At 38.2% G+C, this 72,089-nt stretch overlaps 2 protein-coding genes across 13 annotated transcripts in view; both read right to left on the reverse strand.

Moving 5' to 3' along the window:
• Positions 1-13,999: 13,999 nt before the first annotated feature.
• Positions 14,000-59,614, reverse strand: LOC306860881 (regulator of G-protein signaling 17-like). Of its 12 annotated transcripts, none has more exons than XR_013783425.1 (9): positions 50,534-50,603; positions 48,738-48,848; positions 25,793-25,932; positions 22,273-22,344; positions 21,900-22,134; positions 18,319-19,080; positions 16,776-16,858; positions 14,663-14,756; positions 14,000-14,537 (listed from the first exon to the last, which is right to left on the reverse strand). XR_013783425.1 is itself a non-coding variant. In XM_079402882.1 (6 exons), exons 2-6 carry the CDS (start codon positions 48,750-48,752, stop codon positions 18,892-18,894), a joined length of 651 nt encoding a protein of 216 aa, XP_079259008.1. In that variant the 5' UTR covers positions 48,753-48,848; positions 58,478-58,582; the 3' UTR covers positions 17,815-18,891. The 12 variants fall into 12 exon arrangements, 9 of the variants coding, with proteins under 9 accessions (XP_079259008.1, XP_079259007.1, XP_079259006.1 ...); XR_013783426.1 differs by having other exon boundaries at positions 14,005-14,537; positions 22,273-22,356; positions 50,534-50,618; XR_013783427.1 differs by lacking the exons at positions 48,738-48,848; positions 50,534-50,603 and adding an exon at positions 59,452-59,592 and having other exon boundaries at positions 14,006-14,756; positions 22,273-22,356.
• An 8,190-nt stretch (positions 59,615-67,804) lies between these two features.
• LOC306860500 (protein LKAAEAR1-like) overlaps positions 67,805-72,089 on the reverse strand; it is a gene marked incomplete at both ends in the record, with an annotated part of 5,005 nt that continues 720 nt past the window's right edge. Inside the window, 2 exons of the mRNA XM_079402234.1 lie at positions 67,805-67,864; positions 69,124-69,198. Of these exons, the coding sequence (XP_079258360.1) occupies positions 67,805-67,864; positions 69,124-69,198 (135 nt within the window). The remainder of the gene's footprint in view (positions 67,865-69,123; positions 69,199-72,089) is intronic.

Raw genomic sequence — 72,089 nt, forward strand, 5'->3', positions numbered from 1 at the left:
TAAAAAAAAATCTGGTCACTTATTTTAAGGTCCAGTTCTTGCTATTAATTAACTAGTAACTGCGACTTACTATCAAGCAACTAATTACTGCTTATTAATAGTTGTTAAATTTAGGTATTGGATAGGATTAGGGATGTACTGTAGAACATGGACATGCAGAATATGTGCTGTAATAAACAGCCAATATGCTAGTAATAGGCATGCTAATAAGCAACTAGTTAATAGTGAGAATTGGTCCCTATACTGAAGTATTAACAAAAGTTTCAAACTGCTGATTTTGGCCAGTTGTTTTGTGTGGCATATGCATAGGAGTGACAATGAAACATCTTTTTTTTCGGTAGCCTATAGACCCTTTTTCTGGTAGTAAACATTGTGATGTTTTTCTGTGGGCGGAGCTTAGCTGGAGGCAGAAAGATTCCTCTGACCGCTTCACTAACGCTAGCTATGAAGTCCGTTAGCTTGTTTTTTTTAACAATAACTGAAGAAATTCTGATTTAACCTGCATATGAAAGGTCACTCACTGTCCGGGACTGCGATTATTATTTGAAACTTTAATGGACGAAACCAGATTGGCTGACCCACACACACTTTTACTCAAAGGATGGACGATCTGACAGGATTCCCTTCGGTTGTGTCAAGAAAGGAGGCAGACGGTGACTCTTTCTTTAGTTTAATAACGAAAACAATAAAAGAACAGAAGTCTTGATTCACAAGCGCTTCACATTACATGCGTGTTTTGTCAAAAGCCCTTCCCTTTAAGAGACACACACACGATATTCTGACACCTTCCCCTTTAAGAATTTGCTATAACCTTTTATGTTACAGGAGAAATGGTATCAAAACATTACAATGAACATAGTATATTTACTCTACATACATTTGTACAAGACTGTGTGTTTTAAAGATTCAACTTGAGCTCTCTTAAACGATCAGACAGTAAAATAAAGTTTAACTGCTTGCTGACTTGCTAGTCGTAATTGTTCTCATATTACTTATATTTTATTCACCTTCACATTACTTTGATGACTAACCTTGATATTGAACAGTCCGTTAACTCCAATTCTTACACCATTTGTATATTGCAAATTCAGTTTCTCAACTGGTTTACTCACTCTACCAGACCTTGTTACCCTCTATCCTTCACTAGTCTGTGTGTCAGTGAGTCATCTGTTCGGACAGTGTAATCATCACACTTTGTTTCTGAGTGCCCTATTGGTTCGGCATCAGCACTGCTCTCAGAGGGACTAAGTTGTAAGTGATGGTGGTTTTGCCTTTTCATTCCCCCTTTCGGGCTTCTGATCACATAGGAGCGCTGTGTTGCACTTTGTCCCACTACCGTCGGAATCCTCCACCGTTTTCCTCATCCAACTTAACAAGGACTGAATCTCCTGGCCTCAGCTGAGGTAAGTTTGTAATGTATTTCTGAGTCTCCGTCCCATCAAAAGCTCTGCTGGGCTTACTCCAGTTGATGCATGTGGGGTCGTTCTGTAACTCAGCAATGCTAATACTGGGTCTTTTTGCCGTAGGATGGCTTTTGCTGACTGGACTGCACGTTCTGCATGTCCATTGCTCGAGGGGTGATGTGGGCTTGATGTTACATGCACAAAATCAAACTCATGGCTAAATGGCCGGAATGTTTTGCTCGTGAATTGAGGGCCATTATCCGAAACGACTACTTCTGGTATGCCGAATCCTGCGAATGTTGCTTTGAGCTTGATGACAACTCAAGCTCCGCTGTGGTGTTTGATAAGTGTAGGATTTCCAAGAAACTGGAATAATAGTCAGAGAGTACAATGTAGTTTTTTCCTTTGTACTCACATCGGGAAGTCGTGGCCTAATGGTTAGAGAGTCGGACTTGTAATCCAAAGGTTGCGGGTTCGAGTCCCCGGCCGGCAGGAATTGTAGGTGGGGGGAGTGAATGTCCAGCTCCCCGGGCGCTGCAGCATAAAATGGCTGCCCACTGCTCCGGGTGTATGTTCACGGTGTGTGTGTGTGTGTTCACTGCTGTGTGTGTGCACGTTGGATGGGTTAAATGCAGAGCACGAATTCCGAGTATGGGTCACCATACTTGGCTGAATGTCACTTCACTTCACATCACATATATCTACCCCCAGGCGCTGCCATGGTCTATCGGGTAAGGGAGTTGGGCTCAGAGGTTCTTTTCTCTGTGTTTTCCTGTGTTGGCAGCAGAATTTGCACACTTAAATTTTCTGTTTTAATTCAGAAGATAGTCCTGGCCACCATACGGATGTCTGTGCTCTCTCCCTACATTTGGTCAAGCCCAGGTGTCCTTCATGTATCCGTTCAATAAATATGACGTCATCCATGTACACTTGGACTCCTTCCAGGCCATACAATAGCTCTTGCATTGTCCGCTGAAAGATCTCAGGCACAATGCTGATGCCAAAAGATGTCTTTTAAAGCAATACCTGGCAAATGGCGTGATGAAAGTTGTTAACCGGCTGCTCTCAGGATGCAGCGGTATCTGCCAAAAGCCACTTGCAGCATCCAGCGACGTGAACACTTTTGCACCTGTTAGTTTTGCAAGAATTTCATCTGTTGTTGGCAGCATGAATCGTTCTCTTGATATTTTCATTCAGTCTTTTCAGGTCCACACATACAAACCTGTCCGTTGAGTTTGATAACAGTTTGATAACAGTTGACTCTACGGGCAGTATTAACCGCATACGGTTCTGCTCCTTCTCTAAGCAGAATCTTAACTGGTTCAGTCTCTAGCCTTCCATGGTCCCCAATGGTTGTATTGACCTCTTCTATTCGTTTAACCAAGCCCATTTCTTTAGCTGTCCTTCCACTGAGAAAATTATTCAATGTTGGGCCCTTTACAACATATATGGTCAGTTCGTAGTGTTTCTCTTTATGCTTTATGTGACTCCTGAATTGACCCATGCATTTTAGCTGGCCTCCTGGACTGTTGAGTGTGACATTTGCTTTGCACAGTTCTTGTTTCTTTTGTAGATTTTGGAATGTCTGTTCGCTCATTATTGTCACATCCGCCCCTGTATCTATTTTAAATGCTACTGGTGTGTTTCCAATTGTCAGATTGACAGTCCATGGCTCTGTGCTTTTCCCCGTCTGTTGTACAGATCCAAGGTAAAATGAGTCAGATTATCTTTCTTCCCTCATGACTTCATGAACTAATTTAGTTTTGCACATGCGTTCCCAATGGCCTTTCTTGTGACATCTCCTGCATTCTGCTCCTAAGGCTATACATTTCTCTCTGTCTTTTTGTTTTGCCACATTGGCTGCATTTGTCCTCACCATTCTTTGTTTTCCCAGTTTGGCGCTCTCTGCTGTACTCAGACCTGTGGCCAGTACACTGTTTGGGTCGCCTGATCTCTTGAACGCTGCACGTTGGATGCCCCTGCTGGCTGACCCTGGTGAGTAATGTCCTCAGCTTGTTTTACCATTTGTACCGCAACATCCAGTGTGAGATCTTTAATTAGTTGTAATCTTTTTGACAGATCCTTGTCTCTAATTCCTACAACTAATCTGTCTCTGATGTTCTCATTTCTGTTAGCACCGAAGTCAGTTTTTTGACAACTCGTACAGTGCACGAATAAATGTTTCAGCCTTTTTCCCTGGTCTTTGGGATCGCTGATGAAACTGTGCCCTCTCGTGTATAACGTTGGTCTGTGGCACGAAATAGTTATCGTATTTCTTCAAAACTGTCTCGAAATCGTCTTCTTTCTCTCTCTCATTGAAAACGAATGATTTGTAAATATTTTCTGCCTCGTTTCCCATCGCGTAAATCAATGTACTCACTTGGACAGTCCCGTCCTCTTATGTGAGCTTGGCAGCCGTTCTGTATCTCACAAAACGCTGCCGCCATGACGGCCATTCTCCTGGCTTGTCAAATGTAAAGTTGACTGGCGGCTTGCAAAGTGGCATTTTCGGGCATGTAGTTCTCATTTTTTACTTGCCCACTTCTGACACCATGTCAAGAAAAGAGGCAGATGATGACTCTTTCTTTAGTTTAATAACGAAAACAATAAAAGAACAGAGGTCTTGATTCACAAGCGCTTCTTGTTGGTGTGTTCACGTTACGTGCGTCTTTTGTCAAAAGCCCTTCCCTTAAAGACATACACGATATTCTGACAGGTTGAGTGACTCAGACGGTAACAGTTCAGGAGTGCAGGGGGGTTTCTCCTGAAGTCCACAATCATCTCCACACTTTTGAGCGTGTTGAGCTCCAGGTTGTTAAGACTGTATACATGTATACATATATATATATATATATATATATATATATATACAATTACATATGATTAAGCATATCGTCAGTTTGTTGTTTTACACGCATGCACACAGACATTTCATACACGACATAGTGAGATGCATAAAAAAAGTCTTTAGATATGCCCATAACAACAAAAGACAGTACTTTTAACCTTTTCTGATAAGAAGTGTGTGCTGCAGACGCAAGCATTTTGAGCGATAGTTTGTCCAGTCCTCTTGTTTTATCTTGTTTCACCACAGCTGTAGTCAGTTTTTTTTTTGTCTGGCTGTGGCAGCAGGTATGCCTTAAAATTTCAAATTGGAGCCTCTACAACATCGATTTGGGCACCCAACATCACAACAAGATGATATTTTAAGATCCTTGTGTAGCCGAATCTGCACTGGTTTGAATGGGCCGCCTCCAGTTTTCGCTTTGTTTTGCCTCCAGCTAGCGCTGTGATGTAATTTTGACGTCGGCCCTAAAAGGGTCTATTGTGACATACATCCAAATGTAACGGATGATCAAAAATGAAAAATGTGAATGGAAAACAAATTTCGTCTAGTGGAAACGTTTGGTACTGCATCCAAACAAAAAAGTTTTTTGAGATTTCAACCTCAAATTTTGAACACAACTTGTTTAAATGTATGGCTTTGATTTTCTCACATTTTTTGAAAATATATACTATTTCATATAAAATCTGAAAATGATATTTTTGTAATAAATAATCTGCAATAATCTGCCAAATGTCTTAAAAAAAAAAAGAGAGAGAAGTCACAACATATACAGTCATGGCCAAAAATATCGGCACCCTTGGTAAATATGATCAAAGAAGGCTGTGAAAATTAATCTGCCTTGTTAATCCTTTTGATCTTTTATTTAAAAAATATTCACAAAAATCTAACCTTTTATTGGATAATAAGAATTTAAAATGGGGGGGAAATATCATTATGAAATAAATGTTTTTCTCCAATACACATTGGCCACAATTAACGGCACCCTTTTATTCAATACTTTTTGAAACCTCCATTTGCCAGTTTAACAGCTCTAAATTTTCTCCTATAATGCCTGATGAGGTTAGAGAACACCTGACAATAGATCAGAGACCATTCCTTCATCCAGAATCTCTCCAGACACTTTAGATTCCCAGCTCCATGTTGGTGCTTCTTCTCTTCAGTTCACCTCACTCATGTTCTACAGGGTTCAGGTCAGAGGACTGGAATGGCCATAGCAGAAGCTTGTTTTTGTGCCCAGTGACCTTTTTTTGTGTTGTTTTTGAGGTTTGTGTTTAGATTATTGTACGGTTGGAAGATCCAAACATGACCCATTATAAGATTTCTAACAGAGTCAGTGACGTATTGATTTTATATCTGTTGGTATTTGATAGAATCCATGATGCCATGTGTCTAAACAAGATGTCCAGGACCTCCAGCAGAAATATAGGCCCACAACATTAAAAATACAGCAGTATATTTCATTGTACACATGTACTTCATATCCCTGTGTTCACCAAACCCATCTTGAGTGTTTGCTGCTAAAAAGCTAATTTTTTAGTTTCATCTGACCATAGAAGCCAGTTCCAGTTGAAGTTCCAGTTGTGTCTGACAACTGAATATGCTGGAGATCGTTTTTGGATGAGATAGGATCATTTTTCTTGAAACCCTCCCAAACAACATGTGGTGATGTAGGTGCTGTTTGACAAATTTTTTTAAAAAGGTTTTCTGACCCCAAGACTCAACTATTCTCTGCAATTCTCCAGCTGTGGTCCTTGGAGAGTCTTTAGCCACTCAAACTCTCCTTCTCACCGTGCATTAGGATGATATAGACACACATCCTGTTCCAGGCAGTTTCGTAACATATTATGTTGATTGGAAATTCTTAATTATTGCCCTGATGGTGGAAATGGGAATTTTCACTGCTCTAGCTCTTTTCTTAAAGCCACTTCACTAATTTGTGAAGCTCAATTATCTTTTGCTGCACATCAGAAATATATTCTTTGGTTTTTCTCATTGTGATGGATGATTAAGGGAATTTGGCCTATGTTTTCCCTCCTTTTTGTATTTATGTGAAAAAGGAAGCCATGGTTGGATAATTTCATGTCCATAATCACCCTGGAGTGCTCAAAATATTGAATATGAATGGGAATATACTTCAGAGATATTTTACTCATAATAATTTCTAGGGGTGCCAATAATTGTCCAACGTGTATTTGAGAAAAAAAAACATTTATTTCATAATGATATTTCCCCCTATTTTAAATTCTTATCCAATGAAAGGTTAGATTTTTGTGATTTTTTTTTTTTTTTAATAAAAGATCAAAAGGATTAACAATGCAGATTCATTTTCACAGCCTTCTTTGATCATATTTACCAAGGGTGCCGATATTTTTGGCCATGACTGTATAACATGCATGTACAAAGTACAAAAATGCCGAATAAAAGTACGCAGATTGTTATGCTGGTTTCTCATGTAATGGTCTTTGTTTTATTGAGAAGAGCTAATCATCTCTGTCCAGATGACGAGTCACTCTCGGCTCTAATCAGCGAAATCTCCCGCCAGATTCTTGTTGGAATGGCAGCGTGAACTGAGCCTCATGTTCGACTCCAGGAATATTTGTGGAACTTGAAGGGGGAGGGAAAATGTCTCTCTGTGTTGGTATTTCCATCTCACATTTTTAGCCATTTGTTTTTTCCTTCATACATTCAAACTTTATGCAACACAGATGTTCGAACAGTGCTGATACGTGCTTAAAGCTTTTGTACTGTACATTGTTGGTTGTTTGAGTCAGCGGTCACCTAGACGGCAGAAACAGAGAACCACCTGACTGCTGCCTGTGTTTGTTTTGGCAATATGACAATATTTCCATGTTCAATGGCAACAAGAACGATAAAGCCAGGGAAAATCCCTGAGCATTTTAGGATTCTCACATACTGTATGTGGTTACAGTTAGTCCTAGAGTCAACACAATAATAATAATGAGAATTATCAGGAAACCTCAGTAGTCCAATCTGAAAAGGACTTTTCCTATGTGAAAAGTATAACAACTGATATTAAGAAGCCAACATGAGGAAAGATAATTCATATTTCTGTCCTCTAGAGCTCTTAATACTAAACAAAAGTCCTCAAATGGTTCTTGCATCCCAGTCAACTTCCTTAAAGTAAAACCAGATGTGCAGAGGGGGGTCAAGTTAAGTGTAAATGCTATTTAGAGGGACACAATATATCATATTACCATCCTATGGGCTTTTCACATTTGAAATTAAGCCTGTGTGATTGTGCACCCTGGGTTAATGTTATTTTAAGTTATATATCACTCAATGCTTCAATCTGAGTTAGTGATTATATGCTAACGTACAACAGGACCATGAGGAAAATGTGTGTTTCACTGCATCCATAATTTATGATTGCCGAAAAAATTGAACATAGATGGAGTAACGCATTTTGTTTTAAGACATTTTAGGTGGCAAGAAGGGGTTTCTACCACATGCTTAGGGTAAAAGGGACCCGGCACCCATAAATACTGTTTTGAATACTTGTTAAAAACAATCAGTTCAGAATATTTTGTACTATTTTATGTTTATTTTGATAATTTATTTTTGTTCAATAGATACTGTCATTAAAATTTTTTTTTTTTTTTAATACAGAATAATTATTTTAAGAATCAAAAGTCAACCAGCTATTTATTATCATGTTAATTATTTTGTCTTTAGCCTCAAAAGCAGAGGTGCCTTTTTATCATGAATATCACACTTTTACATATTCTTCAGTTATTGAAAAATGGTTTAAGTAACTAACTTGAAGGAAAATAAATATAATTAACTAGCCCATTGAGACTAAGTAATTATATATATATTAGGGGTTGCATGATACATGTATTCGTACCGAACCGTCACGGTACGGGCATCTCGGTTCTGTGCATTTGGCCTTACAATGAATACAGACAATTCACCCTCAATCCAGAAGGGTGCGCCCGCAGGAATGCAATGCTGTTTGATAACCACCAGCAGAAGAACAGCAAATACCACGAGTTGCGCACTAAAGGACCAACTTTAGTAATGCTGCAACTGATGTGTTTTGTGTGTGTGTGTGGCGCGATCACGGTTTTCTTATACCAGCTGAATCAACTTTAAACACTTATCATCTTAATGCATCACTGTATAAATCTGCTTTTATTTGTGTACACTCTCACAATGAAAACAAAACAGTGGTTTCATAAAATAAAGAAAACAAATAGATGTTGCTTTCTGCCATTTGAATTTCCTTTGTCACAAAAATGAACTGAAACTCAGCATATATACGTGTCGCCCTGTTTTTTCCCCTTGTTTATCTGTAAACTAAATCAAATATATTTCAAGAATTTATTCCTTGTACGTATATATGTACTGCAGATTATATATATATAATGTAATATAATATTTAGTATTACTACTGTACTACTCTGTTCAAAATAAATTAGAAGAAACAGAGCATAGTAGATTTGTTGTTTTTTTCCCTGTTGTACCGAAATCGTATTGAACCATGACCTCTGAACCAGGTAAGTCCCGAACCATGACATCTGTGTACCGTGCCATCCCTAATATATATTCATTTACATTTACATTGTCATTTGGCAGACACTTTTATCCAAAGCTACTTACAATTGGGGAATACAAAAAGCGATTCATCTTGAAGAGGCAATCAGACAGAGGAAGTGCTTGTAACACCAAGTCTCAGTCATTGTTCAAATAAGTACAAGCTAGTAAGGGAGGGAGAGAAGGATAGAGGGAAAGATTAAGGTTTTTTTTTTTTTTTTTTTTTTTTGAGTTTAGGATGAAGTCAAGTACTGCCGAAAGAGATGAGTTTTCAGTTGTTGCTTGAAGATTGACAGGGATCCAGCATTCCGGATAAGGGGTGGGAAGATTATTCCACCAGCCAGGAATGGTGAACGAGAATGTTCTGGAGAGTGATTTTGAGGCTCTCTGTGATGGTACCATAAGGCGTCGCTCACTAGCAGATCTCAGACTTCTGGAAGGGTTGTATGTTCGTAATCGTGAGTGGAAGTAGGAGGGTGCTGAGCCTGTGGTAGTTCTGTATGCAAGCATCAGTGTCTTTAACTTGATGCGAGCTGACACTGGTAGCCAGTGCAAGGAGATGAAGAGAGGTGTAACGTGCTCTTTTGGGCTCGTTGAAGATCAGTCGTGCCGCTGCATTCTGAATCATTTGTAGAGGTTTGATTGTGTTTGATGGCAGACCAGCCAGAAGAGCATTACAGTAGTCCAGCCTAGAAACGACAAGGGCCTGGACAAGAAGTTGTGCAGCATGCTTTGTCAGAAAGGGCCTGATCTTTCTGATGTTGTGTAGTGCAAACCTGCAGGATCGAGCAGTCTTTGCAATGTGCTCTTTGAAGGTCAGCTGGTCATCGAAGATTACACCAAGATTTCTGACCGAAGTTGATGGGGTAATCATTGATGAGCCTAACTGAATTGTGAAGTCATGCTGTAGAGTCGGAGTGGCAGGGAAGCCAAGAAGCTCCGTCTTTGCCAGGTTGAGCTGTAGGTGATGTTCTTTCATCCATGCAGAGATGTCCGCCAGGCAGCCTGAGATGCGTGCAGCTACCGTTGGGTCATCTGGTTGAAAAGAGAGATAGAGCTGTGTGTCATTGGCGTAGCAGTGATAGGAGAAGCCATGTGCATGTATGATGGGACACAGCGATGTAGTGTATGTGGAGAAGAGGAGGGGTCCAAGAACTGATCCCTGAGGAACTCCAGTGACCAGTTGATGTGGTTTGGATGCCTTCCATCCCCAGGCCACCCTGAAAGATCTACCGGTGAGATATGATTCAAACCAGCGAAGTGGAATCCCAGTGAGAGGGTAGACAGGAGAATCTGATGATTGTCAGTATCAAAAGCAGCAGAAAGATCCAGCAGAGTGAGGACTGATGATTTGGAATCGGCCTTTGCAATTCGCAGGGTTTCAGTGACTGAGAGTAGCGCAGTCTCTGTTGAATGGCCACTCCTGAAGCCTGACTGTTTAGCATCCAGTTTGTTCTACTGTGAAAGAAACCGTGAGAGCTGGTTGAAGACAACTCGTTCGAGTGTTTTCCGTACGAATGGAAGGAGAGAGACAGGTCTGTAGTTTTCTAAAAGAGAAGTGTTTAATGTAGGTTTTTTGAGCAGTGGGGTTACCCGAGCCTGCTTGAATGCTGTGGGGAAGATGCCTGTGAGGAGAGATGTGTTGATAATGTGTGTGAGTGCCGGTAAGAGTGTGGGAGAGATTGTTTGGAGAAGGTGTGAGGGGATTGGGTCGAGAGGACATGTTGTAGGATGGCTGGAGAGGAGAAGTTTGGATACTTCTGCCTCGGTGAGGGAACAGAAGGAGAAGATGGGAGTTAGAGCAGTGGATGTGGTTGATTGGAGGTCCTGTGTGTGTGGAGTTGAGAACTGGTTACTGATTGTTCTAGTTTTGTCTATGAAGAAAGTGGCAAAGTCGTTAGCTGTTATCGAAGTGGTGGGAGGTGGAGGTGGAGGAGGGGGACAGAGGAGATAATTAAATGTTCTGAAGAGATTACGCATGTCTGGAGCGCTGTTGATCTTGTTGTGGAAATGTGAGGATTTGGCAGTGTGGACTTCAGTAGAGAAAGATGAAAGCAAAGACTGATACCTACTCAGGTCTGACGGATTGTTTGATTTGCGCCATTTTCTCTCTGCCACTCTGAGTTTGGTCAGATTCTCACGAAGAACATCGGATAACCAGGGGTTAGAAGGGGCAGCCCGTGCTGGCCTGGAGGAGAGAGGACAGATGTCGTCTAGACAAGAGGTTAAGGTAGAGCATAAAGTGTCAGTAGCTGCATTCACATTCAGAGATGAGAAATGGGTAGGCGAGGGAAGAGAGGAGGATACTACAGAGGAAATGTATATTCATACATACTAGGGGTGTAACGGTTCACAAAATTCACGGTTCGGTTTGATACGACACAGTGGTGTCACTGTTCGGTACGTTACGTTGCAATGTTGGAAATATTTCTATTTTAAACCATGAAGGAAAGCCAATGGATATCACACAAGCATGCGTTTGCACAAGTGCAAACTTTGCGCAATATTTATGCTGGTGAACATCTTAATCTAATACCTAACCTAATAATAAGTCTAATAAAAAATAAGAATGTAACAGGCCTACATTAATTGGAAATGCCAAATCCTCTTAATATTACCAATAATTGATGTTTTTGACAATATCTCTGGCTATCGTTGATACAAGATCATCGTCTTTCGACACACCCCAGCAAGGGGAGGTTATCGCGGGGTAGACAGCACGTTGCCTGTTACGTCGTTTGGGATGCAGTGGCACTGAGAACATTATAGTTCACACACTTTAAGCTCTTTTATTTTCCAAACGTAATAGGATTAGTCAAACGAATCGTTCAGTTTGTAATGCATACCGAACCGAAAGCCTAGTACCGAACGGTTCAATACGAATACGCGTATCGTTACACCCCTAATACATACATACATATATACATACAAATATATATATATATATATATATATATACACACACACACACACACTCACTGGCCACTTTATTAGGTACACCTTGCTAGTACCGGGTTGGACCCCCTTTTGCTTTCAGAACTGCCTTAATTCTTCGTGGCATAGATTCAACAAGGTGTTGGAAAAATTTCTCAAAGATTTTGGTCCATATTGACATGATAGCATCACGCAGTTGCTGCAGATTTGTCGGCTGCACATCCATGATGGGAATCTCCCGTTCCACCACATCCCAAAGGTGCTCTATTGGATTGAGATCTGGTGACTGTGGAGGCCATTTGAGTAAAGTGAACTCATTGTCATGTTCTAGAAACCAATCTGAGATGATTTGAGCTTTGTGACATGGTGCATTATCCTGCTGAAAGTAGCCATCAGAAGATGGGTACACCGTAGTCATAAAGGGACATGATCAGCAACAATACTCAGGTAGGCTGTGGCATTTAAACAATGCTCAATTGGTACTAAGGGCCCCAAAGTGTGGCAAGAAAATATCCCCCACACCATTACACCACCACCACCAGCCTGAACCGTAGAGACAAGGCAGGATGGATCCATGCTTTCGTGTTCTTTACGGCAAATTCTGACCCTACTATCTGAATGTTGCAGCAGAAACTGAGACTCATCAGACCAGGCAACATTTTTCCAATCTTCTATGGTCCAGTTTTGGTGAGCCTGTGCGAATTCTAGCCTCTGTTTTCCTGTTCTTAGCTGACAGGAGCGGCACCTGGTGTGGTCTTCTGCTGCTGTAGCCCATCTGCTTCAGGGTTCGACGTGTTGTGCGTTCAGAGATGGTATTCTGCATACCTTGGTTGTAACGAGTGGTTATTTGAGTTACTATATAAGTATATATGTGTATATATATATATGTGTGTGTGTGCATATATATGGGAAGTCGTGGCCTAATGGTTAGCGAGTCGGACTCGTAATCCAAAGGTTGCGGGTTCGAATCTTTGGCCGGCAGGGATTGTAGGTGGGGGGAGTGAATGTCCAGTGCTCTCTCCACCCTCAATACCATGACTGAGGTGCCCTTGAGCAAGGCACCGAAGCCCCATAAATGGCTGCCCACTGCTCCGGGTTTGTGTTCACGGTGTGTGTGTGTTCACTGCTGTGTGTGTGCACGTTGGATGGGTTAAATGCAGAGCACGAATTCCGAGTATGGGTCACCATGTCACTTCACTAATCATTAATCACTAATATGTGTCTGTCTGTATATATATATATATATATATGTGTGTGTATGTGTGTGTGTGTGTGTGTGTGTATTATATATGTGTGTGTATGTGTGAAGAGTTAATTTGCAGTTATGTTTTTGCAAATAAACTTCATATATATATATATATGTGTGTGTGTATATGTGTGTGTGTGTGTATATATACACGTGTGTATGTATGTGTAGCTATATAATAAATTCATTCAAATTTAAATAAATTCACTCTATATATTATTATATAAAATCTGTAATAATTTCCTAATTAATCAGTAATAATTGTAATATTAAACTATATTATTAATAAAATACTTGTTAAATCACTCATTAAATAATAATGTTTAATAAGTCATTGGTTCTCCATTGTTAAAAAAAAAAAAATGTCCACAGTCTTTGAAACAAACTACTAGAGGTCGCAATTACAGTAGACACTACGATGATGTGAAACATTTGTCTGAGGGGATTAAGAGATATAATCAACTCTATACAAGTACAAAGACATCTTTATCGCTCATAAGTAACTTAATAAATCTTTCTACACACTATGAAATGGAGTAGACTTTCAAAGGCTATGCGTTCAGCATAGTGTCCATATATGTCTTCTATACTATACAGAATGTGAAAAACACAAAAAAGTAGTAGACCTATGTCCGAATTCATGATATTCGAAAAACAGCAGGCGGAAAGTACCCTGTAATAGGCAGCCTATTACTTCTGCACTCAATGGACACATTGCAATTCAATAAAGCCTGCTAGCAACAGACACTAATTGGTCATGTGACAGTAACAACATGATGGATTGTCTGTGTTTTCGCATCTGTAGCAAGAATTTTCATATAGGAAAGGATGACGAATTGGTATGAAAAAATGCATACGAAAATTTCAGACTCTATAGAACATTTAAAAATTTCACACCAGTACTAGACAGTGTATAATTTTGGACATACTGTAGCGCAAGTATTCACATCAAAACCAGTAAAGTGTGAAAAGTACTTTTGGAGGAGGCAGTCACAGTAAATCTCTTGGCAAGCTGTAAATGAATAACACAAACATCTTTATTATTATCATTATAGTCATATCTTCTCTTTAAAAAAAACATTCAAAAAATCTGCAACCAAGTCAAAGGTTATGGAATATTACAGAAGAGTTCTTGATGAAATCATCTCCGGCAATGAGCTGGCCTGGGTTAGAAGGGCCCTCAAGTCCCAACCACAACCTGAAGAGGGCATCCTGCTATGGCACCCAAGGGCGAGGGGAGGTTACACAGTAATGGTCACAGACTTCGGGAAACAAACAAAATTTGGTCCAGAAATCCATTAACATACTCTTTAAAACATAACTTGATTTATTTTAATACAAAATATAATGCTAATGTCAATAAATAAGTGTCCATAGAAGTCCATTAGTCAGGGACCGATCTCACTGCTATGTGTCATGGCACTGCAAATCTCGTGAGAACACACAACAAAAAGAGAAAATCTCACAGAGCGACCAGCGAGAAAGAGTGAGGGAAGGCGGATGAGATGGCAAAACCTTGAGGCTGTAGCATGTGAAGTGAGTGCTTGACACACTGAAACCAAAACATATTGTAACAAAGAACAGTGTGAGCATTTGGTGATGATGGATACACATCAGGTATTGACAGACAAAGCTCCTTAGTTTGAGACTGTTAGAAGGCTAGATTAATTTTGGCACCTTAAAGAAATCTGTGTAAACATAAGCATCTCCAGGTCACAGTCCCCGTCTCCAATCAAACACAAGTTTGTGAAAGTCTGTCTGTTCTGTGCAGCTGTTGAAAGAGGATGAGGACAATTGTTGGCGAGTGATACAAGAAGTCAAACACTCCTATTATTAACGAAGTTGGCTGCACTGCAAGCATGTGTTGAAATAAATGATATATCGGGTCCATATCGGTTATCAGTCAATATTAGAGAATTTCTATTTAATTGTGCTGCTTATTTTTTACAAAAAAAAAAATACAAGGCCTTAATTTAATATTTCTGTTTTCATCCATTTGGATTACACCGTTTTAATCTAAACTAACAAACTTAATGTGATGCATAATTGTCAGTCACATAAGTGAAACAGGTAAAAAAATAAAATATTAAAAATAATAAAATTGTTGTTTCAGCATTAACTAACTGAATATTGCTTGTTCCACAGCTAGCCATATTTTAACCATGTTCCTACTTTTTAACAAAAAAAAAAAATTCACAATAGACATTAATGCTGAATCTAAGCAGTTTTAATAAATAATTATATAAATAGATTATTTAAAAAATAAAATGTGGCATGCTTTGTTTATTTACCTTATGTATGAGTGCAGAAATCTTACCTGTTTTATCCATGACTGACAAATATGCATCACATTAAGATTAATAGTTACGTATATGGTTTTAAATGTGTAATCCAAATCTATGGATACTTAAAATGCAATTTAAATAAATAAATCTTAAATGTAAGCTTATGAATTGAATTAATTGAAATTGTAAATTATAATGCCTACATTCACTTGTAGCATTTTAAAAGGACTTATTTTAGTGTTTAGTGTTTTAATTTAAATTAAATATTTGTACAAAATAGTGTAGAGTTTTAATATTGGTCAAATAATATTTATCAGCTTATTAGTTTTGGGACAGAATTTTGATATCAGTGCATCCCAAACTGGAGGCATGAATATTACATTTTTTTAATAATTGCACATTTAAATGTCTTTTTAAAACTAGAAAATTATAACAAGTTAAAATGTAAATTAAACCCAGGTTATATTATTGAATTCAAATTTTAATTTTGCAGCGGTGACGTTGACTATAATAGGAACGTTTAAATCTGTTGCATTGCTTTGATTGCAAAGTGTTCACATTGACCGCGATTTTCAAAGCAAACTGAAGTTACTTTCAATGCGAGGCAACGTGAGCGACAGCTGAGTCGAGTTCAACATTACACAAATGAACCATTAGGAGTGAATACAGCAGAGCTCATGAGATCAGCTGATACAGTACAGTGTCCTCTTATTCGCTTTCAGTGTGAACGCAAAGTGCACGTGAAATGGTGAGAGGTCCACCAGCAAGCTTCCCTCTTTAAGTGTGTCTTTAAAGAGCGGGACGGTGTGTAACTGTGCGTATCCCTGTGTAATCAAGTGTTCACTGTCAAAGGTCACAATGACATTGACATCTCTCTCCCATTGTCTTAAGAAAGTTCACTTAACTTTTATGTCTCACACACACACACACGCATGCACTCATCTGGCTTACGTTAGACTGGTCACATCATGTCGGACAATAAGAGCAATGCTAAATATATGTTCATGTACATATATAACCATATACACAACTATTTTACACACATATTCCAAAATATACATCTTCATGCACAACTGATGGAAAAAAGCAAAATAAAGGCATCAGTTGTTTTTTCTTTTTTAGTACAGTTCATGAAGTCACATGACTCTCAAAATCTCACTTTTAGAGTCCTTAATTCATTATACATTTATTTGCTGTACGTATATATATTTACAAAGAACCAAATCCTGAAAGTACCAGCAAGTACCAAGCGGATGTGGATGATTTACCTCATTTCAATGTGAAATGAGAGATCTAAAATTAAGGTTTCTTTGCTCAAACTAAATTAACTGCTTAACGAAGGAGAACGTTTAGGGAAAGTATGAACACCAGATTTTCAGATCAGCGCTGATATAAAAAGACTAAGTCCATAACAGAATTGCTCTATTATTGTGGACCCACTCACAGTACTGGTTGGTTTCAGATTCACATTATGAAATATTTTGTGATACATAAGTATAACTCACAGTATTAACACCAGTCCAACCGGTTCTCCAATATTCCTATTATGTTTTAAATATCGAGCGGGTTCAGAGTTTGTTGAAGGCATCTGTAAAGAAAATGAGTTTTAGCACAAGTGCAGGTGTAACATTGAGCATTAAACATGAATACATGAAGTGCACTGGACCAGTGAAATCTTTTAAATGGATTTTACAGCAGCTCATGGCTTATTATTATTATTTTTTAAGTTTCCTGTACAATACTATAAAACCTGTGCAATGCTTTTCTTATTTGTTAATGCGGAGATATTCTTTAAAACATGTACATTGTGTGAAAAACTGACAGAAAAAACACCGTTATGACGTGACAGAGTTAAATTCGAATGTATCCTTATCTGCTATTATTGCTGTAACATTTATTACAACAACATAATTCGGAATTAAATTACTGGAATTTTGCCATGATTATTTTTCGAGGCAGAGCAAGTGTTTACATTTACAAAGACAAAATCTTTTCTGTGGAACAACGTGCACGGACCGATAAAGTTGATTTTGATTTGATGACTAAAATCATCTGCTTTTGCCTAAAGAAAAGGCGGGAACAGAAACAGCTTGCAAAACTGCAGTACCTGAAACTGCCTACAGGAGGCACCAGAGAAACTTGTGATTTTCACACTATACAACCTCAGAAACACACACACACACACATGTTGGTTTTTGTGGTTTATGGGGACTCTTCATAGGCGTAATGGTTTTTATACTGAACAAACTGTGTGTGCTATTGCCCTACACCAACCCTACACCTAAACTTAGCCCTCACAGGAGACTTTGTGCATTTTTAGATTTTCAAAAAAACACCATTTAGTATGTTTTTTAAGCCTTTTGAATTACGGGGACATAGGAGGTGTCCTCATAAACCACCTTCATATTGTAATACCTCTGTCATACCCATGTCATTATACAAATTTGTGTCCTTATAAACCACATAAACATGCACACACACACACACAACACACACACACAGTGAGGCCAGAGAGAGATACAGCGCAATTGAGCACTCAGGACTAACATCTTGCTCGGTATGTCGCATATGTTCCAGATTTTCTTTAATATATGTACAAGAAAAATAAATCAGGTCACAGTTTAACATAATAAAAAATAAATAACATTAAAAATACTTATTTTAAAATGTGAGTGACTAGTCTAATTAAGACCATGGCATTCTCTCATCTCATGTATGTTTGATTCATTTAATATCTGTAAAATTGGCGGTCCTCGTCTTTTTTTTTTTACTTGATAACCGTTGCTTGAAATCAACAGGCCCACATGAAGTCTGTACACACAGAAATCACAAACAAAATTCTACGTCCCCCTGCTTTTATGTTTAGTAAATATTTTGGCTAATTTGATAATGCTTTCAGCTACCAGTATGAGTTTAGTACTCTCATTTTACCATATTTAAATCCATTCCGCAGATTTTCCCTCAAAATCAGTGCAGAAAATCTGGAAAATTCTGTCTTGGCCTAGAAATTGATTTATATTCTAAATAGTGTGTAAATATTTTTTGTACCTATTTGTTTTGCACCTTGAAATGTGCCATTCCTCTCTTTACGATCCAGCCAATCAGCTCTCAACCCCTCACCTTAAAGAGCCAATCAGAGCACAGAGACAGTGGACAGGTCAAGGGTCAGGAGAGAGGAGCAGATTGGTCAGGCCACTCCAGTGTATGTTATTGCAGAGGCCCTCTCAGCTCTCTTCAATTAGAGACAATAGGAGATAAAAGTAGCAAAGCATGTTTGCGTGAAAAATAAAAAGATGACTGTGAAAATCAGTAGTTGATACTGCTGCTGCCACATACGCTTGGAATGATGGTGAGGGGGGAAAAATGAAAACTGCATTTCCAACCCTGTGTCTTCCAGTTTCAGTCTGTGCAGGTTCAGGAGAAACACAAAAAAATGAGGGATTCCCTCAAAAATGACGGAGGAAAATGGAGTAAGCAAAAAAAAAAAAAGAGGTAATCCAACCGTGACGACACAAAAAAGGAGTACTTTCTCCTCGTGTGGTTGTGCAATGAAGAGATGGAGGGAAATGGGGAGAAACTGGGTGACGAGAGTGAGAGAAGAAAGAGGAGGGAGTTGGGGGTCTATGACTCAGACGAGGAGCGTGACCCCCCCTGCACCAGTGATCTGTAGACAGAGGAGTTGAGGAATCGTGGGTAGGAGTCTCTGTGCATGAGGGTGTAGATCTGCAGCTGTGCATCCTCAAATATGTGAGGGGTGGGATCCTGCAGCCTCCTGTTGATCACTTCCCTCACCCGAGAGTCCAGACTCACCTTCAAGACAGAAAGAGAGCATTGTGAATTCCGAACAACATGGTTAGGATAATATTAAAATAAAATTGTAATATCCTAACCATGTTAGGAAGTTCAAATTTTAGGATTTTGGTACATTTCTTTTTAAAACCTGGGTTAAACAGACTTTTGAAATTATGAAGGTCTACTTCAAATTCCAGATGTTAGAAACCACGCTTGCCTCGTTAAATATTAAAGCACTTTGGACAGTTGCAGAAACATTTACAAGCTGTTTAGTTTCCGCAGCTCAGGAAAACATTTAAAATGTTGAACAGTGAAGTCAAATGCTTCTATGACTTTTTTTGACCGACGAATTTCAATGACTTCTCCTGTCATTCAAGATCATTCATGATATTCAAATAAATGCTGTTCTGTAATGACAACTCTCAGAGAGTTTAGCATTGTAATGTACATGACAATGTTAATGTGTTTGGTCTTGGCAGTATAGATCTACTATGCTGCTGCCACGGCAGAGCAAATACAAAGACTTGCTACCGCCAATACATCCACAGACATGCTATTGTGAGCATGTAAGAAATACTACTGCTGCACATATAACATACTGTATATGAAATAACCCCCATATATAACATACATGAAATCACCCCGTAGCAGATCTATACAGGTGGAGGGTTTCTGAAGCGTGGTGCAACTGCTACAGCAAGCACTAGCCGAAGCTTTGAATGCTGAGCAGCGAGCTTATTGGCTACTGTTTCTTGAGCAGAAAATCAGTACATTAGAATGATTTCTGAAGGACCATGTGACACTGAAGACTGGAGTAATTATGCTGAATATTCAGCTTTGCATCACAGGTATAAATTATATTTTAAAATATATTAAAATAGAAATTAGTTATTTGAAATTGTAATAATATTTCACAATATTACTGTTTTCCATGCATTTTTGATCAAATAAATTCAGCCTTGGTGAGAATAAAAGTATAATCTCTTACAAATCCCAAAGTTTGAGTGCCTCAAAAAGTCTTGGATATGTTTTCATGTTTCAATCCCATGAACTCCTAAAACTTTATGAAACCTGTGCACCATGGGCCTAGACTATTACTACACTGACTTCTAGTTTTCTTTCGTTCGTGACTCTATATAAGGATTCCTTTCCCGCTCTCACTCTACGGCCTATATATATATATATATATATATATATATATATATATATATATATATATACCGCTTTACAGTAGAGAGTCCAGCAGGGATCAATTTATAGCTTCCTTTGCTCTTTAATTTACTTCTAGAAACTGTTTTCCTCAGCTGCCTCTAGAAAGTGGTGGAGTTTGAAGGTGTGAGTTCTGGCTCCGGTGATGAAAAAGCCAAGACGCACATTCAACATGTCAACACAATGAATTAAACCGCATACCAGCAGCACACATGCGCACCGAGAACGCAATGGTAGTGTGTACAATACATGCACACCCTGCTGTCTCACATCGAAAGGAGACAAAACATAAACAGATCATAATAGAAAGCAGAATCAACCGCCATATATGGTGCTAGATGCCTGTATCTCAGGAAATGAGCCTTATTAAACATTAAGCTTCAATAATACATATGGCAGAATTCCTTCACACCTCGTTTCTTTGTCACACGCAAACTCTTAAACATTTACTCTCAACATTTAGTGGTGTGACGTTCAAGCCAAGCATCCAAATAAGTTTTGTTTTTAGATAAGGCCACAGTCGCTTCTCATTGGTCAGAATTCAGCCAATCACAGACCTGCACATAGCCTGAAATCTGCATTCCACAAAGGAGAAACAAGACAAGAGGTGATAAAGAACAGCTACCAATCTTTCCACTGCAGTTACAACTGGACTTTTTATGGCTATTATACTCGGTGCCTGTCTTAGAATAGATTTACACACGAACATGCATGAAAATATGTTAATGGTTTTTAAATTACTTTTTTTAAAGTAAGCTACAATGGCTGCAAATGAAATGACTACCTCTTGGATTCCAGGAGGGATAGGATACAGATATTTAATACATTATCAAAAAAAAAAAGAAAAGAAAAAAAGTGTAAATACTGTGCCTGAAGAGCTTAGCTTCCCCTAAAAATACATTTGAGTACCTTAGAGTATAATATGTACCTTTAAGGTACTACTATGAACATTTTAGGGGTAATTGTCACTTTAAGAGTATTGCTCTAGTGGCAAGTTGTTGTACCCATAACAGTATAACACCCATAACACTGGAGGCTAAAATATTTCTTATGGTATTCATGGTAGGTTAAAGCTGCTTGTATTCAAACTCTTTTTTTAACACAAACTGGGACATATATTTAATAACCACTATACATTTTATTTCAGAAGTTTCCTGAACCATATGTTCTTTCATAAAAACAACAATTTGTTGAGAAAAAAAAAAAAAAAATTCAGTTTACATTTTTCAAGTCTTGTTTTATACATGCATTTTAAATCAGACTATTTTACTGAATAAAAAATAATCTCAACCAGGGTGTTTGCTAAGACACCCTGGTTGAGAACCACTGCTTTACACATATAGAGATGGGCAAAAATGGACTTTGCCACAGAAATCCTCACTTCAGACTTCAGTGGCTGTTTTTGCAACATCTATGATTCAGATTGTATGTGAATCTGCTTTTTTATCAAAAGTACATAAACAAGAGGCTTAACAGAGCACAATGATTTCAGATGACACACTCTCACAGATGTGTTTACAGTATAAAACCTAGAATATAAAGACAGCAAATACGTTTACACTGAACCGTGTGCTACTTCACACTCTCATTATGTGTGTGTTGATTAGGTTGTGTGTTTATGTGTGCACCTCTTTGGGTGAGAGGATGGAGATGTAGTCTTCGTAGATCAAACGCGTCTTCTCCTCGATGGCACTCTTGTTGATCTCCTTCTTCAGGTCCTCGCAGGCCAGCCAAAAGAGCATGTTCTCCTCGCTGTACTCCGTCCGCAGGAACTCACGGAACTTGTTTCGCCCTGCCGGGTTCTTCATCAGCTTATCGAAAGACTGCGCCCACTGTTTAATCTCCTCTGTCGTCGGTTTGGGGCTGAGAGAGAGAGAGAGAGAGAGAGAGATTCACATCCCTAACAAACATAATAATCCATGATGACATGGTTGAGAGAATCAATCCTCATGATGAAAACAGTATCTGGGATTGTATGCGAGTTTGCATGTGTGTTCTCACCAAGGTTCACATGGAAATGGCTCCAGCTTTGTTTCCTGGGATTTCCTCCGACCACGCTTGTCATCTTCACTCCTAACAGTGAGACTAGAAGGTGGTAAAACGGCATTGAGAAATAACAGCAGTGCCTGAACAAAACAACAAAATCTAGACACACACAACACTCTCACATACAACACGTAAGGCCCTTCAACTTCATGTTCAGGTGAATTCATGAGTATTAATTCAACTGAGTTTCTAATTTAATTATGAACTCATATGTTTCTCTAGTCACACCATATGACTTTGAACCAATTCATAAAAGTCAATTTTTTTGTGAATTTGCTGGACTACACAAGTCACACTAAATGGTCTGAATTACTAAAAATAACTTTTTCATAAGAGTTATTTGTTTGGGACTAGGATGGACTACACTGCTTATACTGTATGATTTTGAATCACTAAAAATACTTCATTTTAGCAATCGGTTGGACTACACTAATTGCACTGTATGGCTTTAAATGACTAAACAGAACTGGTTCATAAGACTTATTCATTCAGGAATTGATTGGACAATAATTGTCGCACTGTGTATGGCTTTGAATCACTATAAAACAACTGGTTCATGAGAGACGATCATTTGGGAATCAGACAATGCTGGTCATGCTGTATGTTTTTTTTATTTACTAGAAATAACCAGTTTATAAAAGTCAATCATTTGGTAATTGTTTGGACTAGTGTCCACGTGGACTAGGACAGTGCACTAGTTGCACTGCATGGCTCTAAATCGCTAAAGTACCTGTTCATAAAAGTCATTTGTTCATGAATCTGTTGGAAAACACTATACGCGCTGTATTCTTTTGAATCACTAAAAAAAGAACTGGATCGTTTAAGTCATAAATTGGGGAATTGGTTGGACCACACTGATTGAAAGGCTTTGAATCACTAAAAAGAATTGAGATTAAGAGGTCATTAAGAGGTCATCAGAGTTTGGACCTCAATGGTCACTGTAAATAGCTATGTGCAGCAGGTGTGCTTGAAGAATGAGTGTGAGTGGATAAGTGTGTGAAAGATGTGTGGGTGTGAATATGGCTCCCATGTCCTCCAGGGCTTCTGGTGAAACGAGAGCAATCTTAACCACATTTACTCTCCTGACTCATTAATACACATGAATTTCACTCAGAGAAGGACACACACACACACTCACACAGCAATTAACGTGTGTGTTCATTCACAGAAGCGTGTATTCACCTGTACTCAGACACATATCATATATCACACTGAAAAACATATCGCATCACATTCACACACATATAAAAATAACTGAGTGTTGTGTTGAGGGATCTTGATATGACAGTAGGAGGGAGAGCTTCATAACACATTCAACTCAATGTGGCATATTTCCGAGTGAAACCGGATATTCAGCCGGAAATAACACTGGATTGATTTTATCCACAGGGATTTGATTGTATCGTAAAAAGTAAGCTATGAAATTATAGGTTAATGTTATTTAGCCCAAACCAGCAGTAAAGAAAAGATATTACAGCTTGATGAAAAATTATGAAAACAAACATTTGAATTCTTTAGGATAACATGGAATAAAGAATTGTGTGCAATAAAACCAGGAACATGTATTAAGAATGTAAACGGTGTTTTTAGTTAATGCTGTTTCATTGGTAAAATGTTAATGTTTCTTTACCATTTTCTTTAAAAATGAACATACTGTTTTGTATTGGTTTTTGTGCCTTTAAGACTTCTATTTAAATTGCTTTGCATGTGAATTGTACATTTAATTCATCATTACATTACCCTTCATTAAATAAATAAATAATCACTAATGAATCAATAAAACTGGGATGAAGCTGGAATGCACCAGTGCTGAGGGGCTGAGGGGTGGGACAACTTACCAAAAGAAGGCTGCAAGGATGACATATTTTTGTAGGCCAAAACCCAGAAATTAGTTTTAGCACGTCTGGTTGCATCGACCTGAAGTCAATGTTTTTTTTTAAATGTGTTTTTGGTTAAATACCTGAAATAAGGTCTGTGCTGTGCTGATCTTCATGTTGTTTTGGGACATAAAAATATGTCAGTCTTAAAAAAGGTGATTGCTAACAAGTGGTTAAACAGAGGTTGTCAGGGACATTAAAGGATTATTTCATTTCCAGAATAAAAATTTCCTGACAATTTACTCACCCCCATTTCATCCAAGATGTTCATGTCTTTCTTTTTTCAGTCGAAAAGAAATGAAGGTTTTTGAGGAAAACATTCTAGGATTTTTCTCCATATAGTGGACTTCAATGGGAGCCAACAGGCTGAAGATCCAAATTGCAGTTTCAATGCAGTTTCAAAGGGCTCTACATGATCCCAGCCAAAGAATAAAGATTGGACATTTAATTTTTTTTTTTTTTAATTTAAGAAAATAATAAAAAACGTGCTGTCAAACGATTATTTCCGATTAATCGCAGCCAAAATAAAAGTTTTTGTTTACATAATAGATATACACAGTACACGCACATATATTATGTATGTATAATTACACACATATAGAGTATATGTGACCCTGGACCACAAAACCAGTCTTAAGTCGCTGGGGTATATTTGTAGCAATAACCAAAAATATATTGCATGGGTCAAAATTATTGATTTTTCTTTTATGCCAAAAATATTTAAGTCATAAAAATATTTGGATGTGATTAATCACAAATAATCATTTGACAGCACTAATATATACTTTTTAACCACAAGTAACCTTGTGAGCATGTGACCTTTCCAATGTGACTGAGTAATGTGTGAGGTCAAGCTAGTGCAAGACAAGCATTTGTGGTTAAAAAGAATAAAAAGGGAAATTTTTATTTCACTAGATTGTTTCACTAGATAAGACAACAACCTTAATTTATTTTCGACCGAAGAGAGAATGATATGAACATCTTGGATGACATGCGGGTGAGTAAATTATCAGGGAATTTTTTTCTGGAAGTGAACTAATTTAAATGTCACCAGGAGAAGAGATAAAGAAGAGATCTACTCACCACTCACTTTTTACACTTTTACAGCCTAATTCCATTAACAGTTACACTCTTTGAAACTATTCTAACTCTAAATTTCAGGGGAAATGCTTTTTAAATAAAAACAGAAGAGTTGACATAAGCATATTAATGGTGATGCTGAAGTCACACGACCGTGGTGTAGTTTATTTTTAGCCTACATTTAGCTTTTTACTTCTAATGATTGTATTTAGGCTTCAAAATTCATAAAAGTTGTGTTCATTTGGGATGATTACCATGATCGTGATAATCACAAAACGTGTAGAATCATACATTTTATCATGAATTCAAAAGCCACTAATCCAGAAGCCAACCAAAAGTTTTTGTAGGGAGAACTGAAGTGATGCTAACTCTGGTTGGCCTACAAAATACATAATCGCTGCAGCACTCTATGGAGGTGAATATAATCTCGGTGAAGGAATGGATGTGGAATGTAACACTGGCAGTGGTGATGAGTGGAATGTACCATGTGGAGACAGAGACAGGTGAGTGGGTCGTACCATGAGCAGCTACAGCAGCAGCACCAGCAGAAGCAGCAGGTGTTGGGTTTCTGTGTAGGGGAGGGATGCTGGGCACGGCTGGGGGACGTCTCGCTCCGCGTCATCGGAGACTCGCGGTCTGCCGGGACAGGGCCTGTGTACTGATACACATTAGAATAAATACCCAACTCCTCACAAACACACACACACACACAGGAAATCCTCCATTCCTGGTGACTTGAGGTTGGAAATTAACATGCACATGGCCATGAGGTCATAATTGGTCCATCTAAACAACCCCACAAAGTCATAATCCTCTGACAAACAGACAAATATTAGCTTTTCCACCATCAATCCATGCTAAAAATGGGCCAAGACTCAACCTGCCACCTAAAGCAGCCAATCAGAATGAAGAATGGAGGATATCATTGAGCATGTGACCTCATCCAAACAATCACATTTCAGATGTCTGGACACAGGGCTGGTGAGTGGCGAAAATGAAGTGGAGCAGGTAAAAGAGATGCAAGGAACAGTGTTAGACCAGTGGTTCCCAACCTGGGGGGCGCCAGAGTTCACAGCGGGGGTGCGGGAGCAGATATACTTTGAGGTAGGGCGGGGCGATAAAACGATAACTATAATTATATAGTGATATAATTTTCCTCGAAAAAACAATTCCGATAAATATTCAATTGAATGTGCGGCAAAACGGGAACAAAACAGCGCTACTCATTTGAACCGAGCCACACGGACCATATCCGCTCGGTTCAAACAGCAGCGCAGAGCAGAGCGAGCTGACTAGAGCAGATGCGTTTACTCACCGATCACGCAACCACTAAACAGCGCTGTGAGATCCAGTGAGAAGCACTTGAACTGCACCATGGTATTGTGGCAGAAATGTGGGGCAAGCGTTTGTGCATTTATAATAAATGTATTTAGACTACTGTTTCACATATAAATAGGCTACCTAGAAACCATATAGTTGCATTTTTACCACAGTATTGAGGTGCTATATGTGTGGTTTTAACTCTGGTTATCATGATGTAAATGTATGCTACTATGGAAGAACAATGTTTAATTTTAATAAAACTCAAACAGTCAGAAAAATACAATTTCACCATATAAAAAAGGAGGTTGTTGCAATTTTTACAGATGTTACTGATTTTGATGAACAAATTTACATCTGCATCCTAACTCCAACTACTGTCAACTCAATGTCAAATGTGCATTTCTAAGAGACAAAAAAAAATTATTATTATTATTGTATTTATATATATATATATGGGCATGTACGTAGGGGGGGCCCATGAAAAAAAGGTTGGGAACCACAGTGTTAGATCATTGTGATCAAAGGATATGGGAGTAGCTCAATTTCTGTCACCACAAATGCAAACAGAAACTAACCAGACTAACCTGAGAGTAACTCAAATAAACAAATGTATAAGCCAAGCTCTACAAAAATGCTTCTTCAGTTACTGTATGGGCACTTTTACTTCATGAACCTTTAGAACACACTTTTCACTCCCATTAGATAACTCTGTCCACTAACATGGTGGTTATACATACTGCGCATCAGAGAATAATTGTCTTTTTTTCTGAAAGTCATGAAAATTCCCACCATGTCTCAACAGATGTATTGAGTTTAACAGCATTCAGTGGCATAAATGACATTTTACGGTTTGATTGGAGTAAAATTTGGATGATGCCTCACAAGTATTGCATTACAAATGAAGTTAGAGGTTTAATGCAAGAATTTCTATCGAGTTCACCCAGTCAAGTCACATGTGGTTCAGTGCTTTAAAAAGTGGAACGTCTGTGTTTTTTTGTAATGTCCATTAGACATTTATTTCCTATGGTAATTATTTGGAAAAATAATTTAGATTTATTTACTACAACAGCCTAGCATTGCTCTAAATTTTGTAGAAACTAATGTGATATTTAGGTGTTACTCATTGGATGGTGAAAAAGTAAACATTTGATTGGATTTAATTATTAATTATTGGATTTATTTAATTGTTCATTATTAAATTCATAAAGTGAAACAGAATGAAAAAATAAGCTTACGTTTGAACAATTTAAACATTTGGAACTGAAACTAAAAGCTATATCACATGATTGCCACGAGTTAACTCATGATTAATCACAATTTAATTGTACATTTTTTTCTGTTCCAAAAGTGCCTTAAATTAATTATTTTCAAGTTTTTAATACTCTAATCAACATGGGCATGGACAAATATGAATGATTTATGCGAATGTATGTTTATTATTAGTGAAATGATAGTCAACATAGAGCATGAAGACTAGACATGTGTTTCAAAGAACCTGTTCATGTCTATTGGACACATGAAAAAGAACATAGAAATACCAGGTTCCCATTACTTCTCTTTCTTTGTGTGTATATGTGTATGTATGTATGTGACGCTTTGGATTGTTGTGTGCACCTGCAGAATGTGTGTTACGCTCTTTGTTTGGTTCTCTTTAATTGGCAGAGTTTCAGAGCCCTTTAATGGTTTTTGGTAGGGATGCACGAAATGAAAAATTTGAACCGATAATTAAGTCCTTCTCATGACCGATGCTGATACCGATAAGTAGAGCCCTGCACGGGCCTAAAATTTAGGCCCTAGCCCGGCCCACGTCCGACAGCTTATCAGAATTACCGGCCCAAGTCCGACAGCTTATCAGAATTACCGGCCCAAGTCCGACAGCTTATCAGAATTACCGGCCCAAGTCCGACCCGAACCCGTCTTTTTTTCCCCCTTCTCCTAAAACCGTTTATACAAAACTGAACAATCTTAATTGCCGAAACAGTAGTGTGTAATGGCAAAATTATTATATTTCATTTAGTTTTTTTATTAAGTTAATTTAGAAAAACGTTTGGAGCATTTTTGTTAGTTAAATAGCCTATAAGTTGTTTTTTTTTTAAGTAACGACCAAGCGGCCAGCGGCATGAGCTGATCATAGCCTATGTTTGATAAATGTAGCCTTCTCATATCATCACGGCTTGCCTAAAATAAAATCTATAGATATACTAAAACAGTTCAAGCCTATAAGATTTTTTAAACGTTAAACCTGCTAATAATAATGTGCGCAAGCCTATATAAGTTTGTGCGGAGAGTGGAAGTTAAAGCGCACCAGCAAACACTTGCATTTTTTTTTCAGTGGAAACAAATTAAAATAGCCTACACCGTCATTTTTTTTTTTTTTTTTTTGATAACGGTAAGAGTAGTACATCATTTGGACCTGTAAAGGGTCTACTTGTATTTGTGTGCACTCACAATACCAACAAAAGGTAGTTCTTTCATAAAACAAAGAAAACAAACATGATGTGCTTTCTGCCGCCTTGACCAGGAGCGCTTCACAAAAATGAACCGAAGCTGAGCGAATACATGCCTCACAGACATGATAAATGTATCTATAGAAAGCTTTAAATTATCACTTAACGAAATAAAAAAACTATTTTATTATAATCTTAATCATAATCAATAAAGATGCATTTCTCTCTAAAGGCGCGTCTAATGAGGAGACGGCGAGTCAGGATCAGCAACTTCATCCTTGCGACACAGACTCAGAAAACATATAAACATAAAACACAATACTTTGTAACAGAAATGGTTTAACAGAATTATGACAGAACTATGGTTTATCTGCAATTAACAACTCATTAACAACAAATTTATATTCAAATATTTAATGTATAAAGAAATGCATCTATTCAACGTTTTTAGTGCACGAGGATGAGAAAGTTATATAGTCTTTAAGTCACGTGTTTTCAAATACATTATTAAAAAAAATGCATTGACATTTGTCAGCCTCGAAAAAAATGAAAAACAAAAGTGCATGCTCAACAAAAATAAATTGCATCTTCATACCAAGGTTGTTAAGTCGCAGCACCGTCCCTCACTGTCATTTGGATTATTTTAATAGTAATAAAAATCATTTAGGTTCAGTTAGAGAACAGACACTACAATTAAAACTGAACATGGCTGCTCAATGCAGCACACCAAACGAACGACAGTCGCGCATCACAGATCAGATTTCATTTATCACCTGAGGAGAGGGAGTCGAGCTGACTGACAAGAGTGAGGTGAAAAAGACAAGACGATGGCAGAAGAGTTTCAAAACTAAATGTAAAAGCGCCTGTTTTAAAAATGTTTTTGGATTTTGAAAAGCCTGTTGACCTGCCATTTATCTAAGGTGATATTGGAAGGTCTATTTATTTATTTATTAAACATTCGTTTCTCATTTAGCCTATTTGGTTCCACAGTATTTGCTGATTTTTATTTAAATTGTGAAATTTTCCCCATTATTTTACATCAAGGTGTATGCAGTCCGTGCCTCAAAACTTTCCATCTCACTAATAAACGTTCTACGTTTTATAATTATTTGTTCCTCAGTCTTTACTGATTTTCAGTTTTGTATAGGCCTACCATGCATATTTAAAATTTGTAAGTTATCTGTTATTTTATATTAGGCATATTTCCTCACTGTCACAACCCTACTTGATGCCTTTTTTCCTCCTTTCGGAATCCTTGCTGAACATGCGTTGGAAATAGCAATGGCATTGTCCTCCTCTGCCACCGAGAAAAACTTCCAGACCGGTGAAGACATGTTTGCAAATGATGACGTAATGAGCACAACACATGATGAGAGTCACTGCAGTTTAAAGCTGTAATCACTTGCACTCGGAAAGAAGATGAATCTCAGATAAATCAGACTGATTGATTGATTTACCAGCAAGCATACTTTATCGGATCTAGTTATCGGATTTTATTTATTTATCGGGGGGAATAAAAATGACGTCATTTTCTCTCATATCGGTCGATAATTTATCTGTCCGATAAATATCGTGTATCCCTAGTTTTTGGTAATGATCTCGTTAACCTTTTAGTCACAACCTACTTTGTTAATGGCTAGTCTTTGTCAGCTTGCCGCTGGTTTGGAAGACAAGGAAGGAGTGGAAGATTTTAGTAAGTCACGTGTCCTACAAACCCGCACGTAGAGATCTTTGATGTATTAGACACATTAGTTTATTAGAGTGCGCTTTTTCTGTATGTTTTGCTTTGTATATTTAGTGTAGTTTATGACGCTTTTGCGTTTAAGATTTGTTTTTCATATTTTTACTTTAATAGTTTGGGGGATTTGGGAATTAGTTAGTATGTGGGATTATTTTATTATTTTTATTTTGTGATTTAAGCGCCACTTTAACTTCCCTTCTTTTCCTTTGTCTTGTTTGTTTAATTACTTATTTCTTGGGAACAATAAACTTTTCTTGAGGTGTAATTCGTTTCATGTGTGGCCCAATGCCACCTATTTCCCTGGCTTATTTCTTTAATATGTCAATTTAATGTTACCTCTTTAAAACCCTAGACTAAATTTACATCAGAGACGTAACATTAAATGGGGGCTTGTGTGGGATAATTATTATTATTTTTTTTTTTTCCGTTCAGGAAAGAGAAATTGTTCATTAGTCTACGCCTTGAAAAAGACTGATGTGTTGAGAGATGTTAGGGTGGTGGCAATTGGAATTGCTGATTTTAGTAGTTCTGAATTGTTTTAAAAGGCAGCGAGTAACGCATTTTTTTTTGGAAGGTAGTCACATTCGCGGTGCACCTGAAATATGTTCAGTTTAGAAGAATTTGTTAAAAGTCCTTCGTTGGAACAGCTTAACTTGTGTCAGAAACAGGATTTGTTTGCTGATAGCTGATCATTTTAGTTTGACAATAAATAGAATCGTAAGGCTGAGATAAAGAGTAGAATAATACATCAGTTAGTTGAGCAAAATGTTCTTCTGACGTCAAGAGTTGTGATGGATGAAACTGCCAGTCTGTTAAGTCCTAGTGATGTGGCAGTGGCTTTTCAATTTGGGAGATGTGGGCAGTGGCAGAACTAACGGTGAAGGCCGAAGCGGATGCGAAAGCTGGCTTGCCACCGTTTGACCCGTTATCTCCTCTTTCTTTCGATTCTAGCGACAATGCGCGACTCTAAATTTACATCAGAGACGTAACAATATACACACACTTTTCATGACTACTTGACAAAATGATGTGACAGTAGGGGTGTGCGATATGACGATTTTTGATCGTGGACGATAAAAATGTCTCCACGATCTGCTTTTTAAGAAATATCGTAGTATCGCGCTACCGCGCACATTGTCAAATACAGTTCTGGCGCCTCCGTCTCTATATACTGTACAAAACGACATACAGCAGTAGAGTTACTCAGACAGGACACTGCACTTATTCGCGATCGCAAAAGTACATTATTTGCATACAAGCCTTGCTGGTTAAATTTTTAATTCGCGCGCTGGTCTGACGTGCGCTTGTTCTGAGCACATACACCTGAAGCACGCGCACTAAAACGCCTGTCTAACAGCGCCTGATTACTCAACTAAGTTATATTTTGCGCTAATACTGTCAAAACACACAAGGTTTACATACAGACTGAGTTGGTTATCTCTAAAATGAAAGTAAATAGTTAAGAGAGAAACGGATGCATGCCTGTATATTAGATGCGTGCAGCTCTTAAAGGGACAGGACACTAAACGTGCTGTCGACTGTCATTAAAGGGATAGTTCACCCTAAAATTTAATTTCTGTCATTATTTACTCAGTGGAAAACCAAACAGTTGCTGGTCCACATTGACTTTGATAGTAGGAAAGAAAAATCCTATGGAAGTCACTGATGACCAGCAACTGTTTGGTTTTCCACCTTCTTCAAAATAGCATTTATAAATGTTCAGCACAAGAAAGAAACTCATTCCGGTTTAAAACAACTTTTGAGTAAATGATGATATAAAAATACAACATTATGACAGAATTGACAGACAGATGACAGAATATTTATTTTTGGGGGAACTATTCATTTAACGTTAACAAAACAACAAAACGCAAAATAGAAAAATCACTCACTATTCTTGACTGAAAAACATTAATACAGTTGCTTTAGGAATCAGTCTATCTAGTGTTTTATTTTTATATTTGTTCATTCAATTTCATTGAATGCTCTGCTAAATACACCTATTGTACCTGGAAATAAAGCACTGTTTGTTTTATTTGTATATTATGTGTATTTGTAATGTGTATCTTTGTTCTTATTTTTTAATAAGAAAAATAAAATAATGACAAAGATTTTTTTATCTTCACCCACTTTGGCCTAAATATCTGCCATGCATCTTTGTCTTTCTAGTTTGGCTGTAATGCTCAGACAACTTGTAAAACCAAAATAGTAAAACTAACAAAGAATCGTGATAAAAATCGTGAATCGTGATATTTCTATAAAAAATCGTGATATGATATTTTTCCCATATCGCCCACCCCTATGTGACAGCAGTGATAAATGTGATTTCTCTGTGTTTTTACAAACTGAGTGACGAGTCAATGATATACTGTGGTAATCAACAGCATGAACCAGTATTGAACCTGGAACATTCCTTTAAAGTGGAACAGAGAGTGGGGTGTTGTGCTTAAACTCTCCTCTCCTCCCCCATATGACCTCCTCAATTCAGAGGTTATTTTTAATTCGCTAAAAGGCCTAAGCCATAATTCTTTTCCAATTACATTTGGGCCAGCTGTCCTAAATAGAGAGGCCCTGTCCCACTGCATACCGCACATCTCTAATGCCATCAAAACAGACACACAAACATGCATGTGTGTATGTGTATGTTGAGGAAAGGAAAGAAAACAAAAGGCTTTTGTGTTGTTTAATGACAACTTCAGAGTACACGGTCATATTCAGATGCATTTTAAATCTAAACTTCCATACACACAGACAGACAACTGCTCTACAGTCTCAGAAACATCCTCAGCCTCTGGCAAATCCAACAACAAACCCCTGAGTGTCTCAAGATGGGAATGAGCGCCTGTCTGAGAGTGAGGAAAAGTTGCTCACTGTAATAAGGAAATGCAAGTTAAAACGGCGGGAGGAAGCATGCGTGAGGGTGACAGGGAAGTAGTGCTTTACACCCAAAATGGCAGTACAATGTGGAGGACTGTGTCCCTGTCCATGTGCATCTGCCTTTATGGAAGTAACTGGAAGACAAAGCCTTTTATGGAGTTTTAAGTCTGGTCGTCCCATCAGGATGGTCACCATGACAGGATGTAACTGTCCCATAATGTGAGACATTATGTAAAATAAATCACAGATACATCTGCAAATAAGGTGTTTCAAAAATGGCATCTACTAAATGAAACCATTTAGTTTGATGCACTCTTAAAGGTTCCAGAATGGGGATTCTGCAATGATGCCATAGAACAATAATTTTGGGTTCGCCAAAGAACCCTTCACAAAGCATTTCTTTCTTTCTCTAGTTATATTTATGGGCTTTTTTGCTTTCATTGGATAGGACAGCAGAGTGCTGACAGGAAAGCATTGGGTGGGGAGAGGGGAGCGGGATCGGCAAAGGACCTTGAGACGGGAATCTGATTGATCGCGGGTCGCCGCGATCATATTTACGCTATATGTAGGTGCAATAACCACAAGGCTATCGGCGGCAACATTTCTGAAAAGAACCATTTTTTCAAGAACGTTTTAATAATATGAAGAACCTTTTCCCACTATATAGAACTTTTTATATCCACTTTTTTCTTCCAGTGAGAGTGGGCACGGCCATTTGTAAATTCTATGGGTCTATCTTCTGGTCTCATCCGTGCGTCCAGCTATTTTTAGCTGTACAAAACAGCTCGTTTTGAAGCTTGATATTGAAAATCGGTGTGTCTTACCATATTATTTATTGTATTATCTTAATTATTAACACACTGGTTTGTAGTACAAACAGGTTTTCCATTTACTAAAGAGGCTAATGAACTGGAAGTCTTGCCCATAGGCTTACTTCTGTGTTGAAGAAAAAGGTGGATACTGGAAAGGTTCCATGAATGTTCAAGATTCTTCAATGCAAATAATGAACCTTTATTTTTAAAAATGTGTAATGCTTCATCCACACCAGTACGTATCAGTATAAACCAGTCAAAAATAACTGTTACGAAAAAGTGAATATTATGAGAAACTTAATATTATTCAGAATAATTCCGTTCTGGGAGACAACTGATAAAGATGTAATGAAAAGGAAGTCGCGAAATATCTTTTTTTTTTTTTTGCCTTGTTGTAATGTACGTCAAAGTGTAATGGATTATCAAAATTAAGAAAAAATGTAGGGGACTTGGTTTAATCGAACAGTTGTTGATATGATGGAGGCAGATGTGAATGTGAGCTTGCAGTCGAATGTAAGAAATGGGTGGGGTTTAAGCAGACTAAACGACTGGACATACCTCAGCATGTCACCAGAAAAAAAAAATATTGTAAGAACAATTACGAGCTCAATTTTTTTTATAACGAAACACTGAAATCTTTCACAATAAGCTCAATAACATTTCATGTCGAAAATTCTACATTATTCTGTCTAATTAAACAAAAATAAAATATCAAAAACTAGAAAATTGTTTGAATTTATGTGAATTTAGGCATCACAACAGTATAATGTACAGTAAAACATATCTGTTTAAGATGTAATAACACTGTTAAATGTATTGTTTTTAAAGATTAACTTTGTAAGTGTGCATTGCAAGACGGCTAAGGTCATCTAATCCTAAAAACAGATTAAGTAAATCTAATACCAAATTCTAATATCGACCAATATGGTACCAATATACCATGTCTCCCTAAGAGAAACAAACAAAACAATTATGTAATGCACCTTTAATGTATTAGTCAAAGGTGTCTGCGTTTCTATCAGTCCACCAAACAAACCAAGTTACCAGGCAGCTACGATGAACTATCTTCTGTTTTCTTTTCTCTCAGCCTGCGATGGGCTATAAAGGAGGCAAGAGGAGACGTCCCCTCAACACCTACTCCCTCGTTGTTTTCCTTTCCTTTCCTTTCACAACTTCTCTCCTCGTTCCCCCTCGTGTGTGAAATTCTCTCTGCCGTAAAGATGGCTGCAGCCACCGGAGGTATTTTTAGCTTTTGGCAGACCCCCATTCATCCTCCCCTCTCCAGCTCCCTTATTCTTTGCTGGAGAGCTATTTTCTGCACCGGGGTCAGTGGTGGCCAGAAATTTGGACAACACACTCCACACTTCACAAATACTGTCGAAGCAAACAAGCGATAAATCCTCCCCGTCCCTTCATTCCCACGGCGCGTGGTGTTGTATTTCCCTCCGGAGATTCTGTCTGCATTAAACGCCTGTCCTGTTTGCTTTTTTAGTGTTGCACAATGAGTCTCAAATGAGATCTTGTAAACATTTGTGTTTTTGTTTAGTCTAAGTCTTTTTCTTTTCCTCTTCTTTTGCTTGCTGCAATCAAAGGCTCACAAGTTTCCTCAACAGACTACACAGGGATATAACACGGATCTACACAACTGTGTTAGGCACAGCAGAATGACCGGCATGTAAACCATAACATGCTTTATATGTATTTATGGGTCTAGTATATGATTTATCCAAATATGAAGACACAAATGTGTGTGCATTGGAGGCATAGTGGCAGCTCAGTCCTTTCTAATCTTGTTAACCCTCCCTCCAATCCTGTTAGGAGGGATTTGGTCAAGTCTTGGCAACCCCAATACCATCCCATTTGACCCACAGTGAGAGGGTGAAATACACAAAGCAAGAGAGAAAGTGAGTAGATGTGAGACAAGAATGTATGCCGCTTTCTTCCAGGTTTCTCTTGAGACACAAATCCCAATGCAGGAATCAAAACAAATTTTGGTAACTCGATGCCAGTTTTTTTCAGTGGCTGTGCCATGTGCTCCAACCAAAATGGAGAACAAGTATAACAAATTATTTCTGCAGACCTTTAAGAGTGTGGCCCTGTTTACACCTGGTATTACGGTATGTTTTGGTCAATCGGGTAGACGCATACCAGTTTCCACCTCTTTGGTCTACTTTTGATAACCTTCCTGATTTCTTTGGGTCTATGGACAGGTGTATGTATGGGCTTTTTCTGATCTTTTGATTAAATATTGCAAAATAAGCTCACGCAATTTACATATGAACATGAGTGAAGACAATAAAAAATTATAAAGAGAGCAGCAGCTTCCATTTCTGTTCTGATAGTCACAAAACTAGGCTGAATGCTGTCGATTTGTGTTAGAATCAGGAATGGTATGGGAAGAGTTGTTGAAGTGCGTAAAAAAAAAAGTTTAAGAATTAGGACCAAAGGCAGAGAGGATGTTGTCTTTTGTGCCTGTTCAATACATTCGACTACATGAGCGTCTACACTACGAATCCAGTAAAATGCATTTTCAGTACCTCTGAAAGTAGTTGAAAGTAGACAAGTGCAAACTGTTTTAGACCCCATTTACACCCTGTTGTCCCCTTTTGATTGGACTAAAAACGCTTCTTAATACCAGATGTAAACAGAGCCTGTGTGTCAAGGTCAACAAGTATCTTAAAATATTACATAACTTGACTGTTTAATGACAAGACAAGGTTAATTCAACTTACCAAAAACCTAATGATTATGATTTGTGAATGTAATGAAAAATGTTTAGCTTGAAAAATATATTTAAGAACATTTGAAAATAATCATTAAGATGTGTAAACTGTCATGTAAAATGTCATGCAGTGCAGCTCCACAGAAATTGTGATATTAATGTAATTAAAAAATTCATATTTGTAAAATTATATATATATATATATATATATATATATATATATATATATATATATATATATATATATATATATATATATATATATATATATATATATATATACATACATACACACACTTTTTATAATGAAAAAATATTTACTTTTTTTTCCCGGAAATAACTGAATATCATAAATGTCTAGTTTAACAAAACACTTGAATGAAGTAATACAATAAATAAATACAACCCACAGTAAACCTATTTCTGCAGATGAAAAGTAGAGGAGAGGCTAAAAATGTGAGCGAGAGGCAGGATATGGTGTAAAAGTGATACAGGCCGCTGGGAGCTCCAGCGTCATCGGGGCCCTTGTGAAGCACATGGCAGAGGCAGAAAGTCTGAGAGTGAAAACCGGAATGGAGGCATGCTGGGACGTGTCTCTCTAGGTGGCGTTGCTCTGGTGCTGGAGGACTGAATAAAGCTCTGTTGTTCATGCCCGGGGGCTTAAAGCAATTAAGAGCTCACTTGAGAATTAATCTGTGTGATTATTCCCTCATAATATCACACACAGATCAGCGCTAGAGGACCGAGTCAGAGAGAGAAGCTTGTTTAAATAACGCCAGGCACTGTGGGCAATTCATGCTGAATGTAGACAAATTAAACAAGGCTCTAAAACACACACATATACAGTATGTAGACATAATTAAACAATGGTTAAAGAGAAAGCTGTGACCACCCTCCTACAACTGGTCTTCAGACCAAAAAAGAAAAAAAAAAAACAGGACTAGGAAACCACAGACTCCTAAAATTAAACATTTAAGGACCAAATGAATTTATAATTACAAGTTTATACATTGTTATTTGAACAACCCATCATGAACCTAAACTGATTCCATTTGAATCAGACATAACTGCAAAATGACTCGCAGGGAGTCTGTATGAACAACTGATTCTGATGCAATAAGTTTGAGGCAGTTTTGTGAAACTTTTGTAATGATTTGTTAAGAAGAACCAGTTCATAAGAGTCATTTGTTTGCATATCAGACATTCTGGCTCACGCTGTTTCTTGTTGCGTGCATGAAACAGTGCCAAAAAGGGTATTGTAGCTAAATAAATATATATATATATATATATATATATATATATATATATATATATATATATATATATATATATATATATATATAAAAATTTCGCAGTCTGCCTAAAACAAATTACATAACAGACTCAAGGGGTTATAATACATCTTGACAAAGTATTTGTCAGCATTCCTATTGATAGTTTTCATGTGAACGCTCACCTGGCGGGCAAAAAACGCAGCTTTGCTCCACTGACCGCCAGCTATTTTTACGCAGATTGCATCAAGTAATAATGTAGTAAAAAGCAGATATTAAAAGGCGAGATTCAGTGGACACCTTATTGATATATATTTTGTACAGGCAAGAGGATGAAGCCAGAATATAAACGCAACGTGCAAAGTTTCACATTAAATGGCTTCCCATAGAAAACCATTAGAAGGACTGTTAAGCGGACTGCGTTCATGTTCCCGGCCTCATCTGCTTGTGTAAACTATGCATCATTAATGTGGTGATTACTGAATTTGATCTTTTAATATTATGGTTTTAAATATATTAAGGCACTTTGGCACAACATTTTGTCGCACTGTTTATGATTTAAATATTGCCGCGGGTGCTTAATATGGATTGCAAATGGCCAAAACTTGCATTTTGTTCAGAAATACCTTTGTTTTATTCTTTTGAGAGGTGATCTAGATATTTGCGGCTGTGAAACAGATGAAAAATTGACAGGCTTGTGCAGCAGTTTTATGGACGTTTTGCCCTCCAAGTCTTCGAGGCGGTCACGTGACTGAAAACTTTCAATTGGTAACGTTGTGATTAATTAATGGTTTAAGGCTTAAACTTTTAATGCCTAACTTTAAACGCCTTTAAAGAAAATGAATGGGAAATATACAGTAGTTCCAAGGCTGCTTAAAAAAGTGGGTATTTACTGCACTGCTTAATGAGGTTTTGAATGAATGACGTTCAGCAGTTTTCACTAAAATGCAATGCTGCACGATTCTTCAAACAGGCAGAGACATGTAGTTTACATACAAAACAAGTGAAAACACACACTCTCTGATATTTGAGACTGGAATTTCACTTTGCCAAGAAAACGGTACTCTTAGTGCTGGCGCTTTCTGTCTGAGTCAGAACTACCGCACCTCAGGGGGGAATTTGGTGTCCAGTACAAGGAAGGTCAAAGGTTAAAGGTACAAGGCCAAATGTCAGATAGCTATATCATTGGCGCAAAAAGCCTTAACACTGCTTCAGAGGAATTCCCTCTCAGCCGATGTTCTCAGCCAATAGAGAGGTGTAATAGTGGAAATTTAGCAAAAAAAATAAAAAAAAATAAAAAACCATTTTAAACTAAATTGAAAGAAATAGAGTAATTGTTCAAGGTATTATCAGTCTATCACTAGTACGAATAATTCTAAAAATAACTTCTGCCCAGCATTTGTGCAATGTTTAATGCACAGAAAAGCAACATCAGGCAAAATGAGCAGGTAAATCTCCAGATAAATGGAACCAAGAGCAATACAGAACAGTTCAGTGTCCTGACACCACCCTGCGGAGACTTGGGGGCCAAACTCGGAGCTCTGGCGAAGTCGAATTGGTCACAGATTCCCAAAATGAGGCCTGAAAATCAGACTGGGTCTTAATGTGTGACAAAGTTACTTCTTATACACAGAAAAAAGGCAGAAATTTCACAGAAAAGAAAAGCATTTGCTAACTCTGATCTTGTTCTAACAGGCTCTGAAACTCAAGCTCGCAGTTGAACAAAGAGAACGAGCTTTCATAACTTCACTCACTGTATACACACATAATGTGTACACACACACGCACACAAATCTACTTCAGCATAAAGATGTGTGAGCTAAAAGTACATGTACATTCTCTCTTAAATCATCAACTATCATTGAAAAGCCAAAAACCCTGTGTGAAATAACAGCCACATAGTATTATCACACACAAATAGTATATTTGGTCAACAGATATTTTTAATACCAGAAGCTGCAGTAAGTATTCGCCGGAGTTATGCTGTGGTTTGAAGTCCTTGTATGGAGATCCTACTGTAAATTTCGGCTCATTTTGTGCAGTCTCACGGGAAACTGAAACCTCAACTATAAGAACCATCAAGAGCACCATAATGCTTTGCACTGAACTTGCACACTGGCCATTGATTAGAATATTACATATTTACTTAAATATCAATTAAAATTAAATAAATATTAACTTAGTTAATTATTTCTTTAAATATTGTAGTTAACTATTTATTGTCACTTTTCCATACAGTGTGCCCATCATGATTGACTAATAAATATGCAAATAAAACGTTAATTCAGGGTTTCCACATTTACAGTATGAAATAGTCCACAGAAGAAACAAGCATGATGTTTAACCAGAGTTTACAGTGAGAAGTTTCAAGTGTGAAGAGCCCAAAAGACAAAGAGATAAAGGGACAGGACAGGAGAGGAGAGGAAGTGTTGTAACTCTTCAGATGTTGTAAGTGACACACGGCGCTTGAAATCTAATGAGTCAGCCGCCACCTCTTCCTCTTTCTAGATGCTCACCTCTCACCAGATCAAACCAGATGTCCTGACAAACAATGAGTCCACATCACCACAACTAACGCTCATGCTAACATCCGTGCAAAGACCCACATGCCCCCTTCATTAGATAACACGGTTCGGTTCAACACAGCTGAATGAGTTAGCTATTTGCTCATCTAACACATCCTGTTTAATGTACAGTAGCATCAAGATGTAGATTTGGACATTTCAGCAAATATACTGAAAAAAAAAAAAATGGGTGTAGGATTTAATAAACAATTTTCACTCAGAAATTGCTAGTAAATTTTACAAATAATTAGAAAGAAATAGCAAGTAAAATATCGAATACAATTTAAATTTTCAAATAGAAAGATTTAAATATTCTTGTAAAACACTACAATAATCTTTATATTTACAACTTTAAAAAAAACAGTTGTCTTGTCATTCACTTATGCTCTATATTATAATACACTACCATACACAGTTGTGTGTTTTTTAAAATAAGTCAGTTATTCTCACCATTTATTTAATTAAAATGGAGTAAAAACAATAAATTGTGAAATATTATTACAATTTAAAATAATAATTATTATTTTATATATTATTCTTTCTGTTTTAATATATTGTCAAATGTAATTTATTCCAGTGATGCAAAGCTGAATTTTCAGCATCATTACTCCAGTCTTCAGTGCCACATGATCCTTCAGAAATCATTCTAATATGCTGATTTGCTGCACAAGAAGCATTTCGTCTTCTTATCAATTATTACAACATTATTAACAATGTTGAAAACAGTTGTGCTGCTTCATATTTTTAAATGCATTCTTGCTAAATAAACATATATCAGAATAGCAGGTCAGAATAGTTTTATTTGAAAGTTTGAGCAACTTTCTGCCATTTACTCAAGTTTACATGACGAGAAGCTAAGGATTCTGTAATACCAGTGTTTGCTAATAACACTGACACATGACACTTGAGTGACTTGTGAGCTACCATGTGCCACCTCAAGAGCAGGCATTAAAAAGCAGAAGCGTCCTGTGCCCATGGTTGCAGTCCATAACATGTACCAACTTCCTCTGTGAGCCAATTCAACAGTCCCTCTCCTGGTAGCTTATGGGGGATCAAAAGGTCATGACCCCTGGAGAAAACAAGGCAAATGTGAACTATAACTGTTATAGTTACAGCAAGTCTGAGCTGGAGACTGAATAAATAGCTTGATTTTATTAAGTTAGGAAGTTCTTTAAGACTAAAGAGGCCTTTCCCGGATCCACCAATTCTGAAAAAGACTAACAGTATTTCTACTTCCTGCTGGGAAACTCAAATGGGAATTTCCCCATCAATGGTGGATTATCTCCATCCCATGATACAATATTTCATACTAGTGATCATTAACTGTATTAGTCCTGAAGCTTTAGTGTGTCATACCTGTGCTTATATATGAAATCCACATGTGAAGAGAATTGAAATTCTATTTAGCCGGTGACATTAGAAGTAAACCACTCCATATGTGTTAGTTAAAAGCAAGACAAGGATGTATAAAACACAGTGAAAGATTCAGAAAAGCATTAGTAGTCTATGAAAGTAAGAGTTTAAAAGAGGGAGCTGCCTCAGAGAAACAATGAGAAGAGGAAGTGGTTTCATTGAAGAGCAACCGCAGCAGCGGCCCACCAAGAACTGGCTACGTTTTGGTCTTAAATCACTGCAAACACACATTACAGCCATTTAAAGCAACACAAATCTGTATTTGTAGCGTCTCTTTCACTCTGTCACATGACATAACTATCACATTTGTTTGGAGGTTACAGCATAAGGCTCAGCAGAAATGCTCACGTTGCAAACTCACCCAACTATTGATTGGGCAAACTGGATGACATCAGTTCGCTTTTCAATATGAAACCAAATTTAAAATGTTTAAGAGTTTCTTTGATGGTTAGCTGCTAGCATGCACATTACTGCTAATAAAGATTTCATTGAATAGAGTACAACAGAAGCTTTAACATGCATTCATGCCATTTCGCAATTACCGTAATTATAGATGACAACCTAAACGTTCTACCCTGAGCTGGAGTAATCAATGGACAAAGCTGTTATTGATAAACTTTAAAGTTTATTTATCTCTTATAGTAGACCATTAGACATTCTCCAAGTCTGGAGTGTTTCTGTATGTTTTCTGTACAAGTTCTAATTATGAATTCTTTAAGGACATGAACAATTCTTGCAAGTCAGAATCTCATAATTATGGTAAAATCGACATAACATTAAAGGGATAGTTCACCCAAAAATTAAAATAACCCCATGAATTACCCTTTGACTTTCTTTTTTTCAGAGGAATACAATCTGAGTTATATTAAGCTTCCAAGCTTTATAATGGCAGTGAATAGGAGTTGAGATTTTGAAGTCCAATAAAGTGCATTCATCCATCATAAAAAGTGCTCCAAACAGCTCCCAGGGGTTAATAAAGGCCTTCTGAAGCAAATTGATGTGTGAGATTGTGTAAGAAAAATATCCATATTTAAAACTTATATATAAACCATAATCTATTTAAACCAGGGCTGTCCAAACTCGGTCCTGGAGGGCCGGTGTCCTGCAGAGTTTAGCTCCAACTTGCCTCAACACACCTGCATGGAAGCTTCTAGTATGCCTAGTAAGAGCTTGATTAGCTGCTTCAGGTGTGTTTAATTAGGGTTGGAGCTAAACTCTGCAGGACACCGGCCCTCCAGGACCGAGCTTGGACACCCCTGATTTAAACTATATAAACCATAATCTGTACACTCTAAAAATACTGGGTTATTTTTTAACCCAAATGCTGGGTTCAGCCTGTTGGGTAATTTTTTTTAGTTGTTTTAATATTTTTTACCCAGGCGCGTTTTTTTTTTTTTTTCTTACCCAAATGCTGGGTTCAGCTTGTTGGGTCATTTTATTGGTTTATTTTTAATATTTTTGTTTTACCCAGGTGCTAGGTAGATTTTCTGTACCTAAGCTGCTGGGTCATATTTAATGCTGGGTTATTTTTTCTACCCAACCGCTAAGTTGGGCTAGTCTCCAACGAAACAACCCAGCTGCTGAGTTCTAGTCAGATCGCGGGCTTTTTGCATCCACTACAGGAGAGAGTTGTTCTCAGTGCCATCGGCACCGTTTTGGTGCACTTCTTCAGCAAAATAAAAGGTTTGTATACATTTTATTTCATTTATAAAGTCTTCACCGTGCTGTTAATTATATTATTTTACGCAACACAACATAAGGACGAGTCAGTCAGCCGTGTCAGGAGCAGTCGCTTTGCATGATGAAAACGCCCTTTGCCTTGCATAACATAAATAAATTTTATTCGTTATAATACTGAGTTTAATTTAGTTTGATGTTAAAATGTTCTCTAATCTCAGTACTGTTTGATTATGGGCAGGTTATGGAGCTAGTCACGGCATCTTTCAGCTACGAGTGAAACACGAGACCGCGGTCTGATTTCGGCGACACCCGGTTTGCGAATTAGCACTATTCCGGTAAAAAACGATTACAGAGAACAGTTGGATGTGCTTAAAATAAAATGCTACTTTTCAATGTTACTTTTTTCTAAAATGCTTGTTAAACGAGTTTAAATGTATGTAATGCCTCTATTTATTCTGTGTGATTTTTAATTTCCAGCCCATTTTAAGGCATCAATATAATAATTTTTTAGGAGGTTTTATTATATTATTATTCAGCTTCTGCTAACTGTCGTACACGCGTTAATGAGAGAGTGGTGTTCCAGCGAATGAAGTAGGACATAGGCATAGCATTGGCTCTGGTGACAACGTTAGTCTCACAAGAACCAATTTTGTTTACAGCAAAGGAAAACCAGTCTCCTCTTGGCTTTTATCGAATTTCTTTATTACACTGTAATAAAGAAATATTACACCGATTCCTCTGGGAATCCATCTGGGAAATTATTTTGCCTCATGCATCCCTCATAAGAATTTCCAGATCATAGATTCCTATTGAGACGACTGCATTTATCCTGTGAAATTTCGCTGTACAAAGGTAAATATGCCCTCACCTTAAAATAGGAAATAATTAATTTCACAATATATAGCTTTGTTTATTTAACATTATATGTAACAATCTAAAAGGCATTAATGGCCATATTTACATAGTAATTAAGCCACCATTTGTCATAAATCAAATATGCTGCAGGAGGCATGTTGGAATCACTAGGTGGACCCATTTGTTCATAACAATGGCATCTAGCTGCAGGGGCTAACAGGGTCATGCTAACTAGCTAAACCTTGACCACATGATTCTACTAAGAAAACATCTCAATATACAGTGTATACTGCAGTATGCTAGCATTCTGTTCTAAACATAGCCTACGATGCTCATGCATGATCACAACAGCACATCAACACGGTGACCGAGAATCAATCCTTGTAAGTCTGGAACCTGGAGCTTTTTGGAAACCAGCCCAGATCCTGGACTACACCACCTCCATTCCTTTTAAAAAAGACATAGCCGCTTGTTTTCTAAAAGAAGTATCAAAACCAACAGACTTGAGAGCACAGAGCACCCCCAACCTGGCATCAAGCGTGAGAAACTCAGGGATCTCCTGAGGGCAAGAAACTTAACCCAGCAGAGGGGGAGGGAGAGAGAGAATGTGCACTGAAGTTCGGGTTTATATATAAATATATGAGTCAAACTTTAGTGTATGGAGCGAGGAGGAGCTCTGCAGAAAGATGTGCAACTAAAACTGCAGGAGATAGGAGTAAGCTGCTCTGTGCTGTTAAAGAGAAGAGGAAAACTCCCTTACACACACACAAATAGAATGAATGTCTGTCTGCTTGTCTGTTTTTAGATCTAAATCTTGCTTTACTCTAACTTTATCCAGATGCCATGGCAGACTGGCCATGAATCATGTGACTTATCACTCCCTCCCTCTGCTGACTTCTTCCCGTCTCAGCTTTCCAGCAGTCTTTGTCTCTTGATGAAGATATCTGGATCTCTTGTTCTCCATCCATCTCTGCTGTTCAGGGAGCGTTGATAGAACAAGACTAGCAAAGAAAGCATGCGTGTGATTTTCAGGAGCAACACTTTTTTTTTTTTAAATGACAGGACTCTACCAAAATGTTTCAAATGTGATGATTTCTTTCTAGAGCTTAAGTTAAAATACAAAAATATGTCTTAAGGGATGTAGTAATTATAAATAACTTAATTTAGGCTCACTTGAAATAAGTTTATGGGAGGTTCTAATAAATTGTGTGTCTGTGTGTGGAATAGGAAAGCAGGCAAGAAGAAAAGAAAGAAGATTAATAAGGACAGGATAACAAAGCAGAGGAGACTAGATGGGATGTGAGGAGAGGAGAAAAGAGGAGGCAAGAGGTGAGGAGAAGAGAACAAAGTTGAGGAAATGAGAGGATACTTGAGCAAAAGAGGAGTTTGCATGCTGCAAACAACTCGAGCAATAACCAGAATACTTTTCTCATGTATTAAACACAAATAGCATAGTTAGTGAAGAAAAGAAAACACAAATAATGCTAAACATCAGGAGGATTGCCGATCTATGGGGTTTAACCAGGACCAGACGGCATCTGCAAACATGTTTCACATTTTCTGCCATGATTTTGGAGGGAAAACCTCTGGAATGGAGTTGGTAAACTGCAGTAGACTGAGCTGGAAGTGCTTCAATCCTATTGGTAGCTTTATCAAATTATCCAAAACCCTTTAAGGAATAGTTCACACAAAAATCTAAATTCTGTCATCATTTAATCTCCCTCAGGTTGTTGTTACCTTATATGACTTTCTTTCGTCTGCAAAACACAAAATAAGATATTTTAAAGAATTTTTGGTGACCACTGACTTCCATTGTATTTTCTCAAAATATATTCCGAGTTCCACTGAAAGTAATTCATACAGGTTTGAAACAACATGAAAGAAATGGGAATTTCCAATTCCACTCTAAAAGTAAAGTTTTTTTTACTGGTATCTATGTTTCCATTGAACCTTTCCATTTCACAAAATGTTCTTTATAGTGGAAAAAGGTTCTTTAGATTATTAAAATGTTCTTCAAACTAAGTGAACTGTCTTTTAAGAACTGTTCACTGAAATGTTCTTTGGGGAATCCAAACGGTTCTTCTATGGCATCACTGCAGCCCCATTTTTTTAGGGATGCACAATATCGGAATTGGCCGATAATGGCTTTGAATGTAAATATCGGCATCGGTCCAATTTGAAAAATAATGCCGATATGTCTTGCCGATAAGAGGAATACGTTAACTCACATGTGCTCAGGGTGTGCTAGTGATTAGATCACGTCAGCAGTGTAGCTCATTCTTGAAGCAAAGTTTTGTCTGAATGATTAGACTCGCTCTGTGAAAGCACGTACAGAATAGGGATGGCTCAATACCATAATTTTGGCTTCGGTACGATACCAGAACTTAATACCTCGGTATCGATACCACAGGTGACAAATAACCAGCCTCAAAAAATAAGTGAATTTAAAACAATTTTATTAAAATAAAATATATAATAATAAAAACAGATTCTCATCTTAATACCTTTGTATGAAACTGTAACAAAAAACCTACAGGGAACATAGGTTACATTTTGACTGAGAAAATACAAGTAACGCAATTAATGCAACAAATGTTGCTTTATTGTGAAGTGTTATTCTAACTAATTAATATTCAAAATCACATTATTATTTCTCTCTCTCTCAGATTGTTTTCAGATTTCAGCCAAATAAAAAGCAATAAATATAAATCTCACTCTCTCTGCTGCTTCATATTAGCGGTCGGCAGCGCGGCAGAAACATTCCCTTCATATTACTGATACTAAAATTAATATAGCACAACTCTTGTTTGATTAAAATTCAGTTAATATTAGATATGCAAGTGCATATATTACGTGACCAAAACATCACTGGTTCTAGCGTGTCACACATGCACATTTGATCTTACTGTATCACATCTGTATGTGCGTTCATCAGTTGCAAATAAAAGTTCAAATTAAATCTGAATTTATGAATGATGCACTCACCTGTCGATCTCTTAATTCTCTGAAAAGATCAGGATGAGCAAGAGACTAATGCTTAAAAAGGTTTGATGATTTCAGTTCGTTCACCTTTGTCATCTGTTTTGTATGCAGAGTAATGCCATATTTCACTTCTACTGTTCTCTTATAAATTTTGGGTGCGTTGATATAGTTTAATCTGTTTGATGATCTATTGCGTTGTTCTGTTGTCACATTTGCCAGTTGCACAGCAATTTGGGAAGCACTTCGCAACAGCAGCATATGAAATACCGAACTGAGCAAAATTATGATATTGTACCGTTTGAAATATAATATATAAATATAAGATATATAATGCAGCGATTGATATATAGTTTATTTATAGTTATTTTCAAAGCCTCAATGTGCTGTCAAAAAACCTTCATTATGGTTTATTTAATTCTAACAAATGTGTTCATGTTAAGAACTAACCAAAATTAAAAATATTTTGCGTATAATTTCTGCACAGGAGAGACTTGGTGTTGTTTCCAAACAAAAAGGAAATATATCGGTATTGGCCAAAATGATTTGAAAAATATCGGCATATCAGATATCGGCAAAATCCAATATCGTGCATCCCTACATTTTCTAAGAGTGCAATTCCATGTGGACTTGAATACATCAAACAGTTTTTGTCAGTATCTTATCAGGACATCACAGTAACTAAAATGGACAAAGCACATCAAAACACTCTTCAATCCACTAAACCACCACAAAAACACCGCAAACATAAACAGCAATGAAAGAAAAAGGCCAGTTACCAGAATGTCCATCATGGCTTGGCGGAGGGCAGCCTACTAGTCTTAAAATCCTCAATGATGTTAAATGCCTGGACACATGCATGTCATCCCCCCGCAGGCCGCGGACCTCTCCTTCACACACAAACACATACAGCACAAGCCGGAAAGCACAGGAACATACAAACAGGGCAACAGTAAGACACACACAGACACACAAATAGGGAGAGAGAATGAAGAGGGAGAAAAAGAGAAAGACTTTATATTAGTCACATCAAGCAAACGCTCACAATTAAATCTACGACTTTGTGTTTTATGAATTAGGCTAATTCAGTCAGGCATGTTAAGTTTAATCATCTACTAAAATGAGCATATGGTACCAGAATGTGAAACATTAGGTTTTTTAATCATTGTTGAGGGGGAGATTAAAATAAAAACCATTTTCAACACAATAAATTCAAGTCAAGTAAACACGCTGGACAGATGGCCAGTCCACCACAGGATAAATGCATAAATCATGGAAAAATCACCTTACAAAACACTCAAACTTACAAAACTATTTCACACTGTCTCCTAACCAAATATGAAGCAATAATGCAACAAGGTTAGACTTGTTTCTCATTGGTCCAAACCCCTCCTCCACATTTACACTACTGTTTAAGATTTTTAGATGCTTTTGAAAGCTCGTGCTCACCAAGGCTGAAATTATTAAATAAAAATAAAGTAAAACAGTACTATTTTGAAATATTACAATTTGAAATAACGGTTTTCTTTTAAAGTATGTTGTGCTGCTTAATATGTCTGTGGGAACTGTGATAGGCCTAATTCTTCCAGGATACTTTGATGAATAGAACTTTTTAACATTATGTCTTTACTGTGCATTTTTAGCTGTTTAATGTGTCCTTGCTGAATATAACTATTAATTTCTTCTTTAAAAAAAACACTAACTGACCCCAAACATACCCTAAACCTAAAATAAAAAAAATGTTCTGATTTGTGGTGATTGTGTCACATCATGCAGCTTCCTCATATTCATTGTGGAAAGCTCATATCATCATCTCAGCTTTCCATAGCTTAATTTGACATACACAAAATAAGGGCTTGGAATGTTCCTACATTCTCTGGCCAGTGAACTTCCATGATTTTTCAATTACCTTTATGTTTATGATGACAAGATGAGGAATGTTAAAAGCATATTATAGACTGCTTGCACAAGGATGGAAGAGTTGAACATAATTTTTTTATTTTTTTTTAAAAAGAAAGAAAAAATACTTTTTTAAACATATTTTTCAATGTTTTATTGGCTGATCTATTTACAACAAAGTACACATTAGCCTTGTTTCCATTCAAATCAAATATGGCACCTATTCCTCTGATCCATATTGTACAGAAAATATCTTACAAATGACAAAATCAAATCGACTCTGCTAAAAATCAAAGTCTAGTATGTCTAATTCATTTTGAGAACTTAACCAATATCGAGCATTACTAAATCACCATGCATCACTTGTCTAAACTTGTCTAAAACGTGATAAAATCAGCCCCAGATGTTCAGCCAGCTGCCACGATCCTGTGCCACCCTCAGATACACAGATGTGAGCTAAAAGGTCAATCAGTCCATGACCAAATGAACAACTGGCAATATGGTCTTAAATATGACTGAACAATGTACTTTCATTAATATTTATCATATTTAATTAACGTTCATATTAATATTAATGCATGTAATAGTACTTCTACAGCCACTACTGCTAATATAATTGTACTTCCCTAAATACTCTCATTAAACGATTAATACTATAGATCAGACTGATACTTACATAGCTGCAAGTTTTGTGGGGTAGATAAATATCTCTAGACTGTCAACTAACCTCTACCAGATCGTCTGGTGAGGCGTTTGTGACTACGTAGGGAACTAAAGGCACTGCTGAGTCTGCTATAGCCAAAATCTCCTACTTCCCTTTTGACACTGTGAAGGAGAGAGGAGGAAGGGGAGCTACACTTAAAAAGAGGAAACGGTCAACAGAAGACTGGGGAAGAAAAGCGGACATTGGCGAGGACATGCGTAAGAAAAAGCAGAGACGGAAGGCAAAAACATGAGCGCTCAAAGTAAGAGGGAGTGGTCTTTGTTGGCCAACCTCTCCACCGACACTGTGATGTTTCAGTGATGTATATATTATGAAATTGCATTTGGAAACTTCAAAAATGGCGTAATCAAACTGGTTTTCAATAACACAGAGTTAAGGGGTCATCGGATGCCCATATAACACAAGTTGATATGTTGCTCTTTTGTGGAGTGACGAGCAGACCATAGATATGTGCAGATAATTAATAATAATAATTTGTGACGTATTGTCAAGTATGGTGACCCATACTCGAAATTGGTGCTCTGCGTTTAACCCATCCAAGTGCACACACACAGCAGTGAGTAGTGAACAAATGCACACACACACACACACACACCGTGAACACACACCCGGAGCAGTGGGCAGCCATGCTGCAGCGCCCGGGGAGCAGTTGGGGGTTCGGCGCCTTGCTCAAGGGCACCTCAGTCGTGGTATTGAGGGTAGAGAGAGCGCTGGACATTCACTCCCCCCACCTACAATCCCTGCCGGCCGGGGACTCGAACCCGCAACCTTTCGATTACGAGTCCGACTCTCTAACCATTAGGCCACGAATTCGATAGCGGTCGAATCGGGGAATCCCTATTCGAAAGGGAAAGGGAAAGATCCCTATTCGACCGCTCCAGATAAATTGACGCGCCAGCCATCTTGCCTTCACTATAACGTCCCATTCACACAGGGCGCCGTCGTCAACGCTTGACGGAGGGCGTGTCTGAAGCTTGGTGCTGACGCGACCGTCATAGTGACAACAGCCAATCACAAGCCAAACACATTACTTTCCTGGTGTTGCATGAACGGGATTGGTCAGCGTCTGCGCTAGGCTTATTTGCATAAGGTGATCTGATTGGCTGATACCTGCGTTGGTGCTTGAAAAGTTTAAAAGTTTTCAACTTCTGCTGCGAGCAATTCCAGTGAAGCAACGCGATGGACCCACAATTCAGTTCGGCAACGTTTGACGCCACTCGATTCAAAGTAAACGAGAGGCGTTGATGCCGACGCCCCGTGTGAATGGGGCGTAATAATCAATGAATATTCAAAGATATACAAGCTTATAACTTGCTGTTGTAGACGCACACAGTCAATGCGCAGACCGTTTCATAAATGGCGGATGGCTTAAATATCGCGGCCCATAGAAACAGTCGATAATGAGGCATCTATGGAGCATACTAAACTTCAGCCATGAAACTGGCTAACTAGCACATTATTAGGAAAGGTGATTTGCAAAGATTCATAAAAACCCTTATACTCACTTCTTCTGTAGATAAAGCTGGATCACGAATGATTCGGGCGAAAATAGACATTTATGTAGATCGGCTTCAGCGGCTCAGATGTCGGGAGTAACTCACGACTGCTATATTCATTATTACTTCCAACAAATAAACACTTCAATCACTTAATCGGAGACATCTTGTCTTCCCCTGCACCGGAGCTGACACAATGGCGGACAGCTCTCAGCTCACTCAGGGCGGGTCTAAGGTAAGATGCTAGTATCAATCACCTCTCGTGGGGGGGTTCTGTACAGAACTATGTCATTCCGACAGGAACCTCAGAACAGCCTGATTTGAGAAAGGGGATTTTAAAACAGGGATTTAAAAAAAAAAAACACTGGGTGGATTTTTTTTCATTATAGGATGGATGTGTGGTTCAACCTTAATTTTATGAATCTACGAGAATACTTTTTGTGAAAAGAAAACTCGGATTTCATCAAAAATATCTTATTTTGTGTTCCAAAGATGATTGGAGGTCTTGCAGGTTTGGAACAACATGAGGGCGACTAATTAATGACTTTTTTTTTTGGTGAACTATCCCTTTAAAATAAAAGTGGTTCATAGGACTCCATTCATGAATCGATCATATGAAGACATACTACAGAATTGTAAGAGGAACAGACTGAATCATTACTTGAGGTAATTAACATTATAGCTTTCCCACCAGTCAGCTGTTAATTTGTGAAGCACTTCAACTGAATCACCAAGTCAGTGAGTTGAATACTAAAACAGAATCTGTCAAAATCATAAATTAATAATTCAAACTGATTTTATAAATAGAATCAATGATTCATTGAAATTATCTGACTCGAACAGTTTGGACAGAAGAACAGAGTGGGATTTTCAGTAAGTAATGACTTCAAATTTCAATTATTTCACACCCAAAGGAATCATGACTTCAAAAGGCTTGGAATAAAAAAAAAAAAAAAATCACTTCTCAGATTCGTGGCTGTGACCCAGGCCCCTCCCACGACTGTTGATTGACACGGCCGTCTTACCTTAGACCTGCCCTGAGTGAGCGGTCATCAGTCCGCCATTGTTTTGACGCAGGAGCGGTTGTAGACAACAATGTCTCCTAAGTGAATGAGGTGTTTTGTTGTTGGATGTAATAATGAACATAGCAGTCGTCATTTACTCCTAACATCTGAGCCGCTGAAGACTCAGTGGATTACATTTGTTTGTGAAGGGAATGCATCCTCCGATCTACCTAAATGTGTTTATGTCCGTGCGAATCATTCTTGATGCAGCTTCACCTACAGAACGAGTATAAGGGTTTTTAAGGAATTTTGCCTTTCCTAATAATGTGCTAGTTAGCAAGTTTCATGATGAATGCGGCTAAAGTTTACAGTCTCTCTGAGAACTGCGCGTCACCCCCCGGAGGGAGAGGGGTTGGGGTGAGCAGAGCTCATTAGCATTTAAAGAGAAATGCACTGAAACGACTTTCTGTGAAAAGAGCTGTTTTTGACTAGGTAAAAAGGGTCTTGTTTTATACTACCATTGAGAAATTTTAACCAAATTATGTTATAGACTTTTCATTAAGACCCTAAAGAATCATATCAAATCACGATATTACCGGACTGATATCGGAATCGGCCGACAATGAATTTAAATGTAAATATTGGCATCGGCCTGATATGAAAAAATATGCCGATATGTCTTGCCAATAAGAGGAATACATTAACTCACATGTGCTCAGGGTGTGCTAGTGATTAGATCACGTCAGCAGTGTGGCTCATTCTTGAAGCAAAGTTTTGTCTGAATGATGATTAGATTCACTGATTTACATCGCTGAACTTAATCTGTGAAAGCATGTACAGAATGACGCGGTCGGTGTGTGATAGTAAATAGTAACAGCACGTGCAGTGGCTGCTGTGACTGCCTCCCCCAGGTCCTAACGCCTGGTCGGTAAGGAGATTTAATCTTTAGGGGGCACTGTTGGCCTACTTCTAATTAAATTAAAAGTAAAATAGCCTACACAAATAACATTTAGACTGTGTTTCTGATTAAATAAAGCAGAAATTGATGTCATAAAATGAGTATGTTTTGATTTAATGGTCAGAAGCTATAGCGTAAATGAAAAAAATAAAAAAATAAAAATCACAAACATGACGCTTGTAAATTAAATAATTTTATATATACTGATTTATTCATTAATGTGTAATATGTTTTATTTTTTAAACAAATCATGAGCTCTAAAAGATTTTCAGAATTTTTACAACTCTTGTTTTAGACCATCTACAAATGTTAAATCCTAAAAAAAAATGTTAGGGTTAACACCGCATCTTTCTGGGGGGGAAAAATGCAGCAATCGGTAGTTTATTTATAGTTATTTTCAAAGCTTCAATGTACTGTAAAAAAAAAAAAAGAACCTTCATTATTTTTTAATTAATTCTAATAAATAAGTTGCTAAAAACTAACCAAAATTAAAAATTATTTATTTTTCTTATTTCTGCACAGGAGAGACTTATATAAGGAAATATATCGATCTCGGCCAAAATTAGATGAAAAATATCGGCATATCGGATATCGGCAAAAATCCAATATCGTGCATCCCTAATATCAACTTGTGGAAAATGGGCATCCGATGACCCCTTTAAGAGAGAAATATAAACAAATAGAAACAGGAAGTACAGAGGAAAGTGACAGACAGAGAAGAGTGAAAGAAATGAGGGTTGTGAAAGAGAGAGAGAAGACAAGAGGAGGAAAGAGTAGAGTGATGATAAAATAGAGAGAGAGAAATGTCTCCAGAATGACACAAGTGACTCATGGTTCAAATCCATTTTTCTAACAGCGACACCACGCTGTTGGGGACTTGCACTCCAGCCTTTCCCATCAACCCACAAAACAACAATGGTGCAATAAACTCTTGTTCACACAAGTTGTTTGTGAGTACACTTGAATTCTTAGGTTGTAAACTGAAGGGTCATGACCCAAAACTGAGTTCTGTTCTGACAGGGTTGTGGACAGCTAGGATATAAACAATACTAAATGCAAAATAAATGTTTTGTAACACCATACACATTTGATTACAGGAATATAATTAGATGTGTTTGTTGCAAAAGCCTCGCATTCAATCAAACATGATAGTATTTTGGCCCATATTCATTTTTCACTTGGTAAAGTGAAACTTTTGAGTCAAAAGCTGCTTGACACGACCTCATCCTTGAAAACCATCAATAAAATCAGGGATGGGTCCTGATTCATCTCCTGATTTAAATGCTGTCTCTGCAAATTGACAATTTTATCACCAACAAGTTTTACTCCAGCATATAATGTGAATACAATACTTCTCAGAATTATTTTGACAAGCAAGACTGTTCATGTCAAGGCTTGGTTTTACTGGGGAATGATACTGGCATTGTATTTCATCATGAAACAAGCAGCGTCATGAAAAACAATCTTGGTTGTTCCTGGACAGCATTTGTCCCTTTAACAATGTTCTGACAATTTAACAACTCAATCCTTCCCGTTTTATCTTTATTGATCAATAATCACAATTTTACACACAAAGCTTGTCAAAAATACCAATAAAATACATTTGCTATAAGTAGTTAACATTTTTATTTTAAAAAAATAGCCTACATCTAACAGTCTCCCTATAGAAGCCAAAAAACCGATGGTGATTCGTGTGCAATTTGAAAGTACAACACATTGGCACCCCCGACATTCACAAAGTTCAACACATCAGAAGAGTCATTCATTGACGAATCCACTACACTGCTAACTCTGTATGTTTGTTTTTGCATTCAGACAGATAATAGAAACATGTGTTTACTATCCTTTTCATCTTATTAGTACTCTACGCAACACATTTTATCACATTTGATTTCAAAATCAACAAAGCGCAAAAAGAAGAAAACAATAACACGTTTAGGTCATGACTTTCATCCAATCAAATGTTCTCTAGAATGAGAATATCCCGCCCCCTAATTATTCTAAATAAATAAATAAATAAATAAATAACAGTTTCAGGTCTCTGATCAAGCAATAAGCTATAGCAACAACAACTCACCATAACAACGCTACCGTACTAACCTAACATCATCCATTTCTCTTCAGCTTCTTATATATTATGTAAAAATGAAATGGCTGCAACATGCAGTGGCAACTCACTTTTGTTTTAAACGGAGCTGTTTTGACTAAACGGTGTTCTGATTGAATTAGGGCTTCAGAGACGACGACTGGTCCCTTATGAACCCTGCACAACCCTCAAGGTCCTGAATAAGGGAATCATTTATTCAGGATTCTGCTCCAGTTGCTTTTCTATTTTCTCTGGTTTTGTTCATTCAGGAACTGCTGTTGAATAATGTCTATACAGCAGACAGAATGAGTTTTTTTTTTCTTGCAATAGGATGTGGTTAAAGATATCTATCTCTGCAAACCTTACTGTAACTTTTTTTTTTTTTTTTTTGCAAAAATATGCAAATACAATGCACATTTATATCATTAAACTCTGTCTTTAGAGGTCAGTAAATGTAAAATTACACTAAATTGGCATGTCTAAATATAATTGGACATCTATTTTCAATCCAGAAATGAACTCAAAGTACTTAATTCGTACTAGTGAGTAAATAGAAAGAGAAACATCTCAGAGCACGATTTCCTGTCTACATTACACATCCTTGTAAATAAAACGAGTTGGAAGTACTACACCCACTGTAAAAGAAAAGTGCAACAATCCCATGTAATCAAAACTTAAGTTTAGTGGCTTTCACTTGATAAACTCTGAAGCCATCAATAAGTGCACTTTTAAAAGTTGATAAAAATAACTGACAAGGGCTGCTTTCCTAAAAGCATCGTAAGCTTAAGTACATCATAGACCCATTGAAACCAATGGAGCTACAATCAGTTTAGGGCGGCTTACGATGATTTTGGGAAAAGCAGCCCAGCAGAGTGTTTCCAGCATTTTTTATGCCTACATTCTGAATTGAATTTGATTAAATAAAATATAATGAACCATGAAATAATGTCTTTTTATTTGTTCTTCGGTTGCATGCAAAAACAAACATTTAACACGACCTGAGTTGTCCGATTCATGAAAAAAATAATTGACTCTTATGAGCATATTATACTTTCATAATCTAAATCATAATTCCATGAGGAATTCAATCATACTATTTATGTTTTTTCCAGCATTCTCTGTGAATTAAAATTTTCTTTTGCATTTAAAGGAACAATATGTAAGTTTTCGTATCTAGGAGGTCGCATTTTCAAAAAATTTCAAAACAATAACAAAGGCGAAGCTTGAATACGCTATGGAGGAGAATTTGACTGATTGGCCATTGCACTCAACAGACTCGTGTGTAATTGGTTAGAATGCGCAACACTAAAACCGTGTTAAAAGAATCATGGCGCAACACTGAGCAGACCTAAATTTAATGATTTAGATTAACTGTACAGCAACATTTGTGTCTGTCTGATTTTACGTCGTTGATAGGCGACAATGACCAGGACGAAACGCATAAAATTGGAATTTCTCTGGATTTATGGGGACTTTTGGGATAACGTACGTTAAGTGCACAACTGCATGAAATATATCACATTGTGCAAGTTGTTTTTGGATATTTTATAACAAAAATCTTACGTATTGTGCCTTTAAATCTTTTTTATTTTGACCATTATGTGGGGGGGAGGGTGAAGATGACTCATCCTGCACTACACAGATTTTTGTCCAATCAAATACTGTCTAGAACGAGAATGTCCCACCCTCCAAAACAGACTACAACTGTCTGACTGTGAGGTCTACTGACAAACTTAAAAATAAATAAAAGCCCATGGAATTATGTGGCTCAAACTTGCTTTTTTAATCGGAAACACATCAACACAATAAAGAATGTCACAGGGTTCTTAAAGTACTGCTACAAATAATAATCTCTAGGTCTCAGTTGCTGACTTAAAATTTAGTTTAGCTACTTTTCAAGGCTTTGACAAGCCAGGTTTTTCTCAGAAAAGCAAATGTGCTGGTCATGGGCACTCTGCTCACATTTTCAGAGATAAAGGTCTGGTTTCATTTCAAATGCACTACTACAAGAAACACAATGCAAACACAACGTTCTCTGTGAACTTAAGAGTGATTTTGTGGAGCAAATGAAGTAAACTCACTAAATCTGATTCCTGGTACAGCAGAGATGCTGCAGATATCAAAGCAGCTGAGTTTGACTGGCATGCCCACGTGGAAGCTTACTTGGAGTTTCAAAACATGTCATTCTTTTGGCTAAATATAGTCCTCGTTGTTGTCACCACAAACTAAGAAGGCTGCATGCGTCCACTATGATCCATTTAATTTCGTCGAGTAACAGATATGCCTATGACGAGGCCAACAAATAACCTAGGCATGAGAAAAATCATGGATTGGACATAAATCTCTCTTTACCTCGGGAATTCTCGCTCTGACGTCAGAGCTGCACGCGCGCTGTGTCTCCCCTCCGATTCCGCAGCGACACGCGAGAACGCGTTCAAAGCGCCTCCACGCGACACCGCGGCGGCGAGCACGCGCACACGCGCAATTCATTCACCCGAAGGTCCCGCGCGCGCCTCGCGAACGCGCTTTACTACACGGCCAGCTAAAAGGAAAGAAGAACATCTTTCGAGACGAAAACGATACGCGAATACACACACACAAGAAGCGTTCTATTCTCATTGCTTACCTAAAATACGCGGTTAATTAATAGAAATGCATAAATCCAAGGCAGTGAAAGATGATAACCTGAGCTTTATCCTCCCCCACTTCCTAGATGTTTGATTTGAATCCCCCCCCCCCCCCCCATATACAGCGCTATAATCCGTGCATTAGCTTTCACTCTCCGTTGCACCGAAATGCCCCAAACCAACCGAATCAGCCCATACTGCTTAACGGATAGCGGTTTAAAACACCGACTGAGGTGAAACCGGAATGCAAATGTTGTTTTATTTGAGATGAAAAATCAAACCTGTAATGCCCGTGACACACACACACACACACACACCGGTCTTCCTGTAATAACTGTACACTGAAAACACATCACTCCCGGAGCACGACTGCTGCATGGGGCTCACAAAATACATCTTACAGCAGATGCCAACTCAGTTTAGCTTTCCAAACACATATCTATCCCATCCTGATGAAGCGAAACGAGCAGAGACCTCCTCGCTGTAGTCTCTCTCGAATACATTCAAGCTCTGTTTCTAGGAAAGCCATAGAAGAAAGTTCCTGCCCATTAGACTGCACAAAAAACAAATGCAGAAACAGAAGATAGGGATTCACGGAGGACGACCCTTTCTTCGTGGGAAAAACGGGAAAGAACCCACCATCCTCTGACAAACTCAACGTTTATGCTGTTAAAAAACGCTAAGGATAACAATACTTACAATCTTGGCATTAAAATAATCTGGTGGGCGGTAGCCGTTTCGTTTTCTGAAGCACATCCGTTTGTTTTTTGTCTGTTTTGTGGGTAAAATACAGTCTTTTTTTTCCCTCTAATGTTCCAGCTTGAGAATCGACACCCTTACGGAGGCAGGCTGGGGATGAATTGCGCATGCGCTGATTTAGACAGTTCTGCTCAGTCGATTGACGAAGGGCTTCCTCAGTTATTGTCGTTTCCAGCGGAACTTTTCAAGTTGATCTTCCTATAATCATGCAGCTGAAATATAGTTCAGATTAAAACAATAAAACAAAAAGAGCACTTTTGGGGGGTCACAAAAACGTTTGGGACTTCAGTCATAGAATAAGGCCGACTAGGCCTTGCATTACTTGACCCTATATGCAGTCTATTATTTGACAATTTCACTTTTGTGTATTCTCTCTAATATATGTGAATAACACTAGCATTCTACTCAACTTAAATGTGTTTATGATATTTTTACAGGTACATAACACTTTATTGACGGAGAATCAGACATAGGATGTTTTAAATTACACAATGTCTATTAATCTAAGCATAATTATTTAATAGATTATAATCATGTCTTTATACAAATCTTGTAAATTTCCAGCAGGGGGCGCCAAACACTAAGGAGAACAACGCGTCACAAAAACCTCTCAGCATTTCTGCAAGATTTTTGAAGATAAAACAATTCACTATAAAAAAAGGCAGCTCAGTTGTGTTAATATACAAGTTTGATTACTTTAAATTATCCAGATCAGTTTCATTCCAAGATTCCACATGGTTTTACTGATAGAGTAGCCTACAGCATTGCTACACCAGATATTGTGACCTGATCTGAAGTACTGCATCTCTGTTGATAAACTCCACTGTTACAGGGTGAAACTGGCTATAGGAGGTGGTTGAGGGTTATGAGGGGACATCTGTGTAATGGCCACTTGGTGTCAGTAAAGCTCTCTGCCTCATTGTATGGCAGAAACCCCTCCCCTGCACACTATTAAGAAGCCTGCAGTTTGATTTATCATATGATTAAATGCTTATCCCTCCTAAAAGCACCTACTTTGCAGAGCATTTAGTTAGTGAGAGCAATAAGAATGTCTTTAAAAAGCATTTGATATTTAAATTCCTTTTAGGTATAATTAATGATAGTCTATGTTGTTAAGACTACAGGCAATTTTCTCTCCCCACCTTTAAGTAGCAGCTCAGCTAATTGTGTTATCTGCTTCTTGTCATCTTCGGCTTCACCCCATCTTTAATCTACGAGACATGAAATTGACCAATCTTTCACCCTCCCTTTCTAATTACAATGCTGACATAATGACTTCAAGCCATAATTAGGTTGAATTCTGACTTTGTTTACCTGCCTCTGATGAGGAGAACCAAAATGTTACCTCGGGTTGAACAAAATATGAGTGTAAAGGCTGTTTACACCAAGGATGATAACTATAATGATAACAATATATATATATATATATTCCTTTTAATCATTCTATCATTTATAAGAATCCACAATACAACTATAATGACAACGCCACACAGGAACGATAACATTGGAATCACTTTAAGAACAGTTTTTTTTTTTCATTGACAGCCAATAACAGTCTATCTTGCTTTTAAAGAACTTAAACATTTAAAGCGGCAGAATGATTACAATAAATAATGTTATTGTGTGTCGTTGTGGATGCTATAATAGTTATCGTTATAGTTATTGTTCTTGGTGTGAATGGGCATATTTTTAAAAATCGATCCAAATTTAAAAGAATAGCAGAGTCTGCAACACAACTAGCAATAAAGGCCCGTTCACATCAAGAAGGATAAATATGCGCTCACTTTCCATCATAACGTCAGCAATCTGCAAGGTGATTAGAGGGCAGTTCTATTACTCGGACACTCACACCTTACAAGCTGATCATCCACTCACAGTCCGACCTCCTGCTGCCAGATTCACCCCCTGAGGCTTCACAGACACTTCACACACAAAAAAGCCTTGCTGCCAACAATCTGTGTTTGACTGCTATTGACATGGCAAGCTGCCCTGTTCTTTACTCTCTCTTCTATTTGCCGGTAATGTCAGTCTGGGCTTTTTTCCACCCTGGAAACCTCTGTGCCTCATCTGAGGACTTTCATTTTGTCTAGATGGGTTTTTGCTCTCGATCATAATCTGCCGAGAAGGAATTACTGAACATCCGGTCTCCACTTTGGCATCCCCCTTTGGTTTTCACATGAAAGAAAAGCAGGTTTGGAGACATAGGAGAAACTATGAAATATGATATAATAAGATCAGAGGTTTAGACCTCTGGTTATTGGAACTGCAGCACAATGGATTTTATATAGAAGTCCTAATCTTAATCTGATATTTCTTAAATATGAAAGAATATTTCTAAAAATGAACATAATTGAGGATGCATGATACTATTGTCACAATCTGCCAGGGAGCACGGAGAAAGGAACTCACAAAAACGAGTCTTTAATAATAAAACAGGGCACATAGGAGGCACAGGAAACACAAGGAATGACGTTCAGAACTGACAAACACTAACAGAAGGACTGGGGCTTTAAAACACAGGGTAATCAGGGAGGAAGACGAGACACACCTGGAATCAAATTAACACTCAACATGAGGGAGAAACTGGGTCACATGGAACACATGGGGAGCAAAACACACACAAAACAGTCCATACTCTTGACAGCTATATGCCAGTACCATATCGGTCAATGTACTTTCAATAATTTTACATTGAATGCATTGAAAAATGAACTTAAAACTTGAATGAAAGTTTTAAATCTTGCTTTGGCATATACTGACATAAATTGAAGGACTAAAATTATTAAAACTGAAATAAAAAGCTATATAGAAATATTACTACACACACAAAAAAATAAATAATAATAAAAATAATAATAATGATAACAGAAAAGCACAACTAATAAAATAAATAACACAATAACACTCTTAAAACTGAGAATATAATAAAGTTAATTCAAAATATAATATATACAATAATACTGTATATACATGGACGTTTACGTTTACATGGACATCAATACTCAGATTTTAATACGATTAAGACAATACTCTGATTAAGCATCTACCATGTAAACAGAGATTTTTGATTACCTTAATCCGGCTAAAGTCACAATCGAAGTAAACACAAATCAAATTAAGACATGTGGAGTATTCCTATTTTAATCGCATCATTGAAGTGCAGTACAGCCATGTAAACACCTTAATCAAACTATTACCGTTGTGTAGGACTTTTCGCCACATTTTGCGACAAGATACACACGGCAGTGGTCAAGTGTTTGACGGCAAATCTGTATGCACGTACAAATAATTAACTGCACTTGAAGCTTTCACAATATTAAAAATGAAACACCCAAAACTGTATATGGCATCTTCACGAACATGTTTATAAGTGAAATTCTGAAGGGGATGTCGGATTGCGTCGTGTGATGACGTAATGACGCATACCATTAATCGATCTATGTACTATAACATGTAAAACGGGAACATGAAAGGATTATTCTAAAAGAAACTCATGTAAACACCTTAATCATAATATTGTCTTATTCAGAATAAGGTAAATAATTAGATTACTGATGTCCATGTAAACGTAGTCATTGTCACCTCAGTCACAACAGTCATCAGCACCCACGTTCACCAGATCTCAATCACCTGTTTATTAATCACCCACACCTGCTGCAGCTCATCAAGATCCCCTATATCTGCACACTCTCTACACTCCCTCCTCGTCTGTTCTACTGTTCACACCCTGAATTATACCAAACTCTCTACTAGTGTTTACTTGCCTAGACATTCCTGTGCTCCACCACTCCTGATCTCCACTGTTCCAGTTCTCCTCCGTCCCCGGCTCATCCTCGATCCTCCTACGACAGAGCAGAGATTCATTACTGCAAGCTAAGCCATTTGGATACAAACACTCAGTTGCTTACTCACCTCCCGTCTGCACCAGATTCATCCTTGCATATCTGTCAATAAACCCTGTGTTGTATCACTTACATCTGTGTCCCTTGCCTGTGTCGTGACAGAAGACCGGACCAGGATACATACCATGGATCCCCGGCTTCCCACTCCAGCGGACATGCTCGAGGAGTTGGTCAACACCCTCAGAGCCACTCTCACTCCGGTTCAACACCCTGCATCTGCCTCTGCCAGTCCCATGGCCATTCCTGCTTCCGAGTTGATACGATCCAGGGAAAACCACTTGGGCGTGGAAGAGTTAAATATCGCGCTCCGATGAACACTCATACTCCTGGAACCTGGCCAAGCATCGCCACCACGTGACGCAGGTCCTCCAGTGACTCCGAGAACACCAGCTCTATCTAAAGTTGGAAAAATGCGAGTTCCATCGCTCCACGGTGCAGTTCCTCGGATATGTCATCAGTCCTGAAGGTATCCAGGGGAAGGTAATAGCGATCCAACAGTGGCCACTTCCACAGTCTGTGAAAGATCACCAACGATTCCTAGGATTTGCAAACTTCTACAGACAGTTTATTCACGGTTTCAGTCAGCTCACAGCACCACCCACTTCCATGCTGCGTGGCCAACCCAAGTCTCTATTCTGGAGCTCCGAAGCCCACGGAGCTTTCAACAGCCTTAAAGAAGACTTCAGGACGGCCCCCATCCTTTACCACCCAGATCCGCAAGTTCCTTTTATTGTCGAAGTTGATGCTTCTACCACCGTTGTTGGGGCCGTGATATCACAATACCACAGTGAGCCTCTTCGCCTCCATCCTTGCACGCGCTTCTCCTGGAAACTGACCCCTGCGGAGCAAAATTACGACATTGGGAACCAGGAATTGCTGGCCATCAAGTTAGCCTTTGAAGAGTGGCATCACTGACTGGAGGGAGTATCATCCCCATTTACAGTGCTCACCAACCACAAGAATCTTCAGTATCTGAGAGATGAAAAATGCCTCAATCCCATCAAGCCCGCTGGGCTCTGTTCTTCACATGGTTCAATTTCACCATCACCTACCGTCACGGAAACCAGAATCTTAAGGCTGATGCCCTATCTCGTTTGCATGCCCCAGACCAGCTCACAGAACCAGAACCCATTTTCCCCCCAGCCCTCATTGTCAGTCCGATCCGGTGGGATCTCACCGAACACATCAGTGACGCCACCCACACTGAGCCAGCTCTGCAGGGAGACCCAGAGGGGAAAACTTGCGTCCCCACATTACCGCGATCATGCCTCCTGGGCTCAGTGCATGAAGTACCGGGCTTTGGACACCCAGGCAGCCAGCACCTCTCGCTCCTACAAGCTCGGTACAGGTGGCCCAGTATGGCCCAGGTTGTCATCAGGTACGTCTGAAGCTGCTCAGTCTGTGCCATGTCCAAGACGCCATGCCACCTACCATCAGGCAATATGGTCCCACTACCCATTCCCCATAGACCCTGGTCGCACATTGGGGTTGACTTTATCACTGGTCTCCCCAACTCTGAAGGCCACGTGTGTACTCATTGTAGTGGACCGCTTCTCCAAGGCGTGCAAGTTGATCCCCCTGAAGGGCCTGCCCACAGCTCGAGACCGCTGAATGTCTCTTCAACCATGTATTATGTAATTGCAGTCTCCCTGAAGATATTGTGTCTGACCGGGGTCCCCAATTCATTTCCCACGTGTGGAGAGCCTTCTTCCGCCTCCTAGGCATGACAGTCAGTCTATCCTCGGGGAACCATCCTCAGACCAACGGCCAGACTGAGCACAAGATCCAGGATCTCGGGCGCTACCTCTGGTCATACTGCTCCAAAGACCAGCACAGCTGGAGCTGCTTCCTCCCCTGGGCCGAGTATGCGCAGAACTCGAAGCAATCTTCCACTGGGCTGACTCCGTTTCAGTGCATGCTCTGTTACCAGCCCCTACTCTTCCCCTGAACAGAGGAACCATCGGAGGTTCCAGCTGTGGACTACTGGTTCCGAGCGAGTGAGAGAGTGTGGGACTCAGCTCACGTCCATCTCCAACGTGCAGTGTGGAGGCATTAGATCTTCGCAGACGCCTGTTGGTCAAACACCCCAAGGTTCCAACCCGGTGGTCCGGTCTGGTTGTTTACCTGGGACCTTCGCCTCTGCCTGACATGCAGAAAGCTGAGTCCCTGCTATATAGGTCCATTCCCAATACAGAGGCAGATCAACAACGTCACTTACCAGCTCCAGTTCCCAGCCAGGTACCGAATTCACCACATGTTTCACTCCTTAAACCTGTCACTCCCTCAACCACAGGACCCACGGAACCGGACGCACCACCTCCCCCAGATATCCTGGAGGAAACATCCGTCTACCAAGTCTGTAACATTCTGGACTCGCAACAACAGGGCGGCTGGCTCGAGTACCTGGTGGACTGGGAGGGATATGGACCAGAGGAAAGATCCTGGGTGGCCCGGGACGATATCCTAGATCCCTTGCTTATGGAGGACTTCCATTGCAACCAGCCTGATTGTCCCACACCCAGAGGCCATGGCTATCCCTGTCGTCATGTTAGGGGAGGGAGTAATGTCAGGGAGTCACTGTCACCCACAACAGTCATCAGCACCCACGTTCACTATATCTCAATCACCTGTTTATTAATCACCTGCAGCTCATCAAGACCCCCTATATCTACACACTCCACACTCCCTCCTCATTCCGGGTCAACCGTTCACACCCTGAACTATACCTTGCCTTGCCTGTATAACTATAATAATATAACTAATATAAAAATAGCATCACACTTTGTTAACACTAATAATGCTACTAATAATGACACTGTTATATGTATGATATTTCTCGTTTGGCTCTGTTCGAAGGCGGTCGCATTTTTCTTCCCTCCCTCCCTCCTGAACTTCCCTGCTTGCTCTCTTGTATTGTCCTGTCCTCTTAAGAGACTCTCGCTGCACTATTTGCAAAACCGAAATTATGGATCTGATCAACTGGTCTCTAAATGCAATTGACACCATCTTCTCGACTAGGAAAGCGGGATCTGGAGAACCGGAATGTCCCGCTGGGACGTTTGCTGCTGGCTACACGATGGACGCATGGGAGAGATGGCGGGTCGTGTGTCTAGCGGCTCTCTCCGTGGAGGACATTGAAGACATCTTCTTATTCGGAACAATGATAACTGGGTTTCTGCTATTTGGATTAGGCGTTGCCCTAAATTATCAGAAAATTAAGGAGACGGGACTGGCTGTCCAAAACCTCTCACGGCTGCCCGTCATGATGGAGTCTGTGGGCAGAGCGGTCGCCTCGGAGACTGAGGCGATTAACCGCAATATGGATTCAATCACGGCTAAGCTCTCGGCTTTGGAAAGAAAAATCGACGGACATGGAGATCAGAATGGACAATGAGAATTAGCTGTGAAACTGGAAGACAGCTGTTCGCACTAAGACAAAACAATCTTATCTCTTTCCGGCTTCCCACAACAGATCGGCTTGGCAAGGCCGCTCTGGTATCAACTCTCCGGTGAATACTGCAGGGAGACGCTCTTTCTTCCATTCCCTCCTCCCAAAAACACCTTGTTATTGTCGGGCGCTTGTGCTCTGTCCAAGGACGTTTCCATGGCAATTGCTATGTCGCATCACAACCTGCGAACTGAGTCGACTGGTTTGGAGTGCTGGCGAAACGGATTTCAAGGCATACGAACTCACACGAACTTACACATACACAAACTCATACACCTCCCTAACCCCATCCCACGCCTTCGTCGCTTCATCCTGTCAGGCGTTAACGGGTCCGTGGGTTTGCGCTGTACTGGCGGCTGGCCGGATGGCTGTTTCGTCTGAACTAGGATTACTATGCAAGTTATGTTCCTGTGTTGATTGTGCTTTATGCTGAGGTTTTTTGTCTGTTCTCGCGCTGTGTTCTCTTCCAAGAACGCAGTGCGAGGACACTTTTTTTTCTCCTCTCCTTCCTCATGTTATGCTGTATTTCTTCTTCTCTATTGCATTTCGTTGCCTTGTACCTACATGTGCAATGACAATAAATTGAATCCAATCCAATCCAATCCAATGATTAACATTTAGCATTAAATGGTTAATTTTTGCATTGAATGTTTTATACTTTATTTATACAAAATTATATAAAAAAATAGCATAGAATTGTAATACTGCCCAGTTACCAGACCATATTAAAAATAATTATTATTGAAGTCATAATCAGCCAGAATCCTTAAACATAATTGAAGCACTGGTCTGTGGTAAAGTAATATACAGTATCTTGAAATTTGAACTAAGAAAGTACAATGCAAACATACAGTACACATAAATATATGGCATGCAAGGCCACATTATACTTTGCATTTTCAGTCTCAGATCATTCATAAAATATATTCCTTTTCGTCTTCAGTCATCTACGGCTGATGGACAGGCCCTTCTCATCCTCTAGGATCTCCTCAACTCTTCGTCTCTAAAACAGAGCAGAAGAAAACAGAAGAAAATGTAAGCAACAGAAGGTGTTAATTTTCTTAAAAATGCCCTTCTATCGCTAAATGATGAAAATTGTCATCATTTACTTCCATCATATCATTCCAAAACTTTATAACTTTCTTTCTTCTGAACAGCATAAATTATATTTTGAAGAATGGTTTTGTATATACAATGAAAGTCAATGGGGTCCAAAACATTTGCATTTAGCACTATTATCATTAACAAAAACAAACATTATTAAAAGCATGTTTGTTAACAACAAAGCTAAAGTAAAATAAAATGAAACAAAATAAAATAAATAATTAAATAAATAAAACAAAATAAACATTGTATGTGCTTCCAGAGGCCTTTAACATAAAAAAAAAAAACAAACAAACAAAAAAACACACAATCTCAGTCTTGTTCAGCTGGACAGTTCCAAATTTTATATTTACCTGTCACTTGTTATTAATATAAAACCAACAGCTGATGAAGCCCCAAAGGACTGATCTCATGCAGGTTTGATGTAAGTATGCACTTTTTGAGCCCCTCACACAATAACAAATCAATCTGAATCATGATGCAGTAATGTCAGTCCCATCACTGTAGGTTATCGCATGGCAGTAGTTGAACCAAGTATCCCGATGTTACACAGAAGACACTTGCCACTGCATTGATATTTTCAATCTAAAGATTACATGACTTTAAAAGGACAGTCAGATAGGACCCCTGTTGTCATGATTCTTATAAATGCATTTTTTTTTTTTTTTATTTTCATCGAAGAACCCTTTAGGGTAAAATAAAAGGCTGAGACAAAACAGGGGCAGTCATTTAAATATCCACCTGCTGAGGGGAGATAATGAGAATGCATTCCTCCACCAATTAGAATATGTGGAGATCCTATCTCTCACTTTCTCTCCTCTCTCTCTGATTCTCTGGTCATGCTTATTTAGGAGATACCATCAGGACTGTGACGGTCGATGAGAAATTGTCAGCTGGGAGCTGCTTAACGTTATTATGACATTACAGCAGTGGGAAAGGGGAAATGAAGCAAAGATCTGCTCCTCTTGCCATTGTCAAAAAACATTTTAGGTCCTGACTTGGCATTTCCCTTGCAGTACATTTATATTTAAAAGAAAAGAAAAGAAAAGAAAAGAAAAGAAAAGGCGATCTATGAAATCTTTAGAGGTTTTAGGCAAATACTATATCCACCTGTAATTGGTCCATGCAGTCAGTGTGGTTTATCTTCCTCTCTCTCACGGGGAGTAGATGCTCCAGGCGTACAGCCCTCTGTGCGTTAGACTGGCATGAAATCATTAAGTTAATTTCCTGCTCCTGAACATTTGTGAAGAGAGAGATTAGACTTTTAGGCAAGCTTCAAGGAGCCAAATGCTGCATTGAGTTTCCTTCCAAAGAATTGGGTGAGATTTATATCATTAACATGTTCACACTTGGGTAACTATAGGGGGGTCTTGTGTTTTTGTGATTAAAGGTGCACTTAGTATTATTTATTTTATTCACTGTTAAAGTTTTATCCTAAAGGAATTGATTTTGAATTTTTTTTTTAAAGTCACAATGAAATTGAAGTAGCAACAAATATATTCTTTGATATTGTGTCATATATCTTGTAATGGTTTATCGGAAAACAAAAATACATTCTTCATTCAGTTCATTCATTGTTCCTGAGAGAAGTTTGTAATTTTTGAAGATGTCATTGAGCGAGGTCAAAATACATTGATAAATAAAACCTGAATGTAATATTAATTCAATAAGAGGCCACTTAAATGTACTTAAGAGGGTACATTTGCATGACTATGCTTTTTAAAAAGTGTACTTTGGAAAATTATATTTTAAATGTCCTAACCTAATCATTATAAATATGTCATTAAAAATAGGCCTGTTTAAATACATGATATAAAAGTTTCAATAGAAATTACATTAAAGCACATTCAGTCGCACTTAAAAAGGCCTATCTATTATATTATTTCCCTAATATGTAGCTTAGGCCTACTCTTTTAAAAAAATAAAATAAAGTGTCATATAAGTTATGATGCGCCACGTAGGATTTAAATCAAACTTTGCTTATCAATGCATACATAACACACTTGCATAAACAGCTATAAATTACTCACATATACATGTCAGTCCTGTGTCGTGCGTGTCATGTGTTCCTGCCTCATGTTTCCATATTTGGTTTGTTTCCTGTCCTTGTTATGTGTTTATTAGTTAATTCTTGTCCAGCCGTGTACATCTAATTATCTATGATTAACCTGTGTATTTATAGTCCTGTCTGTTGAGTTTGATTTCGTCTGGTCTACTCATTACTCCCCGGTGTTCCTGTTTGTGTCTTGCCCTGCCTTGATGTCATCAGTAAAGACTATTATTTGAAGTTATATCCTCGTCTGCGTGTTCCTTCCTTGTGTGTGCACCGTGACAATACATATACATAGATACTGACAAAATATAATCAGTTAGTTAGGCCCACTAAGCATTTACTATAGCCTTGTAAACATTAGTTTTTCTCAATTGCTTTGGCTCAATTCAATTTGGCTCTATTTTTTTTTTTTTCGAAACAATAAGTTCAGATCGCTGAACAATTAGCTTCTTGTTCACATCAGATTGGAATTTGTTATTGATTTGAGCAAATTGCCAATGGTTTGGCACATGTGTGCAAACAGTGAGTACAATTGTCTGCAGTTTGCACAACAACTAATTGCATATGGCTTGTTGATCAAAACTGAGTCCATTCTCACTTAAACTGTCAAACTCTTCACAACTTCTCAATCATTTTTCATCGTGTAAGCCATCACATTCAAAACGATCCATTCAATTATGAAAAATTGGTATACACGCATGTATATTCCATATATATCTGACATTGACATTGTAATGTCTGCAAAATTGGCAAATAACCTCTAATTTCAATACAATTTGAATCAACCATTTTTACATTTTACATGTAATATATTCGTACAAAAATAAATGTGCTGTATAAATACAAATGTTCATATACTTCTTTTTCTATGTACTATTGACTCTTCTCAACAAATATCAGATTTTTTTTTATAAAACCTTAATTTCCATGGTTGACTGTCATGGTGAAAAAACATGGTGTGTGCCTCACACGATGACAAAAGTACTTTATATTTTGGTGGCATTGGCCAAATTACTGACACGATAACTAGGTTTTGAAGACTGAATGAAATGTTTTGGGTGAGTAGCTACATTTTGCAGACATGCAATAAAGTTCTGAAGTTCCAGCAAACAGTTGTGACATTTGCACTCACAGTTTAGAGAATGTTAAGACTGTTTCGAAAAATGTGCCAAAGCAATTGAGAAAAACTGTAATTTGAATGAATTATTGGCCTTCGTTTTGTACTGTGAAGTAAATTTGCATACGGTCCCTAAAGCAATGTAGGCGAAAATGCAGCGAATATCTAACATAAAAATCAACTTTATGATAAACACTTTATATATTGTTGAAATGTAGTTTTTAAAATAAAAAGTGTTACATCGAATTGTGTAATTGGCCAGAGAAGAAAGTCCATGGCTGCTGGAGATGCCACCTCGGCAGATGCCAGAGACAGACCGTGGCATCTAAAACGCTTAACATGGCTTAATGCATTAAAACATACTCAATAAACATAATTATTAATAAATCATACTATAGGCTACTGTAGCCTACATAGTTTGATTTATTAATAACGTGTTTACTGAGTTTTTTTTACGCATTAAGCCACGTTAAGCGTATTCCTTAAATGCTGTAATTAAACGCGTTGTGTTCTTATTCTGGACTCGTCTGCTTGTCTGTACATCGTATGTTGAGTTTAGTTTTTTTTAAATAATTTTTTAATGCATTAAGCCACGCTAAGCATTTTAAAATGTCCCGACCGGAGATGCCGCCGGAAGTGCCGCTGCTTCCTTTTACACTGAAATGCCTTCCATTTGCACTGAAAAGTTCACGCACATCCACATATGAAATCAACTGCATATATGTATATACACAACTAAACCATGCGTCTTTTCCTATCAGAATTGTATACGTTTGTGAATTTTATTTTGTATGTTTGCGCGAGTGTTTTATGGGTGTGCGTGCATCGAGTTTATATGTGTGTGCGAGTGTTTATAGGTGTATGTGCATGGATCAAGTTTATATGTAGGCCTATAGCTAGTGTCTATAGGTGTATGCATGCGTCAAGTTTATATGTATATGCAAATTATTTACA

The sequence above is a fragment of the Barbus barbus genome, assembly GCF_936440315.1.
Source record: "Barbus barbus genome assembly, chromosome: 41".
In the NCBI taxonomy this organism is placed as follows: domain Eukaryota; kingdom Metazoa; phylum Chordata; class Actinopteri; order Cypriniformes; family Cyprinidae; genus Barbus; species Barbus barbus.

Bases quoted from the DNA above. Each gene is read 5' to 3' on its own strand.
- LOC306860881 (XM_079402877.1), bottom strand. From the start codon at position 59,508: ATGTGCTTCAGAAAACGAAACGGCTACCGCCCACCAGATTATTTTAAT. The intron at 22,357-25,792 runs GTACGACCCACT...ACCACCTTCTAG, and splicing joins TGCTGCTGTAGCTGCTCATG to TCTCACTGTTAGGAGTGAAG. The intron at 19,081-21,899 runs GTGCACACATAA...TCTGTCTTGAAG, and splicing joins CCATCCTCTCACCCAAAGAG to GTGAGTCTGGACTCTCGGGT.